A 72,089-nucleotide genomic window follows, 5' to 3' on the forward strand; every position below is an offset into this window, starting at 1 on the left:
TGCTGCTGCTGTTACTTGTCTTGCTCTGCTGCTGCTACTGTTTCTACTACTGCCGCTTTCTACTGTTGCTACTTGCTACTGTTGTCACTACCGCTATTCCTTGCCACTGCCGTTACTCGCTACTTTGCTGTTACTACTTTGCTTGCAGATACTAATCTTTCAGGTGTGGTTGAATCTGATAAATGCAGCTGCTAATACTTGAGAGTATTCTCTCACCTCCCATCGTGCTAATCAACAAATTTGGGTCGAATACTCTACCCTCAAAAACTGCTACGATCCCACGCACTGGTGGGCGTCAACAACATTCTTCTAGTTTCGATTGCCGGAGAGTGCTAACAGCATTCTTCTGGTGCCGTTGCAAAGGGGAAGAACGGTTGACATCAAGCATTTTTCTGGCGCCGTTGCCGGGGAGGTATTGCTATATTCTCTGAGTCGCTTGGGATTTATATCTGCTGATCACTATGAAGAATCTGAAGGATCCGAAGACCAAAGTCTTGCCCTCAACTACGAGGGGAGGTAAGGAATTGCCATCTAGCTCTGCACTTGATTCACCTTCAGTTATGAGTAAGTTTGCGACATCACCTCCTGCTAGAAATCTTGATATGTCGCATGTGCTTGATGATGCTTGTGATACTACTACTAGAGATGTTATGCTTGATACTATGCCTGATACTGCTAGAGATGCTGTGCTTGATACTATGCCTGATGATACTATGCATGATACTATGCCTCATGCTATGCCCGATACTGCTAGAGATGCTATGCTTGATACTGCTTTGCCTGATGATGCTAGAGATGCTATTTTGCCTGATGATGCTATGCTTGATACTGCTAGAGATACTACTTTGCATGATCTTCCACTAGGAGTGTTCCTTGATGCTCATATTGCTAGAGTTACTGCCAATGCTCGTGATGCTTGTGATACTGCCGATACTATTGAGATAGAACCTGCTTTTGCTCCTGCTAGATCTAGCTCTCCTAGATATGAATTGCCTGATATACCTGAGGGTTACATTATGGAGCGAGAGATAGCTGAGGATTTTCTTGCATGTAAGGATGCCTATGATGCTGAGAAATTACTTGTCAAGTGGAAGGAAAAATCTCGGGAAGCTAAGATGAAATACGACCCGCAGTTTTCCACTTCACCTATCTTTATCATCGATAAGGATTATGAATTCTCTATCGATTCTGAGATGATATCTCTAGTCGAATCTGATCCTTTTCACGGTTATGAGTCTGAGACGGTCGTAGCCCATCTTGCCAAACTACACGATATAGCCACCCTTTTCACTAATGAGGAGAAGATCCGCCACTGCTACATCCTTAAGTTGTTTCCTTTCTCTCTAAAGGATGATGCTAAAGCCTGGTTCACCTCTCTTGCTCCTGGATGGGTGAGTAGTCCCCAGGAGATGGTCTATTACTTATGTGAGAAATATTTCCCTGCCCATAAGAAGCAAGCTGCCTTGCAGGAAATATACAACTTTGCTCAACTCCAAGAACAGAGACTTCCACAAGCTTGGGGGAGGCTCGTCCAGCTACAGAATGCTTTGCCTGATCACCCTCTTAAGAAGAACGAGATACTTGATATCCTCTATACCGGACTTACCGATGCCTCTAGAGACCACCTAGATAGTTGTGTCGGTTGTGTTTTTAGGGAACGAACTGTAGAACAACCTGAGACCCTACTGAATAACATCTTGATCAACGATAATGCTTGGACTATTCTTGAACCACCTCCTAAGCCAACTCCTAAGAAAAGAGGTATTCTATTCCTCAGTCCCGAAGATATGCAAGAAGCCAAGAAATCTATGCAAGAGAAAGGCATTAGATCTGAAGATGTCAAAAATCTACCACCTATCGAAGAGATCCATGGTCTCGATAACCCGATACAGGTAGTAGAAGTGAATTCTCTGCGTAGGTTTGATGAGAGTGATATTCCTTTTGATAAACCTGCTAGCCTATGCTTTGATGAATTTGACAACTTTGTTGCCAAACAACAGAGTTTCAATGATTATGTTAGCAGACATTTGGAACAAAGTACTCGTATGCTTAGCCATTTAAGTGCTTGTGTAGACAGAAATGTCAATGATCTGAAGCTTCTGAGTAAACATGCCTCTATGATTACTACTCAGGTAGAACAAGTACTTAAAGCTCAGAATGACCTGCTCAGTGAATTAAATGACAACTCTGTCAGAGTCATTACTAGAGGAGGCAAAATGACTCAGGAACCTTTGTATCCTGAAGGTCATCCTAAGAGAATTGATCAAAATTCTCAAGGAATCAATGTTGATACACCTAGTCATCCTAAGGAGAAGAAGAAGGATGATAGAAACCTACATGCCAGTTCGCCAAATACTGTCACACCGGAAGAACCTAATGATATTTCTGCGTGTGATGCACAAACACAATCTGGTGATGAACATGAACCTGGTGACAATATGGATAGTGATGTTCATAATAATGCTCCACCTAGCAATGATGAGGATGTGGAGATTGAACCTACGGTTAATCCTGATAACCCACAACCTAAGAAATACGATAAGAATGACTTCACTGCTAGGAAGCATGGTAAAGAAAGAGAGCCATGGGTTCAGAGACCTATGCCCTTTCCTCCTAAGCCATCCAAGAAAAAGGATGATGAGGATTTGGAGCGCTTCGTTGAGATGATAAGACCCATCTTTCTACAGATGCGGTTAACTGATATGCTCAAGATGTCTTTGTATGCCAAGTACATGAAAGATATCGTGACTAATAAACAGAAGATACCAGATCTTGAGATCTCCACCATGCTTGCCAACTACACTTTTAAGGGTGGAACTCCTAAGAAACTTGGTGATCCCGGAGTGCCCACTATACCTTGCTCCATTAAAGGAAACTACGTAAGAACTGCCTTATGTGACCTTGGAGCCGGTGTTAGTGTTATACCGCTCTCTCTTTATCGTAGACTTGAATTGGATAAATTGACACCCACTGAAATTTCTCTGCAAATGGCCGACAAATCAACTGCTTTCCCTATCGGCATTTGCGAGGATGTGCCTGTTGTGGTTGCTAACACCACTATCTTAACAGACTTTGTTATCTTGGATATTCCCGAGGATGATGCCATGACTGTCATCCTCGGAAGACCCTTTTTAAACACTGCAGGGGCTGTTATAGATTGCAACAAAGGCAATGTCACTTTCCATGTCAATGATAATGAGCACACAGTGCACTTTCTGAAGAAACGATATCAAGTACATTGCATCAATGCTATCGAAAAGACTTCATCGATTCTCATTGGGAGCTTTGAATGCCCTATTCCTCATGTCAAGATGAAGTATGATTTGCTTGTTGGGGAGATGCATATCCCCATTGAGGTGACTTAGTGGCTATTAGAAAATTCTCCGTTCTCTCTTGAGCTTCGAGAAGGTTTTGTCATAAGGATTTGATCAACCCCATTGACGGATTTCTTTCGATGACCATGAAACGAATGAATCAAAGAGTCACATACCTCTGTTTTGAGCTTTCATTTTCTGTTGCTTAGAAGAAAAATGGTAGAATTAGTTTAGCTTTTCCTGTTTTCTGTCTTAGCATCCCGGAGAAAAATACCTCGAAAATAAAAGTTCTCCGATGGTCCTGAAAATATAGTATGTTTTTTCTGGAATTTTTTAAAATTTCTGGGCCTGAGAGCTGGCCTGGGGTCCAGACCAGTGGGCCACAAGCCCTGCCACCGCCACCTACCCCCTGGTGGCGGAGTGCAAGCTTCTGGGGCCCACAGTCACCCCCTCCACTCATTCCAGCTCCCAGCCTCTTGTTCCACCTCCAGAAAAAATTGTTTCGTAGCTCAAACCCGTGTTCTTGCTCATTTGGCTGTAAATTTCGATCTCCTTGCTCAAAGCACCATTCTCCGAACCGTTTTGGGGAAATTACTCCTTGGTAAGTGACTCCTCCATTGGTCCAATTAGTTTTTGCTCTAGTGCTTTATCTTTCGCGTATTCTTGCTACCTTGGTGACCCTATTCTTGAGCTAGAAATGTTGATTTTAGCTGGTTCCAAGTAGTCTTAGCGCGTGATACGGTCTCTAGGCACTAGTAGGAGTAGTTGCTACAAGGTATGGATGGTTTTCATTCACTTTCCTCTTGAACTTCAAAAATTTCAGCAAAAGGAAATTATGTTCAGGAGGAAGTTTCATGGTGGTTCCTCAAGTAAGAAGGGTCCTCGTCTTTCTTTTCGGGAGCCCGAACCTTTTCAACTAAGGGACACACCGGTACAACCATGTGAATGGCCTTCCGATGAGTTCATGATCGAAGCAGGTTTCAAGGATGAGTTTGATACACTTGTTCGCAACGCCGGGTTAGAAGAATTCCTCTGAGATAAATGTGAACAGTATGCTATGCTCACTGCCTCTTTCGTGCGTAGATTTAAATTTTCAGTTGGCCGTGACTCATCCGTACTGTTTGATTTGTACGATAAATCCTATACCGTGGATTTGGAGGGTTTCAATAGGATTTGCAAGATACCTGATGAGGGTAGTATTAATGATCCTTCTAAGTCTTCGGTCAGAGACTTTGTCTCTAGTATAATTGTTGGAGAAACCAGAGATATCACGCAAGCCACCATAGGAAGCATCCATTTCCCTGCCTTGCACTACCTTGCCCTCTTCATAGGTAGGTGCATTAACGGCAAGGGTGCACATTGTCACCTATGCGCTTCCGACCTTAGTATCCTTAAGAGCACAGTAACAGGTGACAGGAGCTTCAATATGGGGGCTATAATAGCAAGGAGGCTGAATAAAAATGCCAGTGAGGGGGACTTCTTTGGTGGAGTTTATGCTACACGCTTAGCAAATTTTCTTGGAGTATCCATCCGTCCAGAAGACCCTCCTCTCCGTACAGCCTGCCTTGATCGTGTCGCCCTAACACGCTACCAGTTCCTTGAGAGAGATCATGGATCCCTCCTATACCGCTTGATATTTAACCGGCAGCGTGTTTTCCATATTACCCTTCCTGCTCCTCCTTTCTTTGACTTTCAGGTAAAATGAAGATACTACATAACCATAGGAGAGGCAGAGGAGTATGAGAGGGAGGCGACTGCTGCTCGACTTCGTGAGGCAGATATTCAGGCAGTGGCTGTAGCGATCCCGTATAACACCCATTATGATTTTGGGTTTCGCCAGGACCATCCATGGGAGTAGACCAAGCTAGGCCAAAAGCCTAAGCTTGGGGGAGTACGTGTTCTCACCGACTTTACATCCATGCTTATGTTTTCACTTTCTTAGCCGGTGTTTACACTTTGCCACTGTATTATCCATGCTAGTTTATTTCCGTTTTCTTGTTTTCTTGTTTTGTGTCCTTTTGAGAAAACCCAAAAATATTTTTCTTTCTTATTTTGCTTGTTGGGAGCTTTCCCGTGTAAATAGTTTTCTTTTTCTTCGGGTCAAGGTAGAAGATATTGGTTACAATGTTTATTGGTTCTTGCATGCTTACCTATTTAGCTTTCAAAGAGCCATATGACTTTGTCTTCTCCTTTGTGTTTGCCTGCAGATTCAGCTTAGTCCAATGCGCTTATTATCGTTCACATCGTTCAATCGTGCAAATGAAAGGCAACAATGATGATATATGATGAAGTGACTAAGACTGAAAAGCTGGTATGAACTCTATCTATGTTGTTTTTTTAAATATGACTAGCTTGTCGACCCAGATTCAGCTTTGTTGTGAGAGAACCATGTTTGCAATGACAACTTAGAGATCATAGTTTCTGATGCCATGCTTATTTAGCTGAGAGCTTATAATGGTTTGTCTTGAATGCCAACATAGATTTTGAGATGACTATGATGTAGTATGATAGAACGGTATTCTCCTTTGAATGTTTCAAGTGGCTTGACTTGGCGCATGTTCATGCATGTATTTGAAACAAAATCAACATAGCCTCTATGATGTTCGTGTTCATGGTGATTTATATCATGTTCGTGCTTGCATTCAATGTTAGTCAAACTCATTGCATCTTGATGACTGTTGTCGCTCTCTAGTTGGTCGCTTCCCAGTCTTTTGCTAGCCTTCACTTGTACTAAGCGGAATACTGCTTGTGCATCCACTTCCATAAACCCAAAAGTTTTTCCATGAGAGTCCACCATACCTACCTATTTGCGGTATCTACCTGCCGTTCCAAGTAAATTTGCATGTGCCACTCTCTAAACCTTCAAGAAATAATCTGTTTTGCATGCCCGAACCGCTCATGTGGTGGCAGGGGGCTATTGGTATCTTCCATGCTAGGAGTGTTATCCTCGACATCTGTTTATTCACTGTCATTCACGAGAAAGGGGCCGGTAATTGGAATGCCCAGTTCCACGCTTAAATCAAAAACATTACTGTAAAACAAGACTCCCCCCGGATTGATGTTAGTATGGACGGTACCCGAGGATTCGGCTAGCCGTGGAGTGTGATTGATTGGTGGTGGGGGAGTTAAAACTTTACTTTTCTGTTTGGGAACCGCCTATAGCATGAGTAGCATGCAAGATATTGAGAACTCTTGGTCATTGCGTTGACAATGAAAGCATGCCACCCAAAATTATTATCTCTTTTTTCAAAGCTTGAGTTGTGGCACCTCTGCAAATCAATACTTCCCTCTGCGAAGGGCCTGTCTATTTATTTTCCTGTCGAGTCATCCTCCTCTTTTATAAGCACCAATTAGAGAGCACCTCTGTCATTTTTATGCTTTGCTTTTGATTGATATTGAGTATGACTATGACTGGATCTTCATTGCTATGAATTACAATGTTTAGTCAGCCCTTGATCTTTGAAAGTGCTCTGCATTTATGTTTTGCGGTCTCACAAAGAGCTAGCGAGATACCACCTATTCATATTGCTTCATGCTTGTTTTGACTGAAGTGTTGGTATTTGAAACTCATTATTATTTGCTCGTTAGCTGATTATGCCATTGATATTAGTTTACCGTGAGACCTTTGTGTCATTTCCTTATGTGGTTAATTTGTGTCCACCTGAGGGGGTGGGCCAGTGAGCCACAAGCCCTGGCTCCGCCACCACCACCCCTGGTGGCGGTGGGCAGGCTTGTGGGGCCCACACGGCTCTGCCGCCCCAATCTCAGGTCTATAAGTTCCCTTTCGTCCCAGAAAAAATAAAAAGAGAAGTTTTTCATCGCGTTTGCGATACGGAGGTGCCGCCACCACCTGTACTTCATCTGGAGGGCAGATTTGGAGTCCGTCTTGGGCTCCAGAGAGGGGAAATCGGCACCATCGTCATCATCAACCTTCTTCCCTCACCAATTCCATGAAGCTCTTCGTCGTTCGTGAGTAATCTATTCGTAGGCTCGCTGGGCGGTGATGAGTAGGATGAGATCTATCATGTAATCGAGTTAGTTTTGATGGGGATTGACCCCTAGTATCCACTATGTTCTGAGATTGATGTTGCTACTACTTTGCCATCCTTAATGCTTGTCACTAGGGCCCGAGTGCCATGATTTCAGATCTGAAATTATTATGTTGTCACCAATATATGTGTGTTTTAGATCCGATCTTGCAAGTTGTAGTTACCTACTATGTGTTATGATCTGGCAACCCTGGAGTGACAATAACCGGAACCACTCCCGGTGATGACCATAGTTTGAGGAGTTCATGTGTTCACCAAGTGCTAATGCGTTGGTCCGGTTCTTTATTAAAAAGAGAACCTTAATATCCCGTAGTTTCCTTTTGGACCCCGCTGCCACGGGAGGGATGGACAATAGATGTCATGTAAGTTCTTTTCCCTAAGCACGTATGACGACACACGGAATGCATGCCTACATCACATTGACGAACGGGAGCTAGCCGCATATCTCTCCGTGTTATAACTATTGCATGATGAATATCATCCAAACAAATCACCGACCCATTGCCTACGAGTTTGTCCTACTGCTGTTGTTACTTGTCTTGCTCTGTTGTTGTTGTTACTACTGTTCCTGCTGTTGTTACTTGTCTTGCTCTGCTGCTGCTGCTACTATTTCTACTATTGTCGCTTGCTACTGTTGCTACTTGCTACTGCTGTCACTACCGTTGTTCCTTGCCACTGCCGTTACTCGCTACTTTGCTGTTACTACTTTGCTTGCAGATACTAATATTTCAGGTGTGGTTGAATCTGATAAATTCAGCTGCTAATACTTGATAGTATTCTCTCACCTCCCGTCGTGCGAATCAACAAATTTGGGTCGAATACTCTACCCTCGAAAACTGCTACGATCCCACGCGCTGGTGGGCGTCAACAACATTCTTCTAGTTTCGATTGCCGGAGAGTGCTAATAGCATTCTTCTGGTGCCGTTGCAAAGGGGAAGAACGGTTGACATCAGGGTCCCTGCACGCCCCCTGCCCTGATTCTCCGGCTTCCTGATCTTTTTCTGTTTCAGAAAAAATCTTTTTGGCAGTTTCATTCCATTTGGACTCCGTTCAGAATCCTCCTCTGAAAGGGATCAAAAACATGGAAAAAACAGGAACGGGCACTTGGCACTGAGTTAATAAGTTAGTCCCAAAACATATATAAAAGGCATGCAAAACATCCAAAGTTTGACAAGATAATAGCATGAAACCATAAAAAAATATAGATACATTGGAGACGTATCATCGGTATGATTAGTCATGATTTAAAATGAAAACTTGGGTACTCTCTAAGCATGTATATGTAAACAAGAACAAAAGAGTGCGTAAAAGTTTTTCTTTTTCACTTTCAGTTTGTCAACTCAATTGCTTGAGGACAAGCAATGAGTTAAGCTTGGGGGAGTTGATACGTCTCCATCGTATCTAGTTTTCCTAACGCTTTTGATCTTGTTTTCGACTCTAATTTGCATGATTTGAATGAAACTAACCCGTACTGACGTTGTTTTCACCACAACTACAATGGTGTTGTTTTTGTGCAGAAATAAAAGTTCTCAAAATGGAAAGAAACTTTTTGGAGATTTTTTGTGGCATAAAAGAAAAATACTAGAACCAAGACCCGTGTGAGGGGAGGCCCGAGGCACCCACTAGGCACTAGGGCGCGCCAACCCCCCTGGCTTGGCCCTGTGTCTAGTGGGACCCACGGGCTCCACTGACCCTAATTCCAGCGCTATAAAATCCTATTTTCGGAGAAAAAATCAGGGAGGAAGTTTCATAGCGTTTCACAATAAGGAGCCACCGCCACCTCCTGTTCTTCATCGGGAGGCCTAATCTACAGTCCATTTGGGGCTCCGGAGAGGGGGGTTCTTCGGTCTTCATCATCACCAACCCTCTTCATCGCCAATTCCATGATGCTCTCCATCGGGAGTGAGTAATCCCTTCATAGGCTTGTTGGTCAGTGAAGAGCTGGATGAGATTCATCATGTAATCGAGTTAGTTTTGTTAGAGCTTGATCCCTAGTATCCACTATGTTTGGAGATTGATGTTTCTACAACTTTGTCATGCTTAATGCTTGTCACTAGGGCCCGAGTGCCATGATTTCAGATCTGAACTGTTTATATTTTCACCATTATATCTATGTTCTTGATCCGATCTTGTAAGTTATATGCACCTACTACGTGTTAGGATCCGCATACCCCAATGTGACAATAATTGGGATTCTTTCCGGTGATTACTGTAGTATGAGGAGTTCATGTATTCACTATGTCTTAATGCTCTGATTCGGTTTTCTATTAAAAGGAGGACTTAATATCCCTTAGTTTCCTTATGGACCTCGCTGCCACGGGAGGGCAGGACAAAAGTGTCATGCAAGTTCTTTTCCATAAGCATGTATGACTATTTACGGAATACATAACGACGTTATATCGATGAATGGGAGCTAGTTCTGTGTCGTCCTATGTTATGACTGATATATGATGAATATAATCGAGCAATATCACCGATCCAGTGCTTGCGACTTTTCCACATATTGTTATTGCTAAGTTACTACTATTGCTACTGCTATTACAACTGCTACAAAATTGCTATCACTGCTACCGCTACTATTGCTACTGTTACCACTCCTATCAAAACTATCATATTACTATGCTAGTGATCACTGTGCTACAGATACTAAATCTCTAAGTGTGGTTGAATTGACAACTCAGCTGCTAATATTTGCAAATATTATTTGGCTCCCATTGTGTCGAATCTATAAATTTGGGTTGAATACTCTACCCTCAAAAAGTATTGCGATCCCATATACTTGTGGGTTATCACTCACCGGTAACAAACCCCAAGTTGGATACTTTCGAGTATTCGGCTATAAGTGTTATATTCTTGATAAGCATCGTTGTTCTAATTTTGCTCCTAAATCTCATGAAGGTTTCCTACTTGGTTACCGATCAAACTCTTACACTTACCGTGTCTACAAGAGCTTCACTCAAAAAGTTGAAGATACGATAGATGTGAAGTTTGATGAATCTAATGGGTCGCAAGTCGCACAATTGCCAAATCATGTAGGAGATAAGGAACCCTTGGCAGTCATCCAAGTTGTGCTTATCGGGAAGATTTGTCCCATGGAGGTGAAGGAAAGCACTTCATCAACCCAAGTGGAAGCCCCCACTTCGTGTCAAGGGGAACCACAAAACAACATGGAAGCATCCACAAGTGGTACACGACATGATGAAGAGGAGGAAGAAGTATATCACCATGACCCACCTCAACCTTCTTCACCATCACCTCATGGAGATGACACCTTCAACGACAACAAAAAAATAAGATTATGATGAGGAAGCTCCACCATCCAACAAGAAAAAGTTGTCACGAGTTCGAGCAAGAGTGGACAAGGACCATCCGCTGAATCAAATCTTTAGTGACATACAAACCGAGAGAATCACTCGTTGTAAAACTCGTTTAGCTAACTTTTGTGAGAATTACTCATTCATCTCTAGCATTGATCCTATGAAGGTAGAAGAAACACTTCAAGACCCGGATTGGGTGAATGCCATGCACGAAGAGTGTCGGTGCACTAGTAATGGGGTACCCAGTGCCCCTAACTTATGCACATGCGCTAAGAGCATAACACCTCGAAGGCAACGACCAACCCGAGCAAGTATCCGGAACAAGACGTCGGCAAGACCTACACAAGCAGCCAAGAGGGGCCCTGAACGCGCCAATTGCGTGGGCCAAGGCGCACTCCTCTTCCAAAAGACCCAGCAAGCTATCCCCCGACAGGAATGAGCCGATTGGCCACCGCTCCACCGCATCACAATGCTAGCCGCTTGTCGATGCGGTGTCGAGCCCTCAAGTGGTAAGTGGCTCTCGCTAGATACGTGGCAATGTATCGGAAGACAGATTACGACCAGTTGACACCTGTTCAGAGGCGTGTCAATACACCAAGCAACAGCGAGCTAAGCGGTGGCAGGAGCTTACCGGGGACACACCCCCGCGCCCCAACTAAGGCAACATTTATGGCATTTTGTCTTGAGTACCAGAGTTAGGTATGATATCATTATTAGCTATCTAATCATATCTGTTTGCCACTCTGGACACCCCTTGAGCTATAAAAGGAGGCCCAAGGAAACCTAACATAGGATTCGGACCCTAGAACATTTGTATGCACATAGTGGCTCTCCATGGCAACCCTTGCCGGGGTAGAACATTGTGTGAGCTTCGTCTTGTCCAAATCAATCCACCAAAGTAGGAGTAGGGTTATACGCTTCTGAGCGGCCCGAACCTAGGTAAATGCCTCGAGTCTCATCATCGTGTTGCCTCGTAGTTTAAGTTATTTGTGCAACGCGTCTCCCTGCCGAACCACGAAGGGGCCAATGGCCCCATAGGTGATCGAGTGCAACTTGCCCCGACATCTTTGGCGTGCCATGCAGGGGGAATCATTCGCAAAAAACCTGAAATTATGAGCAACGTGATGATCTTTGTCGTTGTTCCTTTTCCTCATGGCCCCCAAGAAGAAAACCATCACAACCGCCCATCCTTCTACTTCGAAGGCCACGCCACTTGCGGCTGCGGACACTACTGGCACCACATTGGCGTCAGGCGATGCGGGCACCAGGGCGACGCGATCGGCGTAGGAGGCGCCACCGTCTTGTCCCACGCGACCGAAGCCAGAGCAAAGAGTGTCAGAGGTGAGCAGCAACGATGTCCTAGCGAGCTTGGACCTGGTGCTGCGGGCGGAAGAGGCATCTAGAATCCATGCTTCCGTTGCATCACTGTCTGCAGTCACAACAACGGCACCCAATCCGAAGCAAGCAGTGATCCACCTGCTTCACGTGTCACGGGCGCGGCTGTTGGGCACGTGCCTCGTCCACAGCAAGACGGAGTGCTGAGCGGAGCCGCGGACCCACGAGCTCAGCCTCCCCCACGTCAGACCACCATGACGACTGGTGCATGATGACAAGGGCATGCCGACGCTCCTCTTTGTTCACCAGGAGTCGAGCAACATCGTGGTCGGCCTCTCTACCCATGCCGGACACAGCCGTGGAAGCAATGTCACGGGCTCAGCTGCTATTAAGTTTTCCACAAGCGGCTCACAAAACGGACTAGGGGAGGGCCACCATCCAGAGTTTGATTGGCTTCACCGAAGCTAGCAAATCACAACATGCAGGACCACGGACAACGACAGCGGCTCGGACACCAACGATGTAGTCCCCTCCTCGACAGCAAACCAAAGGTCAGCCGCAACAAGCTCCACGCACTGACGGGCCCGACGAGGCATCCATGGCCTCGTCTGGCCCACGCGACCAGAGAGACCAGCGACGTGTCCTGGAAGACCGGCGGAAGGAGGACACGCGTATTACCATTGAACGACACCAGGAAGCACAATGTCAATCTAACATGAGCAACGGCATAGACGCTGGTAAGCCCGCGTCGGGTGCTGGAAGATACCTACCTTACGAGGTCAGGTGTCCTGCCTTCACTCGCGAGCTGCGATAGGCCCATTGTCCATCGAGCTGAGATTTCAAGCCTGAACTAACGGAGAAGTATGAGGGAAAGCCTAACCAGGCAGAATTCCTAGGCATCTACACGATCACCGTCCAAGCTGCCAGAGGAAGGGATGAGAAGGTGCTCGCCAACTATTTCCCTTTGGCACTCAACAAAAATGCGAGGTCGTGGCTGATGCACCTGCCGGAGAATTCCATTTCATCATGGGCTGACTTGTGCAACGAGTTTGTTGGCGCCTTCACGGGTGGCCACCAGGGGCCAGGACAGCCGAGCGACTTGCAGGTCCTCCCACATAAGGAGGGGGAAACCCTACGTAAGTACATCTAGAGATTGAGTAGAGTGCACCGCCACATTCCAGAGATACACCCCACAGTCGTGATTGTTACGTTCCATTCGAATGTGCGCAATAGGAGGATGCGGGCCAAGATGAATGTCAAACTCCCCAAGATTGTCAACGAGCTATACACGTTAGCAGACAAGTGTGCTCGAGCTGAAGAAGGAAGGCGAATCCCCCGAGAGGAGGCAGGTGTCGAAGTCGACTCTGATGACAATGACGATCTCCCTGGACCAACGGGGAGGAACCGAAAGCACAACAAGTAGCGCAAGGGAAATGCAATATTGGCCGTTGAAACCTCCGATGATCTTAGTGCCGGCAAGAAGGCAAAAGCTGAGACCCCTCGCATGGGAGTTGCCTCGTGCGCTGATTTTCGGGAGGCCATAGCGGCAAAGAAAACTGGAAAGTCCGATGGGCCATATTGCAAGATCAATCGCACCAAGGACCGTGATATCCAAGAATGCCGCCAAGTTATACAGCTTGCTGAAAAGCAAGAAAGCAGAGTACGAGAAGCGCGACAAGGATAAAGGCCAAGATGGTGTTGCCGGGAAGGACCACGGTGGAATAGGAGGCCGCCGCGGCAAGGCCCCGTAGCAAAAGGAAAAGCCTGCCAGAGGCGGTGAGAAGAAAGGAGAAGATGACATGAGTGATGATGAAGATGATGGAGAGGATTCGAGTGTAAATAATTCCATAGGGCAACGTATGCCATGTGTGTTGATGGGGGTGCATCCTTGCACTCCTCTCGCCGCCAGCTCAAGTAGTGCACACACGAAGTTAATGCCATGAAGCCAACGGCAAAGTCTGGAAGGCCGCTCGAGTGGTCCCGCACGCCTATCATATTTGACGGAGAGGATCACCCTGATCACATTACTGTGGTCGGGTGTCTGCCCCTGTTTGTTTCTCCGACAGTGTGCAACCTCAAAGTTTGTAAGATGTTAGTTGACGGTGCGGCAGGGTTGAACCTGATTTCCCCCGAGGTGGTTAAGAGCTTGCAAATCCCTGACGACAAGCTCAAGCCTACAGGTTAACTCCAAGGAATTAACCCCGACAGAGGCCAACCCAAGGGAAAGATAACTTTGCCAGTTATGTTTGGCAGAGAGTTTAACCGAGAAGGTCGTATTTGACATGGTCGAACTCTCCCTGCCGTACAATGGAATTCTTGGTCGCCCAGCCTTGGCAAAATTCATGGCAACAACCCTCTATGCTTACAACGTTCTAAAGATGCCAGGCCCCATGGGAGTAATCTCCATCCTGTCTGACAAGAAAGATGTAGTTATTTGTGTAGACCAGATGTATCGATATGCAGTAGCAGTCGAGGCCACAGAAGGCCCCTCTCCTGCCAGAAACCTCAAGAAGGAAAATAAATCTAGCAGGAACACCGGCAAGGACTTCAGGAAGTGTGCCTCTGTCATGCCCAAGATGCGACCCTATCCTCAATTTGGCACGAAGGCCTCGTCAGGGATAGAAGCGCATCTCGTCGTGTCGCAAGAATGGATATCGTTACAAGTACATGTACTGAAAAGAAGAGATATATAAAAGAATTGGCTTACACTCGCCACAAGCTACATCAGAGTCACATCAGTACCTTTCATAAACATCAGGAGTAAGAGCAGGGTCCGGCTACGGACGAAAATAAACGAGAAAAGAAGAACGACGTCCATCCTTGCTATCCCAGGCTGCCGGCCTGGAACCCATCCTAGATCGATGAAGAAGAAGAAGAAGAAGCAACTCCAAATGAACAATCAATGTGCTCGCGTCAAGTAACCTTTACCTGTACCTGCAACTGGTGTTGTAGTAATCTGTGAGCCACAGGGGACTCAGCAATCTCATTTCCAAAGGTATCAAGATTAGCAAAACTTAATGGGTGAGGTATGGTTAAGTGGTGAGGTTGCAGCAGCGGCTAAGCATATATTTGGTGGCTAAACTTACGAGTACAAGGAATAAGAGGGGATGATCTACGCATAACGGACGTGAACTACTGATGATCAAATGAATGATCCTGAACACCTACCTACGTCAGACATAACCCCACCGTGTCCTTGATCGGAGAAGGAACTCACGAAAGAGACAATCACGGTTACGCACACAGTTGGCATATTTTAATTAAGTTAACTTCAAGTTATCTAGAACCAGTGTTAAACTAAGTTTCCACGTTGCCACATAACCGCGGGCACGGCTTTCCGAAAGATTTAATCCTGCAGGGGTGCTCCAACTAGTCCATCACAAATTACCACAAGCCGCATAGAAATCCTCAATCACGAAGCTCGCGATCTCGTCGGATTCCCTAGTGGAAAACCTCAACTCTGAGATTACCCAAAGCATCACCGGAATCCCGATGCACAAGATATCTCGTCAAAGGTAAAACTAATCCAGCAAGGCCGCCCGGCGTGTCGACGATCCTGATAGGAGCCGCGTATCTCGTTCTCAGGACACGACGGATAAGCACAGCGCACGGTGGCCTGATAGAAATCTCCCGAGTTGCCCCGGGTTGGCCCTGCAAACGGCTCTAGTTTTGGACCAGCACCGACAGCACTGCCCCCCGTGTATTATGTGAAATTACTCCTCGGGTTCATGACGCCCTATGCTTTCAGTATTAACAAGTTATTATGTTGGGAAAATGTAGTACCAATGTTGGGCCTTGCCAGACCAGCTTTAATCTAAAACGAATTATCAAGGGGGTCCCCATGACAACCCCGATCGTGTTAGGAGTGCTTGTTTATGGAACATAACACCCGTAGCCGAAACTAAGGGGGCAAAGGTGGAACAAAACACCAGGCTAGAAAGGCCGAGCCTTCCACCTTTTACCAAGTATATAGGTGCATTAAATTAAATAGCATTTAAATATGGTGATATGACAAGGAACCCATGTTATCACATGGAAGCAACTACACCTGCAACTAGCAATGCTAACAACATGGATAAGCAAGCAGTAACATAGCCAATCAGTGGTTTGCTAGGTCGAGCAGGTTGAAGGTTATCATGGCGTTGTAGAGAGGCTGATATTTAACATGTGGTAGGCAACAAGACATAAACGATAGAAGCGATAAACTAGCATGGCAATGATAGTAATGGTATCTGGGGAAATGGTCATCTTGCCTCTGATCCCGCTTGGAAGAAGAATGGCTCCGTGAAGCAGACGAACCGACGTAGTCGAACGGGTCCTCACATCCGACACGCTTGCGGAGCTCTATCGAGACGGGGGAAACCGGTAACAAGCATCAACACAGATATTCACCACACGATGCACAACATGATGCACAACCTACTATGATGCATGAACAGTTCAACATGCAAGGGATGACATGGCAATCACAACAATAGAACACTACACATTAACTGAAGCTCAATATGCAACGAGTTGCATATTGACGAAACTCCACATTTAATTATTTAGTTCCATCCCGATTAGGTACACGGCAATATTAAATGTTATTAAACATGGCTCGAGGGTGAAGCAAAATTAATCTACCTAGCTAGACATTTTAATTGAGACCGGAAACGACATATAGCATCTCCGAAATGACCCAACGTGTTAAATCTTAATTCTTTCCAGATTTGTTCTAATCACATTTTAGGTTTGTGAAACTACAAAACAAAGTGGTTCACGTGATTCTACTCGTAGTTCTGGTCCATTTACATATATGGCACATCTCCAACGGAGCTACGAACAAATAGTTACGATCTAAACCGTTTCAACACGTCGACACACAAACCGATGCAAACAGCACACTAAGCAGATCTAATTATGCATGAGAGTTGGTTTTTTGTGAAACTACAGAAAATTCTAAGAATCTTACATGTTGAAAACATTTTAATCCGGTACACGGTCTAAAAGCTACGGGTGTTTGAAAATTGATGCTTTTTCTGAAATTCGCAAAATCTTAGTGTAAAAAAAAATATGACAGGGAAAACAAATATGGGCCAAAGCCGGGATTTGATCCCAGGAGCCCTGGGTCTCACTGCAATGCACATGCCAGTGTGCTAGTGAAGTGTTTGTCTCCAAACTAAAAGCGTTGCGCTAGATGAAACTAAACGGAGAGCGAACATCAACCTACCCATAACAAAATAGAAAACATAAAACAGAGACAAGTGGAATTCGAACTCTGCACCTCTTGATGACTACACACGGGAATTACCAGCCCGACTAGCAAAGAAATTATGACAAAGCATGGGATTAAAGAGAGATGAACCATACCATGGCGCGAATCTGACCAAACTGAAAACACAAACAGAGATGATGTGTGTGCTAGATCGGGGATGCAGGTCTGGGTGGTCTCGGGTTGGTTGCTGGCTTCAGCGGGGCGCCGACAGGATGGGCAGATCCGGGAGCACCTTCTCCATTCCCGGTGGCAGTGGGGCTCGTCGGGGTTGGAGCAGGCCATGGCGCTGCTTCTTCCTGTCCATGGCTCACACACAGCAGGGGGAACAGATGCAAGAGGGAAGGAGAAAGAGAATAGCAGGAGGAAGGAGCACGGACCTGCTGATGTTGACCGGCGAGCTGGGGATGCCGCAGCAGGGCAAGGAGCGCTGGAGACAAGGGGAAATCTCCAGCTCCAGCTAGAGGAGCAGAAGTTGTTCGAGCGGCTGCCTCTGCAGGTGCTGGACACGCCCAGGCATAGCAGGCGCACCGCAGTGGCCACGTGCACCTGGTCCGGCGCAGGGGAGCTCCAGGTTCCAACAGAGCTGGTCGGGGCCTTGCGCGTGGCGGCGTGCTCGAGCAGTACGCCACGCTGGTGTGGGGTTGCGGGCGAGGGGCGGCGCCGGTCGGGCTCGATCTGACGAGGACGGATGGACGCATCCACAGATGATGGTGTTGCTAGTTGGATGTTTGCGGGGCTGCGAGGCTAGATGGATGGATGGTTTCCTCTGTGAGTATTGATCGACGTTGAAAGCAAGGAGAGATCAGGTAGTGCGCGGCGGCGGCTGGATCAGGGTGGAGCTCGGCTCTGGTTGGTCCTGTGGGGAAAGTGAGGTGGCTGGCGGCGGCAACGATGGGACAAGATGCCTAGGAATTAGGGTTGGACTAAATTTGGTTAGGGTGGCCTTTAAATAGGGAAAATGGGTTTGGTCCGGTCCCTCTGATTTTGATCGGACGGTCGAGAAATAGGTTAGGAGAGTTCAATGGACAAACAGATGACGATTTGCGGTAAAACGGGGTTGATCCGGATCCAACGGTCACGACCGTCGGGTTTGGGTTTCGGGAGGTTTTGAACTGGGCTGCGCGTAGGGACGAAGCACTGTGCAGAGGGGCTAGGCGGAGATGAGAGGGAAAATGGCACCCGGCAACGTATTTTGAAAACACCGGAACACGTCCGACGATAGACCGAATACGGTGCCGCTACGGTCGACCGTTCGGTTACGAGACGGACTCCGATCGCGACGAAATTTGACACACGGCATACCTATATTAAAATAAGACCGCACGTCAAATCTCAACCCAATCAGAGAAAGTTTTACGCACACTTTTAAAAACAAGGATTTGACGAAGCCGTGGGCGCGTGCGTGTGTGAATGGGCTCAGATCAAACAACGACGAGAACCGGCAACTAACAACGGATGCAAGTTTTGAAAACTGGCGACAACGGGTTGCCGATGCAATGCTGATGATGCGCATGATGCGATGATGATGCAACAAATAAAATAAGACACACGACGAAAACGGAATAGATGGGGAATCTTCTGGAACGTCGGCATCGGGCTGTCACAACTCTCCTACACTACAAGAGGATCTCGCCCCGAGATCCAAGAATGAAAGGGGAGAGGATGAGAAAGCAAGAGGTAAAAACTTAGTCGTTTCTTTGGAAATGAGTGAAACCAACGATCCTTGAAGGTTGCAAAGAGATGAGGAATGATATGGGAAAGAAGCAATAATTCACGAAAAATTTCGGCAGCACTTCGGTAGGAAAATGGAAGAAAAAATTCGATAAGAAGAGAGAATTAGACAAGATTCACAACAAACAAGTAAATAGAACAAGGGCACACCAAGATCTTGATAGAACAAGATGATAGACCCAAAAGAGCAACATCACAAAGCCTCCGGAACAATAGAGTAGGAACTAGCTCAAGCGGAAGAAGAGAATGAAGAAAAGAATGACAACTACTAACTCCAATGAACTTAGCAAGCATCCTTGCAAGAAGAATTGGACGGAGTTGTTGGAAAAACAATCAACAAAAAGAACAAGAAAGTAGTGGGCTTATGGAAACCTTTTCAAACTAATGAAGTGACAACCAGCCACTAACAAAAACAAGGATTGATTGGGAGAAACAAGATATGAACAATTTCTTACACCAAGAGGATACATTGAGAACTTGGATCAATGATAACCACCATAACAGCCCCCATCCCAAGGAAAAGCTTTAGGTGAAACCTAAACCAAGATAACTCAAGGAAGAAACCATGAGTTGCAAATATCTCATGATCATAGAATTGGTGGATTTAATTATCTCATTCTTGAAAGGAAATCTCTTCGAGGCTCCTACACTAACAAGAATGCTATAATACCACCTCAAAGGATAAAGGAAGAACAAATGCACTTGGAGATGCAAGAGAAGAAAATTTGAGGTACTCCAACAGGAATGTTGAAGAACACTTGAGAATGAATCACATCCTTGAAGAACCACCATGACGAGCCTCCGTATCAAAATGAATGATGCAAAGATAAGAAGGATGACAGAATAAGATTAAGACCTAGCGAAGACTTAGATGAAGCTTCACAAGAGATACTTGATAGAACTTGGAACTCCGGAAAAGAAAGATAAGAACACTTGAGAAAAGAATTAATATCATGAGCCACTCCGGAAGAAGAATTCAGATTACCATGAACAAGAATAAGAATTATGTTATGCTAGTCCTTCATCAAGTTTAATTGATGACAAGTAACGGATTTAGCATACAACTTATTATCCTTGAAATAATCTTGAAGAGACAGAGAGATAATCACCACTTGAAGCATAATTGAAGGGTGCACCTGTAAGAATTCACAATTGAATGGGAAAACCAAGAATTAATGGAGATACATGAGAATGAAGAGATCATGATCCACCTGAGAGAAAACTAGAACAAGCCACCAGATAAACGAGAGACGAACGAAGAGACAACAATTGAGAAGAATTGAGGATGAAAGCTGAAAGCTGAGAATGAAGAATCTTCTAAAATGATGGCCTTCGGAGGAACGAGAAATAAAAACAACTCAGAGAAGCACCGGATAGCACGAAAGGGATTACTCATGATTGGGAATAATTCAAGATGATGCCAGAAGGCTGAAACTATGAATCATGAAGAGAATGGACCAAGATTGAGAGAAACACTCCTTCGAATTGCAAGCTGAGAATGAAGACGAGAAACAACAGCAAGAATACTGAGACACTCCAGAATAATGAAGAATGAAAGGTTGAGCCAAATATGAGAATAATTCAAATAGATCTTGAAGAAGGAATATGACTGATGAAAATCATGCTTACATCATAGTTGAAAAGAATTAATGATCTCTGGGAAAAGATTAAAAGAGCCAGGAAAGATCCTGGGAAGGAACCTGTGGGTTATGGGTCCACTCAAAGAAACCACCGTTAGAAAAGATTGCTTAGAAGAGAGATATTGCACCGGTATGAAGAGAACTAGATGAGGTTAGCACCTCAAAATAATTAAAAGAATTGAAAACGAGAAACTACTGAAATATCTTTAACACTCCGGATAGAAAAGAGAGGAATGAATAACAAGAAGACTGATAAGAATCTTCAACATGGGAAAGAATTTACGAGGATGAAAAGGATATGATGAACACGGACAACTGAATTAAATTCACCGAAAAGGAACAAAATGAATAAATGATGAACTCGACTCCTGAGAATATTCACAATGAATCACCCGATAAGACACGGAAGAAAATATAGCGGAAGCATCGCTGAATATAAAGGCACTTGGATGATGACTGAACACTAAAGAAAAGGGTGGGAGGGTGGGGAAAAACAAAGACAACTGGGACACATGAGATGAACCCCGGAAAAAAAATTGAGAGAATGATCTGCAACAATTGGAGAGGAATGAATTCACCAGAAGACAAGCACACCGGTTGGAAAAGAATTAACATGACGACTCCGGTTGACAAGAATTGATAAGACGATCTCATTGAGCAAAAGAATTAGCACTCTCATAAAAATATAAGAACACCACTTAGAAAAGATCTGAAATCACCACTTGACATCGAAGAAACTTGAATTACCATATTCAGCAAAAACGAAAGGTGTGGCTTATGAAAAGCCAGAACAAACTCATGGGAGAGATTTCGTCCGATATTTTCGTGGACAGGACTCCACTAGATGTCGAACCCCAACCTAACATCATGCATTTGTTGGAAGATTGTCCTATAAGCAACTACTAGAATTCCCACCTATGAATTCCCGAAATATCTGGTCATGCAATCTGGTACACGGATACAAGGAGTAATATCACACAACTCCTATACTAACCCGTCACCTGTATCACATCCGTCAACACACGACCAGAATCTCGGACCTTCATCTACAACAGACCCTCGTGATCACAACGATACAAAGTATGGCAGTACTCCCGAACAATCTACACCAGTACTCGGGACATCGGGGTTATCTCGCCACTACTAGTATTGAAGCAATTATGAACATCCTTCGTTCTGAGATACTAAGAAATTTGAATGATAACGATGTGCTCAAGAATCCCCTGGAGCTCAACTCCCCTGAAACTCAAAGCAGATAGGAGGCACCAAGACAAAACTCCATCACATCGGCATCATATAGATCCCAAAAATATCCGCGTGATCCTAAAAAAAATTTGAGTGAGAAGAGGAGTAGAATTAAATTATTACATCAAGATTCCTCACCAGAGCATAGAAGAGGAGAAAAAAGAATCCTACTCTCCGATATATAACTAGACTCAAAGCAGTTTTCACTAGACTCGACTCGGCCAAGTTCGATCAATCAAGGGGGCTCCTAGGTCGGTACTGCTCTGATACCAACTTGTCACGCCCGAGATGCGACCCTATCCTCAATTTGGCACGAAGGCCTCGTCAGGGATAGAAGCGCATCTCGTCATGTCGCAATAATGGATATCGTTACAAGTACATGTACTGAAAAGAAGAGATATAATAGAATTGGCTTACACTCGCCACAAGCTACATCAGAGTCACATCAGTACCTTTCATAAACATCGGGAGTAAGAGCAGGGTCCGACTACGGACGAAAACAAACGAGAAAAGAAGAACGACGTCCATCCTTGCTATCCCAGGCTGCCGGCCTGGAACCCATCCTAGATTGATGAAGAAGAAGAAGAAGAAGCAACTCCAAATGAACAATCAACGCGCTCGCGTCAAGTAACCTTTACCTGTACCTACAACTGGTGTTGTAGTAATATGTGAGCCACAGGAGACTCAGCAATCTCATTTCCAAAGGTATAAAGACTAGCAAAACTTAATGGGTGAGGTATGGTTAAGTGGTGAGGTTGCAGTAGCGGCTAAGCATATATTTGGTGGCTAAACTTACGAGTACAAGGAATAAGAGGGGTTGATCTACGCATAACGGACGTGAAATACTGATGATCAAATGAATGATCCTGAACACCTACCTACGTCAGACATAACCCGACCGTGTCCTTGATCGGAAAAGGAACTCACGAAAGAGAGACAATCACGGTTACGCACACAGTTGGCATTTTTTAGTTAAGTTAACTTCAAGTTATCTAGAACCAGTGTTAAACTAAGTTTCCACGTTGCCACATAACCGAGGGCACGGCTTTCCGAAAGATTTAATCCTGCAGGGGTGCTCCAACTAGTCCATCACAAATTACCACAAGCCGCATAGAAATCCTCAATCACGAAGCTCGCGATCTCGTCGGATTCCCTAGTGGAAAACCTCAACTCTGAGATTACCCAAAGCATCACCGGAATCCCGATGCACAAGATATCTCGTCAAAGGTAAAACTAATCCAGCAAGGCCACCCGGCGTGTCGACGATCCCGATAGGAGCCGCATATCTCGTTCTCAGGACACGACGGATAAGCACAGCGTACGGTGGCCTGATAGAAATCTCCCGAGTTGCCCCGGGTTGGCCCCGCAAACGGCTCTAGTTTTGGACCAGCACCAACAGCACTGCCCCCCTGTATTATGTGAAATTACTCCTCGGGTTCATGACGCCCTATGCTTTCAGTATTAACAAGTTATTATGTTGGGCAAATGTAGTACCAATGTTGGGCCTTGCCGGACCAGCTTTAATCTAAAACGAATTATCAAGGGGGTCCCCATAACAACCCCGATCGTGTTAGGAGCGCTCGTTTATGGAACATAACACTGGTAGCCGAAACTAAGGGGGCAAAGGTGGAACAAAACACCAGGCTAGAAAGGCCGAGCCTTCCACCTTTTACCAAGTATATAGGTGCATTAAATTAAATAGCATTTAAATATGGTGATATGACAAGGAACCCATGTTATCACATGGAAGAAACTACACCTACAACTAGCAACGCTAACAACATGGATAAGCAAGCAGTAACATAGCCAATTAGTGGTTTGCTAGGTCGAGCAGGCTGAAGGTTATCATGGCGTTGTAGAGAGGCTGATATTTAACATGTGGTAGGCAACAAGACATAAACGATAGAAGTGATAAACTAGTATGGCAATGATAGTAATGGTATCTGGGGAAATGGTCATCTTGCCTGAGATCCCGCTTGGAAAAAGAATGGCTCCGTGAAGCAGACGAACCGTCGTAGTCGAACGGGTCCTCACATCCGACACGCTTGCGGAGCTCTATCGAGATGGGGGAACCGGTAACAAGCATCAACACAGATATTCACCACACGATGCACAACATGATGCACAACCTACTATGATGCATGACCAGTTCAACATGCAAGGGATGACATGGCAATCACAACAATAGAACACTACACATTAAGTGAAGCTCAATGTGCAACGAGTTGCATATTGACGAAACTCCACGTTTAATTATTTAGTTCCATCCCGATTAGGTACACGGCAATATTAAATGTTATTAAACATGGCTCGAGGGTGAAGCACAATTAATCTACCTAGCTAGGCATTTTAATTGAGACAGGAAACGACATATAGCATCTCCGAAATGACCCCACGTGTTAAATCTTAATTCCTTCCAGATTTGTTCTAATCACATTTTAGGTTTGTGAAACGGCAAAACAAAGTGGTTCACGTGATTCTACTCGTCGTTCTGGTCCATTTACATATATGGCACATCTCCAACGGAGCTACGAACAAATAGTTACGATCTAAACCGTTTCAACACGTCGACACACAAATCGATGCAAACAGCACACTAAGCAGATCTAATTATGCATGAGAGTTGGTTTTTTGTGAAACTACAGAAAATTCTAAGCATCTTACATGTTGAAAACATTTTAATCCGGTACACGGTCTAAAAGCTACGGGTGTTTGAAAATTGATGCTTTTTCTGAAATTCACAAAATCTTAGTGTACAAAAAATATATGACAGGGAAAACAAATATGGGCCAAAGCTGGGATTCGATCCCAGGAGCCCTGGGTCTCACTGCAATGCACATGCCAGTGTGCTAGCGAAGTGGTTGTGTCCAAACTAAAAGCGTTGCGCTAGATGAAACTAAACGGAGAGCGAACATCAACCTACACATAACAAAATAGAAAACATAAAACAGGGGCAAGTGGGATTCGAACTCTGCACCTCTTGATGACTGCACACGGGAATCACCAGCCCGACTAGCAAAGAACTTATTACAAAGCTTGGGATTAAAGAGAGATGAACCATACCATGGCGCGAATCTGACCAAACTGAAAACACAAACAGAGATGTTGTGTGTGCCAGATCGGGGATGCAGGTCTGGGTGGTCTCGGATTGGTTGCTGGCTTTAGCGGGGCGCCGACAGGATGGGCAGATCTGGGAGCACCTTCTCCATTCCCGGTGGCAGTGGGGCTCGTCGGAGTTGGAGCAGGCCATGGCGCTGTTTCTTTCTGTCCATGGCTCACACACAGTAGGGGGAACAGATGCAAGAGGGAAGGAGAAAGAGAATAGCACGAGGAAGGAGCACAGACCTGCTGATGTTGACCGGCGAGCTAGGGATGCCGCAGCAGGGCAAGGAGTGCTGGAGACAAGGGGAAATCTCCAGCTCGAGCTAGAGGAGCAGAAGCTATTCGAGCGGCTGCCTCTGCAGGTGCTGGACACGCCCAGGCGTAGCAGGCGCACCACAGTGGCTACGTGCACCTGGTCCGGTGCAAGGGAGCTCCAGGTTCCAACAGAGCTGGTCGGGGCCTTGCGCGTGGCGGCGTGCTCGAGCAGTACGCCACGCTGGTGTGGGGTCGCAGGCGAGGGGCGGCGCCGGTCGGGCTCGATCTGACGAGGGCGGATGGACGCATCCACAGATGATGGTGTTGCTAGTTGGATGTTTGCGGGGCTGCGAGGCTAGATGGATGGATGGTTTCCTCTATGAGGATCGATCGACGTTGAAAGCAAGGAGAGATCAGGTAGTGCGCGGCGGCGGCTGGATCGGGATGGAGCTCGGCTCTGGTTGGTCCTGTGGGGAAAGTGAGGTGGGTGGCGGCGGCAACGATGGGACAAGATGCCTAGGAATTAGGGTTGGACTAAATTTGGTTAGGGGTGGCCTTTAAATAGGAAAAACAGGTTTGGTCCGGTCCCTCTGATTTTGATCGGACGGTCGAGAAATAGGTTAGGAGAGTTCAATGGACAAACGGATGGCGATTTGCGGTAAAACGGGGTTGATCTGGATCCAACGGTCACGACCGTCGGGTTCGGGTTCCGGGAGGTTTTGAACTGGGCTGCGCGTTGGGACGAAGCACTGTGCAGAGGGGCTAGGCGGAGATGAGAGGGAAAACGGCACCTGGCAACGTATTTTGAAAACACCGGAACACGTCCGACGATAGACCGAATACGGTGCCGCTACGTTCGACCATTCGGTTACCAGACGGACTCCGATCGCGACGAAATTTGACAGACGGCCTATCTATATTAAAATAAGACCGCACGTCAAATCTCAACCCAATCATAGAAAGTTTTATGCACACTTTTTAAAACAAGGATTTGACGAAGCCGTGGGCGCGTGCGTGTGTGAACGGGCTCAGATCGAACAATGACAAGAACCGGCAACTAACAACGGATGCAAGTTTTGAAAACTGGCGGCAACGGGTTGCCGATGCAATGCTGATGATGCAACAAATAAAATAAGACACACGACGAAAACGGAATAGAAGGGGAATCTTCTGGAACGTCGGCATCGGGCTGTCACAGCCTCCGCGGAGTGCGTTGCACTTGTCGATGACCTTCTGGAGAGTTTCACTAACAAGAAATCCAAGGTCTCCTACCCTGCGACAAAGAATGTCCCGACAAGGGAGGATGGCTCTCACCGTATGTTTACCATCAGTGCCACCCTTAACGACAAATACGAAAGCACCCTCATTGCCTTTCTGCACGCGAAAGTCGATGTGTTTGCATGGCAACCTTGTGACATACCCGGTGTTCCCACAGAGGTAAGTACCACCTTGTTATCTTCCCTCACGCCAGAGCCATCAAGCAGAAAGTTAGGAAACAGGCCTTGGAGAGACAAAAGTTCATTGCCGAAGAAATCAAGTAGCTAGAAGGAGCTGGTTTAGTTCGAGGAGTATTGCATCCAACATGGTTGGCTAATCCGGTAGTGGTGCGCAAGGCAAATGGGAAATGGAGGCTTTGCATTGATTTCACTGACTTAAACAAAGCATGCCCGAATGACCCATTTCCCTTTCCATGCATTGATCAGATAGTTGATGCCACTTTCGGATGTGATCGGCTTTCTTTCCTGGATGCATATTCTGGATACCATCAGATATTCATGGCCAAAGAAGACGAGGAGAAGACTGCATTCATAACTCCATGTGTCACGTACTGCTTTGTACGTATGCTCTTCGGGTTAAAGAGCGTTGGTTCTATCTTTGGAAGGGTCGTACAAATTGGATTTGGACCTCAGTTGCATGGAAATGTGGAACCTTACATGGATGACATAGTGGTCAAAACCAGAGACGAAGCTACCCTTGTACAAGACCTCGAAGAGGCCTTTGCAAACCTGCGCAAGATCAACATGAAGCTCAACCCCGAGAAATGTGTGTTTGGTGTTCCGTATGGCAAGCTACTTGGATTCTTTGTGTCTCAGCGAGGAATAGAAGCCAATCCCGACAAGATCAAAGTTATCGAGCAGATACAAACACCCAAGACAGTCTAGGACATGAGACGTCTGACCGGATCCATTGCCGCGTTGAGTAGATTCATCTCCAAATACTAAAGAAGGTTGGCCCGATGAAGTGGACCCAGGAAGCAGACGCAACGCTGCAGGATTTAAAAACGTATCTTTCTACCACTCGCACCTTGGTCGCTCCTAAGCCACAAGAGCCATTGCTGCTATACTTGGCGGCAACGAATCAAGTGGTTAGTGCAACCTTGGTGTCACAAGCTTCTGGCAAAGCATGTAGGTGTCTATCCCGTTTCATCTCTTGGTTCAAACAAACGGAATTATCAATAATGGACCATTTCATTCCTTGGTCTAACTTGTGGCTAATGCAACAATCGTTTCGTATTAAACTTGTAGGCTAGTTCAGAGTCTATGGACGCCGAATTAAGACAAGCTGCTAATGGTCTTGACTATAAGGTCCATTCATTTGAGAAATACAACATCAACGGGTATCACTTTCGTACCTTTAGCAAATAGCTATCTATGCTGGACCGGAAATCTACAAAATTTTGTGTCTCTGCTATCGGCGAAGGTGGTATCGAGTATTATGGAAGAGTTGAAGCAATTTATGAACTTCAATTCTATGGTGAAAACTCACCGAACATCATAGTCTTCAAATGTTATTGGTTGAACATATAGGACTAGAAGGACTCATGAACATATAGGGCTAGTCGAAATCAATCCAAGCACCCATTTAGATGTTCCCGATGACTATATTATGGCTCAACAGGCGAGCCAAGTTTTCTATCTACCGTGGGCATGCCAAACTGATAAGAATCTGAATGGTTGGTATGTTGTTTATGAAGTTCCACCACGTGTTAGACCACCTCCCCCAGATGAAGAGGATTATGAACCTCACATTAACCCATACACATATGACAGAGAATTCTTCCAAGAAACACGTCTTTCCAATAAAGGTTTCAAGAACCGCCGTGCTTCACCCCAGAACATGGAAGTAGCCAATGACAGTGAATCCGACTTCACCCCTGAGCCAGAACAAGCAGAGCCGGAACTGAAGAGGTTACTACTACGGATGACCTGTTGTTGGAGCATATATTGAGCATATATCTCCATATGTGGTTTTGGTACTTGATGACAATTCCTATGGACTAATGGTTGCCTTAGGTTACATTTATAGGATTTGTCCATAGGCACTTCTTGAAGTCCATCTGTTGGGTTCAAGGAGTTTATATGATGACCAAGATGGTATTCAAGGTATTATCCAAAAAATGGTCATAGAGACGCATGGTTGATCAAGATCTCAGACAAAGAGTAAATCAAGATGATCAACACACAAAGCATACAAGATGTACCGAGAGGGATCAAGTGATCCCATGGTATGGTAAGCATTGTCCATTACGTGTTTGTGTACTAACCCATGATCTTCGTGAGAGTTCTGTGTGGGGGTTAGGTGTGTTTACATGGGCTTGCGTCAAAAGGAAGATCTCATACAACCCATGGAGTATGACGTCAAGTTGTGATCATCATCAATGGTTGATCAAGATCTCAGACAAAGAGTAAACCAAGATGATCAACACACAAAGCGTACAAGATGTACCGAGAGGGATCAAGTGATCCCATGGTATGGTAAGCATTGTCCATTACGTGTTTGTGTACTAACCCATGGTCTTCGTGAGAGTTCTATGTGAGGGTTAGGTGTGTTTCCATGAGCTTGCGTCAAAGGGAAGATCTCATACAACCCATGGAGTATGACGTCAAGTTGTGATCGTCATCAAGATTGCGACGTGCAAGTTCAAGTGGATCAGCACGAAGATAGCATGCTTGAAGCTTGCCGTCCATTATGGTGGCAATGGACTTGTGAAGATATGCTGAAGAGTGGCTCACCCATAGTAAGTATGGGGGAGCAATCAACTAGTATTCATCAAGCCAACACAATCAAGAAAGGTGGTTCATCTTGAGGAAGCCAAGATCATCATCATCTAGCTCAAGAGGATGAGGTGCAAGGTATAGGTTTGCCCTTGATAGGTTTTCTGGTTAGGATAGATTGTTGTTCTATCAAGGGGGGCTCTCAAGTGAGTAGCATGATCGTATCGTTCGTTGAGAGCTCAAACCATTTGCATTCTTGCATCATACTTCTTGGTTCTTAGTTGGTGTTTCTCTTTGTGAGTTTTAGAGCTTATGGTCATCTTCATGACAAGCTCGAGTTCATCGAAAACGGAGTCCATATGCATCTACTATGATGTTTTCGATGTTGGAGTTTTTGCCGGTTCTTCATTCATAGAGATCTCACATCTCTATATCTTTGGCATATTCATAACCGCATGGTCTTAAGATTTCCAGTCGCTGTTTGGATAGCCCTTGTCGTCCTGAATCCAACAAGCTTGGGTTTGCTCGATTCGGAGCTCGTATGCGAAAGTTATGGCTGTTTCAGTGGCGAGCGGTAGTACCGCTGGACCTAGCGGTAGTACCGCTCGACCTAGCGGTAGTACCGCTAGAGTTGGCGGTAGTACCGCTGGCCCTAGCGGTAGTACCGCTGGCTCGCGGTAGTACCGCCCCTGGTCAGCGGTAGTACCGCCCCAGGAGCTTAGTACCGCCTGCCTAGCGGTTGTTCGTGGACGGACCTTTTTGCGAAGACTTTCTTGGCGGTGGTAGTGCCTTTGCACTACCAGGGGCCCAGCGGTAGTACCGCTGGGGCCAGCGGTAGTACCGCTGGAGTGCCAGCGGTAGTACCGCTGCAGCGAGCGGTAGTACCGCTAGCTGGCGGTAGTACCGCTGGAGTGCCAGCGGTAGTACCGCTGCAGCCAGCGGTAGTACCGCTGGAGCTCGGGCAGAGAGTGGGGGTAACGGTCTGATTCTTCCCCCCACTATATAAAGGGGGTCTTCTTCCCCCTTGCCTTATCCATCTGTTGAGCTCTTGTTCTACCTCCATTGTTGACATTCTTAGAGCTTGATTACTCTCAATCCCTCCAATGATTCTTGCTTGTTCTTGAGGGAAAAGAGAGAGGAGATCTAGATCCACATCTCCACCAATCACTTTCTCCTCTATGTGAGGGGAACCCCTTGGATCTTGATCTTGGAGTTCTTTGTGAGCTCCTTGTTCTTCCTCTCATATTTCTCCATAGCTTTTGTTGTTGTGGAGGGATTTGAGTGTGAGGGACTTGACCACTTCGTGTGTTCTTGCCATTGCATTAGTTGCATCGGTTTGAGTTCTCCACGGTGATACGTGGAAGTGAGAAGTTGAGAAGCTTACTACCTTCGGTACTTAGTACCCTTGATATTGTTCTTCGTGGATGCTTTGGCGTCCTAGAAGCTTGGTGGTGTCTCGGAGCTCAATCATTGTGGTGTGAAGCTCCGGGAAGCGTCGGGGTCTCCAATAAGGTTGTGGAGATTGCCCCGAGCAATTTGTACGGGTACCGGTAACCGCCCCCAAGGGTTGCCACGTGTACGGGTTCGGTGATCGCCCCCAAGGGTTGCCATTTGTACGGGTTCGGTGACCACCCCCAAGGGTTGCCATTTGTACGGGTTCGGTGACCGCCCTCAAGGGTCCCTTAGTGGAATCACGGCATCTTGCATTGTGCGAGGGCGTGAGGAGATTACGGTGGCCTTAGTGGCATCTTGGGGAGCATTGTGCCTCCACACCGCTCTAACGGAGATTAGCATCCGCAAGGGTGTGAACTTCGGGATACATCATCGTCTCCCCGTGCCTCGGTTATCTCTTACCCGAACCCTTTACTTATGCACTTTACTTTGTGATAGACATATTCTTTATTGTAATATATCTTGCTATCACTTAGTTGTTTATCTTGCTTAGCATAAGTTGTTGGTGCACATAGGTGAGCCTAGTTGTTGTAGGTTTTGTGCTTGACATATTAAACGATTAGTTTTATTCCGCATTTGTTCAAGCCTAAACCTTAACTATTTTAAAGCGCCTATTCACCCCCCCCCTCTAGGCGACATCCACGTCCTTTTCACCTGTCAATGCTTGACCGATTACAGAAAGGCCTTCCACAAGTTCATGTCGTTGAACCCGATGAGCACGTCATTCATGACGACACGCATGATAGTGATGATGATGATGATGCATTTACTGATCCAGACTATTATTAATTTATATGCATCCCAACTTAATTTATATATGTACATATTATTATTCATGTCAGGTATTCAATTTTTTTATGTTGTACTAATTTCTTTTACTCTTTATCATGGCAGGTGTTGAGGGATGGTGGGCGCGGGTCCAGATCGCTCGGCGGGTTCTTCTTCATCGGCGGCCCGCACGAGGGGTGTGATACGTCTCCAACGTATCTATAATTTTTTATGGTTCCATGCTATTATCTTGTCAACTTTGGATGTTTTGTATGCATGAATATGCTATTTTATATTTTTTTGGGACTAACCTATTAACTCGGTGCCAAGTGCCAGTTCCTGTTTTTTCCGTGTTTTTGACCCTTTGCAGAGAAGAATATTAAACGGAGTCCAAACGGAATAAAATCTTCGGAATGATATTTTCTGTAATAGAAGATACGCACGGAACTTGAGAACCAAGGCAAAGGACCCCGGGGGAGGCCACAAGCCCCCTAGCCACGACCTGGGGGCGCACCTACCAGGCTTGTGGGACCCCCGTGGCTCCTTTGCCCTACTTCTTCCGCCTATAAATTCCCTAAAAATCTGAAACTACCAGAGAGAGCCACGAAAATACTTTTCCGCTGCCGCAAGCTTCTGTCTCCGCAAGATCCCATCTGGGGACCATTCTGGTGCCCTGCCGGAGGGGGGATTCGGACATGGAGGGCTTCTTCATCAACACCATTGCCTCTCCGATGATGCGTGAGTAGTTCACCACAGACCTTCGGGTCCATAACTAGTAGCTGGATGGCTTCTTCTCTCTCTTGGATCTTCAATACAAAGTTCTCCATGATCTTCATGGAGATCTATCCGATGTAATCTTCTTTTGTGGTGTGTTTGTCGAGATCTGATGAATTCTGGATTTATGATCAGATTATCTATGAATATTATTTGAGTTTCCTCTGATCTCTTATATGCATGATTTCATATCCTTGTAATTCTCTTCGAGTTGTGGGTTTCGTTTGGCCAACTTGATCTATAATTCTTGCAGTGGGAGAAGTGCTTGGTTTGGGGTTCATACCGTGCGGTGTCCTCACCTAGTGATAGAAGGGGTAGCGAGGCACGCATCGTGTTGTTGCCGTCAAGGGTAAAAAGATGGGGTTTATATCTATTGCATGAATTTATCCCTCTATATCATGTCATCTTGCTTAAGGCATTACTTGATGACCCACAAGTATAGGGTATCAATCATAGTCCTTTCGATAAGTAAGAGTGTCGAACCCAACGAGGACAAGAAGGCTCTGATAAACGGTTTTCAGCAAGGTAATAACTGCAAGCACTGAAAGTAGCGGTAACAAGTGATGGTGTAGTGAGGTGAAACGTAGCAAGCGAAAAGTAACAAGTAACAAGTAGTAGAAACGGTGCAGCAAAGTGGCCCAATCCCTTTTATAGCAAGGGACAAGCCTGAACAAAGTCTTATAGGAGGAAAAACGCTCCCAAGGACACACGGGAATTTCTGTCATGCTAGTTTCATCATGTTCATATGATTCGCGTTCGTTACTTTGATAGTTTGATATGTGGGTGGACCGGCGCTTGGGTACTGCCCTTACTTGACAAGCATCCCACTTATGATTAACCCCTCTCACAAGCATCTGCAACTACGAAAGAAGAATTAAGACAACGTCTAACCATAGCATTAAACTAGTGGATCCAAATCACCCCCTTACGAAGCAACGCATAGAGTGGGGTTTAAGCTTCTGTCACTCTAGCAACCCATCATCTACTTACTACTCCCCAATGCCTTCCTCTAGGCCCAAAGATGGTGAAGTGTTATGTAGTCGACGTTCACATAACACCACTAGCGGAAAAGACAACATACAACATATAAAAATACCAAACGAATACCAAATTCACATGACTATTATCAGCATGACTTATCCCATGTCCTCAGGAACAAAAGTAACTACTCACAAAGCATAATCATAATCATGATCAAAGGTGTAATGAGTAGCATCAAGGATCTAAACATAAACTCTTCCACCAAGTAATCCAACTAGCATCAACTACAAAGAGTAATCAACACTACTAGCAACCTTACAAGTATCAATCGGAGTCGCAAGACGGAGATTGGTTACAAGAGATGAACTAGGGTTTGGAGAGGAGATGGTGCTGATGAAGATGTTGATGGAGATGACTCCCCTCCAATGAGAGGAGTGTTGGTGATGACGATGGCGACGATTTCCCCCTCCGGGAGGGAAGTTTCCCCGGTAGGATCGTCCTACCGGAGCTCTAGATTGGTTCTGCTCAAGTTCCGCCTCGTGGCGGCGGAGAATCCATGAAAAAGCTCCACCTTGATTTTTTTCTCGGACGAAACCCTTCATATAGAAAAAGAGGGGGGCCAGTGGGCCACCAGGGTGCCCACAAGCCCTTTTGCCGCGGCTAGGGGGTAGGTCGCGGCAACCAGGCTTGTGGGCCCATGGCAGCTCCCCTGTGACACTTCTTTCACCCAGTATTTTTTATATATTCCCAAAATATTCCACGTTGATTTTCAGGGCATTTGGAGTTGCGCGGAATAGAGGACTCAAACTTGCTCCTTTTCCAGTCCAGAATTCCAGCTGCCGGTATTCTCCCTCTTCAAATAAACCTTGCAAAATAAGAGAGAAAATGCATAAGTATGGTACCACAAAGTATAATAAGAGTCCATAAAGCGATAAATATCAACATGAAAGCATGATGCAAAATGGACGTATCAACTCCCCCAAGCTTAGACCTCGCTTGTCCTCAAGCGAAAACCAAGACCCATAACATGTCCACATGTTTAGGGATGAAGGTGTCGATAAAACATAATACGGACATGAGGGCATCATGATCACACATAGAACACCAATACATCATAAAGATTCTTATGGGAAAGTAACAATTCCTTCACAAAGCAAAGCATGAAACAAAAACCTTACTGAGAAGTAGCCAACAACAGTCCATAGTCATTGAAGCAATTGCAATTTATCATATCATCAGAAAGAGTCAAATAAGAGCTTGTAAAGCAAATCCACATACTCAATCATCTCTTTTGTTTTCCACAATTGTTACAACTCACGTGGTACTCATGGTATCAAAGTTTCAGTTGGACACAGAGAAAGATAGGGGCTTATAGTTTTGCCTCCCAACCATTTACCTCAAGGGTAAAGTCAACAATAATAAAGCATAAGTACTCATCTCCAAGTTGATATAAGAATATAGATCTTTCTCTAGCATGTGACGGTAGCCAAGACAAAGGCAAAATAAGGAATTGGTGAAGATCACCATGACTCTTTCAAGGGCAAAAAGTAAAGGTACAAGATAGGCCCTTCGCAGAGGGAAGCAGAGGTTGTCATGCACTTTTGAGGTTTGGATGCGTGTCCTTTTAGTGCGGAGGAACGTCACATTATATTGCCTCCTGTGATAAAGAACTTTATTATGCAGTCTGTCGCTTTTATGTTTTCCTCATCACAGGTTCGTACAAAGCTTATTTTCCACACACTAATAGATCATACATATTAGAGCAATTTTTATTGCTTGCACCGATGACAACTTACTTGAGGGATCTTATTCAATCCATAGGTAGGTATGGTGGACTATCATGGCAAAACTGGGTTGAAGGTTTATGGATGCACAAGTAGTATCTCTACTTGGTGCGAGAGTTTTGGCTAATATGAGGTGGAAGCAATCGTCACATGCTAAGGGATCTCTAATCATATAACATTGTTTGGAACCAAGCAAACACAATTCATTACGTTATCTTCCTTGTCCAACATCTACTTCTAAGCATGTAATAGTTTGGTGAGTGCTCACAATTATAGAAAGTGTCTAAGATGATATATTTATATGTGAACCTCTCTTTCCTTATTACTTCTTATTAATTGCAACAATGACTGACGTCTATGTTGGTCTATTCTCAACAAGTTTCAATCATCATACTTGTTATATGTGAAGCTATCACTTTCCATAAGATCATCTCATGATCTTTCATGCTATCGTTCTTTTCATACTTCTGATCACGACACAAAACAAAGCCCTTGACTAAGATACTCTTTATTATATAGCTCGCAAGATCGAATACATCGGGGGAGAAACAAGGCAAAAGACTCAAACTAAACACTAAAGACTTATTCCACTAAGATAAGAAATAAAACTGAAAAGGAAAGAACTAAAACAAAGGTAAAAGCAAAAGATATAAAGGTGATACGATACCAGGGCAACTCCCCCAAGCTTGGCAAAAGCCAAGGGGATTGTCCATACCAATGCTTAGTTGTCTTCCTTTGGTGGTCAAGGTGGTGAAGTCTTTGCCTTTGATTCCAAGAGAGCTATCAATCTTTGATTTATACCTTGAAGATCTGCTACATGGTTTTCCAGCAAAACAACTTCACGAGAAAGGGAAATATTGCGAGCACGAGTTGTTTCGCAAAACCTCAAGAGTTCAATCAAGGATGGAGACAACACGTGGAGGAAGGGTTGGAGAAAATCCACTCCTTCAACATCTTCAATGTTGAACATAGGTTGTACTTCCTACCTAGCTTGGGTTTTCTCCTTAGCTTTGTCCCTGGCTTCCATGACTTCTACTCTTTTCATATCAGCATCTACTTCTTCATGAACTTGAGGGAGATTATTCTCCCCAACAGATTCCTGAGACATCTTTGCTCTAAATCTACGGCACACAACAGGCTCGAAACAAAAACAGAGGAAAACTACGTGATACGGAGATCAAAACCCTCGGGCGTAAATATAATGATTTTTTCTGGACCAAAAGGAGTGCTCCGCAAGAAAACGGAGTTCGGGAGGCACACGAGGTGCCCACAAGCCCTGTTGTCGCGACCAGGGGGAGGCCGCGGCAACCAAGCTTGTGGCCGCCTCGTGCGCTCTTCGGACTGCTTTTTATTTTTCTAATTTTCCATAAATTCAAAAACGGAGAAAATTTCCTATTGGAAAAGTTTCGGAGTCCAATTACTTACCGAAACACATACCTCTTTGTTTTCAGGGTCTGAAACAGGCTGATAAACATCCCTTATGTACTCCTCTGGAGTTATGATATTGATGATATTGGTCTCAACATTTATGGGAGTACCAGAGATATAATGCTTGATTCATTGCCCATTTACCACTCTAGGAAAATTACCTTCCGTGTTATTGATTTTGATGGCACCGGAACGATATACTTCCTCGACAACGTAGGGACCTTCCCATTTAGAGAGAAGCTTGCCTGCGAAGAATCTTAAGCGAGAATAGTATAGCAGGACATAATCACCTACATTGAACTCTCGTTTTTGTATTCTTTTATCGTGCCATCTCTTAACCCTTTTCCTTGAACAACTTGGCATTCTCATATGCCTGGGCCCTCCATTCATCTAATGAGCTGATATCAAACAACCCCTTCTCACCGACAAGTTTGAAATCGAAGTTGAGCTCTTTGATTGCCCAATAAGCTTTGTGTTCCAGCTCAAGAGGTAAATGACAGGCCTTACCGTAAACCATTTTATACGGCGACATGCCCATGGGATTCTTATAAGCAGTCCTATAAGCCCATAGTGCATCGTCAAGTTTGCTAGACCAATTCTTTCGAGATCTATTGACGGTCTTTTGTAAGATCAATTTGATCTCCCTATTACTCAACTCCACTTGACCACTAGACTGAGGATGATAAGGAGATGCAACTCTATGGTTGACATCATACTTAGCGAGCATCTTGCAGAAAACACCATGAATGAAGTGTGAACCGCCATCAGTCATCAGATATCTAGGGACTCCAAATCTTGGGAAAATGACTTCTTTAAGCATCTTATAGAGGTGTGGTGATCAACATTTCTAGTGGGAATAGCTTCTACCCACTTAGTGACGTAATCCGCAGCAACTAAGATGTGAGTATACCCATTGGAACTCGGGAAAGGTCCCATATAATAAAAGCCCCAGACATCAAATGGTTCAATGACAAGTGAATAGTTCATCGGCATTTCCTGACGCTTACTGATGTTCCCTATTCTTTGGCTTTCGTCACAAGACAAGACAAACTTACGGGCATACTTGAAGAGAGTGGGCCAATAGAAACCTGATTGCAATACCTTATGAGCAGTTCTGTCTCCAACATGGTGTCCTCCGTAGGCTTCGGAATGACACTTCTGCAGGATCTGTCCCTGTTCATGTTCAGGCACACAACGTCTAATAACACCATCTACTCCTTCCTTATAAAGGGGAGGATCATCCCAAAAGTAGTGTCTCAAATCAAAGAAGAATGTCTTCTTTTGTTGGTAGGTGAAACTCGGTGGTATGTATTTGGCTACGATATAGTTTGCATAATCAGCATACCACGGTGCACTATGTGAAGTGCGGATGACATTCAATTCCTCATCAGGAAAGCTGTCATCAATAGGTCGTGGGTCATCAAGGACATTCTCTAGCCTAGACAAGTTATCCGCTACAGGGTTATCAGCACCCTTTCGGTCAACAACGTGCAAATCAAATTCCTATAGCAGGAGAACCCATCTGATTAGCCTAGGCTTAGCGTCCTTCTTCTCCATAAGGTACTTAATAGTAGCATGATTAGAGTGAATAGTGACTTTGGAGTCAACTATATAAGATCTGAACTTTTCACATGCAAACACGACTGCTAAAAACTCCTTCTCCGTAGTGGGATAGTTTCTTTGGGCACTGTCTAGAGTTTTACTAGTGTAGTGAATGACATTCAACTTCTTGTCAACTCTTTGTCCTAGCACAACACCAACAACATAATCACTAGCATCGCACATGATTTCAAAGGGCAAGTTCCAATCAGGTGGTTGAACAATAGGTGCGATTATCAAGGCCTTCTTAAGTATTTCGAAAGCTTCCTCACAATCCTCATAAAAAACAAAAGGAACATCCTTTTGCAAGAGGTTGGTAAGAGGCCTAGAAATCTTAGAGAAGTCTTTAATGAACCTTCTATAGAAACCAGCATGACCTAGGAAACTTTGTATACCTCTGATATCTGTGGGGCAAGGCATTTTCTCAATTGCGTCAACCTTAGCCTTATCAACTTCAATGCCTTTCTCAGAGATTTTGTGTCCTAAGACGATGCCTTCAATAACCATGAAGTGGCACTTCTCCTAGTTCAAGACGAGGTTGGTATCTTTGCATCTCTATAAGACTCGATCAAGGTTGATGAGGCAATCGTCAAAGGAAGAACCGTAAATGGAGAAATCATCCATGAAAACCTCAACAACCTTTTCACAAAAGTCAGAGAATATAGCCATCATACATCTTTGAAAGGTGGCAGGTGCATTGCACAAGCCAAAAGGCATACGTCCATAAGCAAAGGTACCGAAGGGACATGTGAAAGTGGTTTTCTCCTGATCAGATTGTGCAACAGTTATTTGCGAGAAACCTGAATAACCATCTAGAAAGCAGAAGTGTGTGTGTTTAGATAGCCTTTCTAGCATTTGGTCGATAAACGGCAAAGGATAATGGTCTTTCCTGGTTTCCTTGTTCAGTTTCCGGAAGTCTATCACCATCCTATAGCCAGTAATAATCCTCTATGGGATTAGTTCATTCTTATCATTAGGAACGACGGTGATACCTCCCTTCTTAGGTACACAATGTACTGGACTTACCCAGTCACTATGAGCAACAGTATAAATGATTCATGCTTCCAGAAGCTTTAATATTTCTTTTCTCACGACCTATCTCATCCTCGGATTTAATCTCCATTGATGATAAGCAACTGGCTTAGAATCAGGATCGGTTTTAATCTTGTGTTGACATAGAGTGGGACTAATACCCTTAAGATCATCAAGAGTATATCCAATAGCAACACGGTGCTTCCTCAAAGTTTTTAATAACTTCTTCTCTTCGTGATTCGAGAGGTGAGCACTAATAATAACAGGATATATCTCCTTCTCATCAAGATAAGCATACTTAAGAGTATCTGGTAACTATTTTAGCTTGAACACAGGATCACCCTTTCGTGGGGGAGGATCCCCAAGCAGTTCAACAGGCAGATTATTCTTGAGAATAGGATATTGTTCTAAAACAATTTTATCTATCTCATCTCTTTCATCCATATGCATATCATTTTCATGCTCAAGCAGATATTGCTCTAAAGGATCCGTAGGAGGTAGGGCAATAGAGGCAAGAGCAATGATTTCATCCGTACCAGACGACTCTTTTTCATGGGGTTGTCTTCCAAACTTGGAGAAGTTAAATCCATGAGACACACCCTCGAAACTAACAGTGACAGTCTGTTTAACGCAATCAATATGAGCATTGACAGTGTTGAGAAAGGGTATACCAAATATGATGAGACAAAAACTATCTTGTGCAGTAGCAAGGACGAGGAAATCAGTAGGATACTTCATCTTACCACACAGGACTTCTACGTCTCTCACAATTCCCACAGGGCAGATAGTGTCTCTATTAGCTAGCGTAATAGTGACATCAATGGGTTCTAACTAAGCAGGTGCAATCTCATCTTTGATTTCATCATACAGGGACCGGGGTATTGCACTAACACTAGCACCCATATCACATAAACCATGACAACAGTGATCTCCTATCTTGACAGAAACAATGGGCAGGCCAACTACAGGTCCGTATTTGTCTTTCGCGTGAGGTTTAGCAATTCTAGCGGAGTTCTCACATAATTTGATAACATGCCCGTCTATGTCTTCGGCTAAGAGATCTTTGATAATATAAACACTAGGTTCAACTCTAATTTCCTCAAAGGGTGCAAGTGGTCTAATGTAACCCCTACGTATCACAGTTGGAGCTTTAGAATAATCCTTTTTCCTAGCAGGGTAAGGTGGTTCCTCAACGTAGGCACAAGGAACAATAGGATCACTAAAGGCAATGACTTTCTCTTCAACTAGATTGGGTTTAATTATGTTGACTTCTACAGGCGGATGATACTTAAACCACTTCTCTTTGGGAAGATCAACATGAGCAGCAAAAGATTCACATAGAGAAGCTACTATCTCAGAGTCAAGTCCATACTTAGCGCTAAAATCTCTAGAAGTGTTTGTTTTAACAAAAGATTTAACGCAATCAAACTGGAAATTCATACCTGACTCCTTACCTCCTTCAAGCTCCCAATCTTCAGAGTTACGTTTGATTCTTTCCAATAAATTCCACTTGTGGTCAATATCCTTCTTCATAAAAGAACCGGTACAAGAAGTGTCAAGCATGGTACGATCTTCATGAGAAAGCCGAGCATAAAAGTTGTGAGTGATAATTTCTCTCGAGAGCTCATGGTTGGGGCATGAATATATCATTGATTTAAGCCTCCCCCAAACTTGAGCTATGATTTCCCGCCAAAAGTTATAAATATAATTCCGATCACGATGTACTAAATGCATAGGATAAAACTTTTGATGAAATTCCAATTTCAACCGATTGTAGTCCCATGATCCAGTATCATCACACACTACAAGAAATATGCTAATACACGACGCTATATTTTCGTCGCTACATCGTCATGGTTTTTAATTTACGACGATCTTACGACGAAAACCGAAGCGTCAAAAACTGACAGCAACGACGTTTTGATTGAAATCGTCGTAACTTTTACAATGATTCCTGGATCGTCGTAACCTTTACGACGATCCTAAATCGTCGTTGGCAATCTAACCCAGTCCTACGTGGCAAAATTACGATGAAATCAAAACGTCATGGTTGAAATCAGCCCAACCCATTTCAATTAATCACATGGGTTGGTTTTAATTTTTTTGGGGTTTTTCTTACTGGGCTTCTTTTTGGGCCTTATCCTATTTACAGCCACTTCTAATATATTTTTTTGAATTTTTTTTGTATCATTATAATTTGGGCCCTGGCCTTTTAGTACCGAAATACATTTGGTCCGGTTTCAGTTTTGGCCTTTTTTCATTTTTGAATTCAGCAACTTTTTGTTCCAAAACTTGGTTTCATTTCTATTTGTTGGGCCTTTTCAACCCAATTATTTGTCCAATATTAAATCCAACACTATTTCATATTCAAATCAAGAAAACTCCAAGTCGAATTAAAATCATCCATCATATAACATCACATAATACATCTCCTAGGTTTACATAACACAATAACTCATCTCATGAATACATTTCCTTACACATGAATATAGCAAGAACAGACAGAAATGCATAATAGAACAATGACACATCTGCTAACAATGGAGTTCATTTCACTCTCCTATGAGACATAAGTTCAAAAAAAATTATGTTGTGTTGATTTAAATGTTCCAAGTACACATCATCGACATCTTCTCACCACTTTCCTAGCAACAGAAAAAGAGACAAAACAAAAAGCATTAGACCGTAATATTACACCAGAGATGTCAGAGTTATATAAAAGCTGCTAGTTATAAGAACCAATTATATGTATGAGTATGAACTTGAATTTAATTTTATAGATCCACCTACAATATATAGAAAAATATCAGCCAGTTGAGCAAATATGCTAACTTGTATGAATAAGCATCACAGATAAACGAGAGTTGATTCCTTTATAGCTATTCAATATCAGACATGAAGAGGACATTCAAATATCAGTCAGTTAAGCAAATATGCTAACTTTATCATTGCTACTATCACCAAGTCGGCGGAGCAGCTTGTGAATGAATGAATAAAAGGAATACTAGGAGCAAACCCACACGCTCTGTCCTTATTTGGAAACAGAGGTACTGTACTATACTAGTATGCCTGAATAATTTAGCCAGCTTCTACTTCTTCTCCCACCTTTAGGTCCTCTTTGGTTTCCTGGGTTTTCAGAACACGGGAATAGGGAAAATGTAGGATTTAATAATAGATTTTCAGTGCAAGAACTTATTATGATAACAAAAAATGTTGGTTACCGGTATCTTAAACTTGTATGCATATGGCCGGTTTCAGTGGAAACAAAGTCAGAATGTGATCCAGTATAGTAGTTTTAGTGAGATGTGCCTACTTTCCAACATAGCTAGCTTTGTGCCGCAATACTGTAGGTAGATGTTGTAATCGCATAACCCAGCATAAGTTGAACAATCAGTCACTTCAACTATCTAACAGATTCCTGAAGGAAATTGAATTTATGCTCAAGGACAATTTCAAGTCGGCGACAGTGCGGCAAGAATTCAAGTGCTCACTGACTGGTTGTATCATGATGAACAGAGGAACCCAAGAATATATGTGTGTGTGCTAACCTCATGGTGGTATCTGATTCCACCCTTCATAGGGCCCCTGGCATTGTCATGTTGCACCCTAAACCCAACATAGGATGCTAATGTCCCGTCATCTTTCGGGATTGTGCATTCAACCTGCAACCACACAATTAAGGAGCAATTTTATTAAATAATGGAACAAATAGTTCACCTCACATGGACAGAACACATGCTCATAAATTAGAAGGATCCTGCACACGGTTTAACCTCATAGAGAAAGTGGCTAAGAGGCCAGTTCAACAAAATTGTTTATGAAACAACAATTGATGAACAAAATTGAGTGGTACATGACGGTGTTTTTGTTTATGAAACGGAGACAGTCAGTGATGGTACGCTTATCCTAGAAACAATATGATACCCTTCTCGGCGCACACAGTATTGTTTTCTTCGATATCCCTATCCACAAACCCCAATTTCTTCCTGTACCAACTAACCCCAATTTCTCTCAACCCATTCAATATTGATGGGTTCCTCACCCTTTGTTAATAACCCTTTGTTGCCTATCAGTAGATTGAAATCAGTGCGTACTCTATCAGTAGATTGTCCTACTCATCTACTATAATCAACATGTTAATCGATCTCTCCTGACATGCGATGTGAGTAGTAACAAAGCGAGATGACATTGCAAAGAGCCGAAAACAACCGTTTTGTTTTGAGAATCTGGTGTCGGTCAGGGTCCATTCCCTTAATTCTCGGTTAATCACGGACCTTGCTGGTAGCGCTGCCGCCTAGACGCCGCGGCCACTTGCACCTGCGCCTGCGAATCCGCTGATGCCATGGCTTCACCCAAAGGTCATCCGCTGATGACATGGCTTCCTTTCCTATGATGATAGCAATTACATAATTAGCATCAGGAAAATAGTGAAAGCAAAAGAAAACATGCAATGCACACATCGGCTGTCCGGGTACAGGCAAGGCAATTAATCCGTACTCGTACCAAATACAGAGGCGACCATCTTATCTTATCTGGGGCATGTAAATGGCATGTGATAGTACAATCATATATGTACAATCAAGCATGAATGCCAAATAACCAAGAGCAACTATAAAAAAATCCACCCGGGCACACATGTACATTATAATCGGGCATATCAAGTCCAAGTTTGTTGTTTAGAAAATATCTGTACTAGTAATAATACTTCCTTCGGCAACAAAAAGAGAAACAACTGCTATAATTTATAAATGCCCTGGGAAATTGTTGACGCACTCAAGTGATCAAACCAAAAACGTTCCCCAATGCAATGCATAACCTTGTAAATTCAGGCTGAATGGCTGATCTCAAGTTACAAAATTATTTCTAGCTACAAAATTATCTATTTAATCAGAGAAACACCAAAATATTTTCAAGATTCAACCACTAGGTAGGATCGGTCATACCCGTTGTTTTGACCGCATTTTAAAATGGGCATGAAAAATTCAAAAACAAATAAAAAAATTGGAAAATCATTGCATTGTTTCATTATATGTGACAAAGTTATCAGGAAAAATAATAAACTTGTAATACGACGATTATTTTTAAGAAGTGTTCTTACAAATGGACTATTATGTGTGAAGATTCATGGCTTTTAAGCCAAATGATCAATCTTATGATCACATTCATGACATAGTTTGTTCAAATGATCTAATATTATGCACAAGGGTGCATATTGGAATGTCAAAAATGTTGATTAAGGAAGTTTTGATTTTCCTTGTATGTAAAAATCATTTTCTATTTTTCAAGTGCCCCAAATGAATTATTTTGTGATGGACATACCATATGTTTGTTTCAAAATTGTACCAAATCATTTTTATAAAATACTAGACCATATTTAATGTACAATTGACAAAATGGTTGGGTGTTAAAAGCTTTTATCCACCTTTCGTGAAAAAGACAAATTTATGTCGATTTAGCCGGGAGCGGGTTAAATTTAAACTGCATCTACATTATAGTTTGCTCTTTATTTTTCTCAAAAATCATTTATAGGTACATAGGTATCTATTTAATCTGAAATACATGGTGTGGTGTCTCGACGTCGAGGTTTGGATGGTGGCCGAGGGCAACTCCAGAGCGCGTGAAGTGGCATGCCAGCCGCATGGTCACCGCCTGACCGTTGCGTTGCCACGCGTTCTGGATGGAATAGGCATGAATGGTTTTGCTGTTCATAGCACAAGCATTTGAGCTCAAGATTAGAAGGATACTTTGCCACTTCTTTTTTTAGAAACTGCTACTTCTAATACCAAGACTGTAGTCTAGGAAATGTTTAGTTTAGCAAAATCACACTTCATTTTCTCATCCCATTGGTGTTGTACGGTGTGAAATGCAACAAGATCTGTTTGGGACTGTTTCAATCCATCAAAATCAGCTTCACTTCATCAAATTCATTTTAAAGCAGTTTCATACACAAGCTATAGCATTATCAAAAGAATGTTTGGCTTCCATCCAGCTTCAGCTTCAAGAATAGAAAATTTGATGGAAATAATCTATTTGATTGGTTGAGAGGAAAGAAATGAAGAGGTATCCACTTACTGGTGGCAGTGGTGGGTAATTTCCCTTCAACTCCAGCTTCTAGAGTTTTTTGAAGCACCCTTTTAGGAGCTTCATAAAAACTTTAAAGTTGTATCCCAGATTCTAGTTTTTTTACGGAGCAGCATATCGTGGAGCTACCTTGTTTGGCTTGTCTTTTCTGGAGTAAGTTGAATTTTAAGGAGAATTTTAAGGAGCAGATTAGTCCCAAACAGGATCAGGTTACGATAATATGTTTATAGAAATAAAGTAAAATGGATCCCACTCCTTTGCTCTCGCCGACAGCTGTTTCTTCTGAAATGACCTGCCCTGTGACGTGCCGCCTTGGCAGCCACAAACCCTCCCCAAATCCCCAATTAACCGAGTAAACAAATCTGTCGTTCCGTACCCACGACTGCCCTTTCCCTCCCCTTTCGCCTTCGCCTTCGCTTCGCTCCGACTTTTCTTTCCCTCGCCGAAAAACCAGCTCCAGGCTCCAGCAGTAGCCAGTAGGCAACTTCCAATTTCATTATACTATTGCTCCCGCTAGGGTTCCAGCCTCCTCCATGGAGTCCTCGTCCGCTCGTAGATCCTTCACCAGCCGCCTTTTAGTTTTAGGTCCGCCTCTCCTCCCGCAGCCGGGAGTGCTTGGTCTTGGGCGCGCCTGGCCGCCTGCATGCGCCGAGGGTTTGAGGTGAGTGGAAGATCCTGGAATTTACCGCTTATTTTCATGGGGAATCTCCCCTATCCACCAGATCTTGCTCGTGTTTGCTTCTTTCCACAATCGCGAGCGACGGTTTGGTCTGATGCGTTCGCTCATCAAGTTATAGCTAGGCGTATGTGGATGGATGCCTTTCAGTGTAGTTGTTGGATGGGCTTGTAGGATCTTCTAGATGCAATGCGAATGTCGCTGTGTGACATCCGCTAGTTGTTCCACAAGGATCCGTGTTTTCGCGGTACCGTCCGGGATACAAAGTGGCAAACATTTCATGGGTATGTTGATATGAGTTTGTCAAAACTGCACACTGTGGATTATTACTCCCTACTCTTTTATTATTTTGAAAAGGAAGGTGGAAGGATTCTATTGTGCATCTAGATGATGCACACAGCCATAATTTAGTACATTTGTTTCCTAAAAAAGAGAGTTACATTTGGAATACTGGCTGTGGCTACCATCAGTAAGCAACCATGTGTGAGAAAAATGTGACAACAAACGCTTACGAACCATAGTCCGTCAAACGAAACCAGTGACGGTCAGACCGAAAACACCTCGGAAGCAAGTCAACATCTTCATCTTCCAAAGTGATGCCTGCATGAATGAGGAAGCGGTGCCACATGCAGCGGACACAACTAAAATGGAAGGTATGGCCTGCCGAAACACGCCATCCTGAGTGCACATCCCATTCTTCTCGAGTCCAACCAATTAATAAGATGAGACTATCAACCTTGAAGAAGACACCCTAAGCAAAGGAGATGACATGTGTTTGTCGTTGTTGAATCCGACTAGTGAAGGTCTGATCATGGGTTTCAACCCGGAAAATCATGGATCGGTATTTGAAGCACCAAAAAGGCAAAAACACAATGTGTGTCGAGAAAAGATATTTCTTGGCCAGCAAAAAAGGGTGTTAAGTTATCTAGATGCTTTATATCTACACTTGCTTTGCATCTTTGATCATTGTGAAATATTTTGATCGTTGTAATATTTTTACGCAGTTATTGCATGTGGTGGCACCAAGCATGAGGCAACAACTGCATTACTTTCAAGGAAGTTACAAGTAAGAAATAATACTGTTATATTGTACATGATGAGAATGTTATTTATTCTAGTTCACATTTGTGGTTACTAAAATTTTCTGGACAATTGATTATTAGCTACTGTATTCCCAAATGTTATATAAGGTGAGAATCTTGCTGGAGGCTATGTAGGTTGGACATCATAGCTCTGTGTCAAATATTGCGAAACTGAATCAAGAACGAAGTGGTGAAACGTGACCATAAATTCCTTAAGTACAACCAGAATACACTAAGGGATCATTAAGAACTCTGGAACCTGTAAGAACTCTTAGATCCACGCCCTATACAGGAATCTAATAGGTCTGAACAGTACTCTAGTGTCTAATACTGTCTGAATACTCCAATTGCTCACACCTTTTACTTTGGGTGAGATCCTGACGCCTTGTGGTTTCCTTGTTATAAGCGAACAATTATAATTGCTGTATGGTCCTCTTGACCTCCTCTAAAGAGAGATTGGCAATCAAGATTCTACAGAAGTCCTTGTAAACATGGAACCTAATATGATAAGATATGTGTCGCTTTCCTTAGCATGGTGGAATAAATTAATTTCATGCATCTTTGTATTCTTGCATATTTAGTTCCTGTGAACAGCTGAAGCACTAGGAGTTTGAGAGAAATGGTGTTTAAATCTCTTGTTGAGTTGGATCTCGCTTTACATATATATCGTCTTCCCATTTGCATTTTCCTTTCTCCGTGCATCATTTTAAGGTTCAAATTGTCTTTAGAGAGCGAATCATTTGGCTGTGTTTATATTTGGAGCAGTTAGTTTTTCTAGTTCTTTATTGCACAGTAGGCACGGAAAAGAAGGCGTGCCCCAGTTCTGGACCTCTTGTGCTGCTCTGCATTCCATCCTTTTGATGTGGTGGGCTAAGTTAAATATTAGTGCGGATATTTGGCACAAAACTGTAGGGCCCTATTCCATTAGGCACCTCTTGATTCATAGATCTGTAGCTTTAAAAAAATGTCGATTAACTATTTTTCTGATATCATGCGAATTCTTCTGGAAGTTTGGAAGTCAGTCACAACATAATACCTTGTTGCGTAGTCATATGTTTTCTTCAGCATGATGTTTATTTTTCCTCCCACTTCCATGTTTTCCTTGTGAATAAAGTTTCTTGGTAAGGAATTGGCATATAAAGATAGCAGCATTTTTATGTATGATACCATGTATCGAAGTGCATCAACAGCAGGGTTGACCCTTCTACTTAGGCTCTGCTATGATTCTGTAAAAAACTCTGGCCTCCTGGCCCTTCTGAATACAAATACAGGCGGGGAATCTCTTCCCCCGGTATTTTTTTTTAAACTTCTACTTAGGTATTCAATTTCTTGTGTCGAAAGTTAGTCCTCCATGGCATATTGAACTGATCCTGGGATAGCGACCCCTCTAATCCCACTGTTGGATTGATTGCTTGGGGATTTGTGCCAGCATTGTTTAGCATCTGCCATCATGTAGCTGTATAGCAAACTATAGATTTAATAAAGTTTCTTAAGTATAGTCAAACATCAAAAGCTCACATAATATCCAGCAAACAAGATACCTATGTTGGGTGTGCATCTGTATCTAAGAAACTATGGATTGTTCGTTTTGTCTTTTTAGTTTGTAATAGAAGGCAGGACATGCATGTAAGCATCCATAGCTAAGATATCATAGACTTCTGTTTTGGTTTGTACTGGAAGATACAGTATGCCTGCAAACATCTGTAACCAATATACCATGGACTATCTGCAGCACAATGTATCTTGAGAAAGGTCCCTATCTACATACGATGCTAATGGTGAATCAATTATACTAACTAGCATGCATAATTGTACCTTGTAGTGGCAGTTCACGCAGATTCGTATGTACAAATAGGCGTTGGATCATCGGGGGAAGCTACCCCCTAGGATCGAAAACCCACTCTTGAAAATAAAGTTGCAGGAACCTATGAGCTACAGACTTCATTCTGACACCATGGAGGCCCATTTCAAGTTGGTTCACCAAAGTTTGGAGATCATTTACACTTAGACCAGATTTTTTTCTACCATCAGTTGCCTGTAAGAGTAGAACAGAGTTATTCCTTGGGATAAATTGATTTGATGAAGCATTCAAGCTAGTTAAAAAACCCATTGTACCATGCTATCTGGAAACCACTGATTGATTCTGTAAGGAGAACTGCTTTGCTTTCTGATGCTGAATGCACTTGTCATTTGAAATGAAAAGGTTTTGTCCGTGGCCTGGTTGCAATTTCAGTTTTGTTTGAGATAGTGCTTATGTGATTTTGAAAACCATTTGAAAACCATTTGCTTTGTAATATCTAAATAAATAGGCAACTTTGAAAATCATTTGCTTTACACTAATATGCCATTTGACTCTTTGCAGAATCTATGGGTCTTCATAATCGTGACTTTCTTGCAAGTTGTGCAGTTGCTGTCTCAAGCTTGCTGACTCCGTCTGCCAGACCGCAATGTGAAATAGGAAATTTAGTCAGGTTCTTTCTCTTGACCAGCAAATCGTTTTTCAGATGCATTAAGAACTAGGTAACTACATGAACATAATGTTTGATGGCAGAGGTCCCTTTTTAACTCTTCTTATTATGTTTTTGGTTAAATCTACTCCAGTTTTAGCGAATGAATGATCATATGAATAAGTTTGAGGAGACATTCGACTCTAAACTATTCACTCTTGTAAGTAGAACATCATGTTTAACTCTTTGCTTCTGGTCTTCTACAGCCACAGTTTGTTAACCACTCTTAGCTATATATAACTTCCTAAAGCAAGCAACGTGTTTTGGTTCTGACCTTCTACTCCCACAGTTTGCTAACCACTCTTTGGTTTGATACAATTTATTTTTACCAAAATTTAGCATTTTCCATAGAATTTTGTCCCTAGTTACGGCTTGTTTGATTTAACGCCAAGGTTAACTCATCAAGATAGCATAACGCAAATAATGTGGCAAAACAAGTTGGATTTGATTTGTTATTGACTACCAAATCCAAATTTTGGTACAACAACTTAGCGTAGCACTTGGTTATCCAAAAAATGTCAGCCATTTTTTTGCCACTAACCATTGTCTTTCATTTGGCTTACCATCCAATATAAAGATGAGATAATTCCTTATTTAGCACTCTTAAATTTTGTTTCCTATTTGACACCGGAAAACTTATTTTTTTCCCATCCAACACCAAGTCTAAATTTTGTGCTCTTTATGACACTTCCGTCCATTTTCCCATATAACGCCGTTAAATTGCATGAAAGACGCCTCTCATGTAATATGTGACCAAAATTTTAATTGATCTTAGATATTGAAAAAAAAACATGCCTAGCTCGGACGACCCCGGAGTCGTGCCGGCGGCTGCGGCTACATAGCTGACTAGCTGTATGTGTGTATCCGGCCTTCTCGGTTTGCTAGATGTGTGAGCCAACTTCCAAGGAAAATCGATCAAGTTCTTCTGGTAGGTCTACTAGATCTTTGGTACGCTATTAAGAAAAAACTCTTGTGTACGTGTTGTGTACAAGTGCTCTGGCCGGGAGAAATCGATCTAGGAGGCCTCCTGTGCCGAGCCTCCCTTTGGCACCCAGTCAGCCCGGCCATGACGGGCGCCGCCTTGCCGTCTCACAAGGACGTGCGCGACGCACGCTCGGGCCGCTGTGCTGGAGACGCAGGACGTGCGACCGAGGAGCGTGGTCGTGGGGACAAGGTGTACTGCAGTTGGCATGATGCCTGTCATGCCCTGCCACCGCGCGTGCCATGGCCTTGTTGGTCACAGTGTAGAGCAACCAGTCGCTGCCGACAATTTCTTAGACCACGGAACGCAATGCATGTGACCCTGTTGGCCACCGTGTGCCCTCCCGGCTGCCAACATGCTGCTCCTAGCTGACGTGTGCCGCCATACCGCTGGCCTCACGCTCCTTGCCGTGCCACAACTTTGTCGCACCCTATCCCCTCTGTGCGCCATGTCGCGAGCTGCATTAGTTTTGTGGGTTGCTGCCGTGCCGGATGCGCGAGCCGCAGCCAGACGATTTTCATGTGTAGCCTTAGCCGCAGCTGCCCTCATCGTAGCCCGGGTCATCGAGGTCATGGCACTTGATCCTCGAACCCCTGCATGCAACCCAAGCAACTATCGAGGGAGACACCACACCAAGGATGGGGAGAGGAGACCTGTGGGTATGGATCGAGGAACGGGCGACTTGGGCCAGATAACCGATTCATATTACATGAAGGGCGAACGTGTCTTTTCATATGCTATTTGACAACGTTAGATGTGAAAATGGACGGAAGTGTCATAAAAGGCATAAAATTTAGACTTGGTGTTAGATAGGAAAGAAAAAGTTTCAGTGTCAAATAGGGAAACAATATTTAAGACGGCTTTAAATAAGGAATCCTCTCTTTAAAGACTTGGGTGTCGCTGCTTTATTTGTAGCATTGTAACATAGTGTACTACATTTGCATTTATGCTTAATCATTCAGAAGACATCTGCCAAAAGGAAGTATTGAAGCTGTCAAAAAGCACAAGTACTACACCACTAAACTACCAATTCCTACCAGCATCAAAATTTTCGCCATTCTAGCTAGACCTTCCTGTTTCGTAAACAAGGCGAACACAAAATGGCCATGGTCCATTAATAGTTTTCTTCCATATGTGTTGTATGTATAGGTGATATGGTACACATTAGTACATACTCCCTCTGTTCAATTAGATTAGGAATCTTCTAAAATATTTTCTTCCACTAATGTTATTACGGTGCACTTCTGAAGGGTCAAGGATGTCGCCTAGATGGGGAAATTATTTAGGTGAATTAACCTATGATGAAGTACAATTAGCAACAAGATAACACAAGGTATAAAAGCTAGTAAGGCCCTAAGCAAAGTAATAAAGCTAAAAACAATATGCAACCACAAGACACATGGATGAGGTGATGTATCCTGAAGTTGAGGTGCTTGGGGACTCTAATCTTCGTTGGAGAGACTTAGGGGTATAAATCTACCCAGCGACAATGAATGTCTAGTCTTATTATCCTTGAGCTTCAAACGAAGCCTGAGCTCAACCACTAGGGGTAGATCTTGAGGTCCCCGAACTTTCAGGAGCTAATCATAAGCTACGAAGGCTTTCAGGTGATTCCACCCGTCTAGGTTTTTCTACAAACAAACAAGTATCACGAAGAACTAAAGGAGGTTCAAGATTAGCTGAGCGGAATCACAAATATAGGCACTTTTTTCCTTGCTCAAATCAAAGTTAGGTTGGCTGTAGAGGGAGGAATGGAAGCTGAAAGTGGTTTACAATGGTGGGAGGAGTAGATTTGGTTAGTGCTCTCTTTGGGGAAGACGAAGGGGGTCCATCTATATCCAATGGTCTCTATCAACTTGAGTTGATTTGAATTTATCAGGATTATAGTTGATTTGAATTTATCAGGATTGTAGTTGATTTCCTTTGTTTTCTTGAAGGCTTTTGTGATGTTATATTCCTTTTGACAAGATTTCTACCATTATTGTTTGCACTTGGAAGATTAGTGATTTTATTTGGTGCCTCCACTTGTTCTAGTGAGGGATGTGAGGTTTAGTGGCACCTTTATGGCCACTAAACACCTCTGGTAGTTTATTCACAATGTGACACAAATCTATGATTTTCTAAACCCAGATTTTTATTAAGTGGATCTAGGTACTACTAGATACATGTAACATGCGAATCTATTTCTTTACATTCTTTGTTGTTTGATTCTCTCACTGATGCTGCTGGGAAACTATCCTCATCAAAATAGAATCAACATATCAGGCTATGGACAAGTCCCCCTTAAGGGTCTCAAGATATTTTATAACCGATAATAAGTTATAGCCTGCATAGAAATCTAACTTTAAGTGGGAGGGCATGCATGTTGCTGTGATGATATCATACATATAATGCACTGCCATATTTTCGTGGATGGGAAATACTTCGCTGACTGTCTTGTACTAGTTGGAACTGGAAGTAGTAGGTCTGATTTGTATCAAATTTATATGTGTAAAGAAGTTGACCCCTTAAAGAAGTCGACTGTTATCATACATTGTGTGAAGAAGTTGACTGCTTAAAATATTGCTGACGCAATGCAATTTTTATTTGGTGTGTCCGAAGAACAATGACTGTAGTGGAGATGATTGAAGACGAAGTGAAGACATAGCATTTGTCTCGTTGTTCTTATTTTTCTTATTTTAGTCATAGGACCATCGTACTATTAAGAGGGGTATAGGAATTCGAGGCTTAGGTTTGTTGTGATGCTTAGCCGAATACTATGAAAGATTAAGAGATATATCTTTATGCTCCGAAAGTTACTCGCTAGTCAGAGATGTTCTTCTGGATTGGAAAATATCTTTCGGATGAAAGAGTCAACTGTACTCGCACCTCAAGTAAAGTTGCGATGTGCTCAAAATCCGACCATTGGAAACGTGTTGGTTGGCCATTGGCTGGACCGCGTGTCCTAAATGGTCATTTCCTTTTAGGAAAGGCTGCAGCTATACATAGCCACCTGTCTCCAATGTTTTTTGTTGGCTGCTCTGCTTAAGATTCTGAGAAGATTGATTGAGCACCCCTCCTGAGTGAGTTTAAGATTCACTTAAGATTCACCGAGATAAAATCAAGAGCTGAAACTTAGATTTGGATCATGGTACCGATTGATTGAGCCCCATGGGCCTTAGTGAGGTTTGGAATGTTGGGGCCTACGTGGTGGGAGATGACTTTGACAGTTGCTAGTGATGAAGAGTAGGACATGGACTCGAACCGGCCCACTCGGGACTCGAGGTCCTGTCGCCTCCCACGTACTACTTGTTGGATTCCGCAACATGTCCGTTGAAGATGGATGTAGGTTGGCGATGGACATGGATGGAGTGGCACACTCATCGTGCCACCTGCGCCAATGAAGGTTATGGGTGGCAAAAAGGACGCGCAATTATGGGCGTTCTCATCCACGATCACATGCCCGCGTCCGGCTACGCCACAACCATGTTGCAAGCAGCATGAGCACGCGCAGCTTCATAGAGCGGCCACTCCTCGGCAACGAAGTTGGAGTTCTTCGCTACCATGGCCGCAATGGCCTCATCGCCCGCGTGCTCGTTGTAGGTGTGGCCCTGCGCAAGTCGGTGCTGCTAGGGGAGAGGTTGTACCATTGCTCCTCTTTGCTTGCTAGAACACCGAAACGGCGGCGGCGCTGACCACTCCTCTACCATGGTGTCGTTCAAGAGCGAATGCGCATGCTGCATGGTCAAGCCGGAATGGACCAGTGCAGGCTCCAATGCCGAGTCGTCATTGGAGCCTGTCTCCATCATCGGGTTTCGGAGACCTCCGACAACATGTCGGCCTCTATTCGCCTTGCATGCTGGGCTTTCTCCACCTAGACCGTGCCAACTTGGGTTCATGGTGCTTCGTCGCCGCATCCTGCCATCACGACGTGTCCTCATCAGACACCATGTTGGAGGTTTTTTTGTTGTTATTTTCTTCCCACTTCCATGAATACTTGTTCCTTCCGCGGTCAAAACGACCCTTCGTGACCAGATCTCCCCAATCCGAAGCCCTCGTGACAGTCGCCGCAATATCCACATCCGTCTTCACCTGCCATAACTGGATCTTGCACAGGCGAAGGAGAGGCGACTACATTTGCGAATGATCTGGTGTCTCCTATCACTTTCCTTTCCCACCACTCAAAAGAAGGAGCTGGCTTGCTTCAACGCCGCCCAGAAAAGGGAGAAAGTCGTCCCTAGGTCAAGATGGGTGAGTAGATGAAGTTATAGCATCAGAAACCGTTCAGGGGGCGCATGTCGGGTAAGATCTCCGTCCACATGGTAAACATCAACAATGGCGGAGTTGTTGACCGAACCAGGACCTGCGCCCAAAATTCCTGGCACAGCCGCATTAGCCACCACGTCATAAGCTTTCCAATGGTATCGATTTTGGTCAATCTGAATTAAATTCTTTTAAAAGTAGAACAAGAACAGGATGTTGTCTGTCAGTTTTAACCATGCGCAGAATGCCGTTTAGCATTGATATATCTATTTGGAGATAGAAACAATTTGGGTCTCATCATGTTTCCAGTATGAGATGCTCAACAATAATTGCATCACCAATGTCAAGCCCACCGAGTTCACTAAAAGCAACAAGCAGGGTATCACCATGATGAATATCGCCATCACATTCAGGCCCAAAGATCTGGGAGCTCCGGTCTGGGCATGATAACAGGGCAGGGCCAAAGGCAAGCTTCGGGATGGTGGTGACGGCAATGGAGGCCTACAGGCTACGGGGCTAGCAGCGTGACAAGCAGTAGCATGCAACGTTTCACGGTAGGGCGCGTGGCCAGTGCTCCCGTCGGCTGTGGATGGTGAAGTACTGCACCTGAAGTGGACGACCATCCACAAGATCTACAACATCATCTTTGGGTCAGTTCGCCATGAAGGTCATTCAATGATACGAGGTTGTTTGAATATTATGTTTTCTGATTATTTGCACATGGGACTACTAGTGCTGATGATACAACCAAAGCCTGGAAGTTTCTACTCACCATGCACGGCCAAATATGGTGCCAAGGGTTGCCATCTAGCTTGCACACATTACCAGTAATTTTTACACATGTTTGAAACTGTCTTATAGGGATAAATAAACGTGTTTTCTTTTAAACCGAGTGATTCATAGTTTCCAGAGTGATGGTTTGAGGTATGTTAACTGTTGTTACTATCTTTAACACTGGGGGTCTCCTGATCTTCAATTTAGTTGCTCTCCTAAAAGACATGCATGGTCACATATATTTTTTTTTATAAAGAAAGACATGTCACATCTATTAAGGTTATCGAAGTTTGGCACGGTCTTCTTTCCATAAATGGGTGATCTACTCTACTCCGCTGCACCTTATGTTCTCTTGTAATATCAGGAGATTTTGTAGGATGTTCCTCCAATCGCTGAATCTGGAGCTAATGTGTACCCAGGTAAATACTGGAAACATGGACCCATGGAGCATTTCTTCACCGCGTCACCCCTCCACACCTTAAAAAGAACTCATTTGAAGGCTAGTCCAGCCTCCCTGAAACTTACATTCACAGACATTCTCAACTGAGATGAAGCCACAGATCTTTGTATGTTGTATGTGGACGAAGAACAAACAGATTAACTCTTGTTCACGTCCCTCCTCATGTACACTTGTAGTTCTATTCTAGGATTTCAACTCTGCACTCCATCTGCATCCTGAATATTCAGAGTCTCAAATTTGCACAACTCTCGATTTGATTCAGTGAACAAGTCAATAAGATAGATTTTTGGTCGAGGATAGGTTGAATAGGTCTGTACTTGCTTAATGATGCTATTCTTTTGACTTTTGAGTATGGATGACACGCTGTGTCAGTCTTTGATCAAAATGAGAAGATGCGTGATTGAACTCATTGCTCAATGCACTGACACCAATCACATGTTTAGGCTGTTTGTGCTCATTTGGGCATGATCAATGTACAGTGAAAGTTTTGTGTCCCAACAACCCCCCTTCGAAAACATCTAGGCAGAAGCTAAAGCATACTGTGAGATGTAATGGAGAAATCTTGAAAGCAGCATGCCATCTTTTTGTGATTGCATAATTTACAGGGCTGTTCCAGGCAAATCAATCTGTCTAATATCTGTTTTCCTTCCGTTAATTTTTACATACGAGGAGATCACATAGTCACCCTTAAAGCGACAAATCTTACATTTTAAGAGCCCACTGACGCTAACGCTCAGCCGCAGCAAGTGTGCATAACTACTTGGAGTCATTAGGTAAACCCATCTATACATGATATCATTGTCTCATGTGTTACATATGTGGTTTCTGTTAAGATTTATTACATTAATGTAATTAGGGAATCTACTTTTTCCAAACCGTCGGGCGGATCTGTCCTCGACCGACGCCTCTTCCGCTCGTCCTGGAACCGGCATCTCTTCACAGAGCGTTGCGTCTGTCCGAACGATATATAATCGCTGTAAACAGTAACGAATGATTAAGGAATCAGTTTTTCCTAAACACGTTATCAGCACTTGCGCTACTAGAGAGAGCGAAAGCAAACAGAGAAGGAGAGGGAAGAGGAACTTGTCGTCGGTGAGATGCCAGGCCTCGTCTCCTTTTTCCTTCGCTTCATCCGTGAGTATGGTCGCCGCTACCACCTCATAGCCCGTCGCCGCCATGGAGTAGGTGGACTCTGGCGCTTCCGTCGCAGGATGCAAGCCATCCGCCGTTTCGGCTGCGATGCCGCTGGAAGCGGTTACCATGGCACTCGAAGGGGTGCGCGTGGAGGTTACTACGCCTCTGGAAGCGGCCTCCACGCCGTCGGATGCGCCCAACCGCGGTGCTCCTCGCGTCCGTGGCCCTACGCCGATGGGGTTTGACTCCTCGCTAGTGGCCGACCCGAGCGCCCCTGCGGTGCACGGGGCTGCAGCCGCGCCTGCCCCGCCCCCTGGATCTCCGCCTCCACCACCTCCTCCACTGACGGCTTGGATGGCGCCGCCGACGCCCATGCCGGCCGCCGAGACCGTCGGCCCGAGCCGTGGCCCTCCTGGCTACGTGCCCGTCCAGATGCGTGCCTTTGCAGACGAGGAGCCCGCGCTCGGCTTCGTCTCTGCGCCCACCGGCGCATCCGGCATCATCCACCTCGGAATAGGGATGGAAGGCGCTGACGCCTCTGCCCCGCCACTGCAGGACATGGTCGGGGGGCTCGAACGGCATCGCGGAGCGATGCTTCGGCCGCCTCTTCGGGCGTGCCGTGGCCAGCCTCGACCGCCGTCCTGGTCGCCGCCCCGGCTCGTGGGCTCCGGCGAGCCTTCGATTCGCCGCCGCCCCGCCTCAGGCTGGTCGCCGTGTCCCCGCTAACATGGTCGTCGTCTCTTCGGAGGAGGGGGTCGCTTCTTCCGCGTCAGGCCGGTGATGGCGTGCAGGCGCTGGGGGCGTGCAGCGGCTTGGTCTCTGTCAGCCGCGCCGTGCAGGAGGTGGAGATCGAGAGGTGGTCTGAAGGCTGGCGTCGTGCGGGTCGTGACCTTATCCACAACCGCTCCAGCCTCTTGTGCGGTGCAGGCTGGCTGGGCTCTGCCGGCTGTGCAAGCCCAGGCCAAGGCGCTGTGTAGCCTCGGGCTAGCCCTCGTGGCTGTGTTTTTTTTTCTCTTTTCTTATTTAAGTACTAGTTAGTACTAGTTACGTATTTCTATATGAGTAGACTAGTATTGTTTAGTCTCTAATGTGATTACTTACATTTAGTCCAGTTCTAGACTTATTTTAGTTAGAACTTGTGTGATTATTAGTATATTTATATTATGTAATGACTCGATAATATAAATAAATTATCGGATTTCATCCGGAAAGTATGACATGTTTCATGTGTTTACCACATATTTCATTGAACATGTTTTCGCGGCTGAGATCCGCTTCTCTCGCGTGTCAAACTTGCAAATTTTTTGTATATTTTTTTCCTTATTATATTTAGAATCACAAGGTGATGAGTTGGGATCTACTGCTCATTTGCAGACTATCCCCTCTTACTATAAGGTCTACGTTTTGTCAATCTTGACATGCGATTACCTTCAACGTGTATTCCTTATATCTAAATTGTAGCATACACAAGGTAATGGCCATGCAGTCCATTATTGTGAGATCTAAGTGATCTTCGATGTGTTATGTTCATACAATTGAGGTTGAGAATTTTTCAAGTTTACACTTGAGTATCGAATTTTTGCATTCTCATTACACAACCATGATGGTTTTTAATTTACCACCCGTAAATTAATTATCTCTGGTTCCCCATGTAGGCAAAGATGACTGTCAAAGAATTTGAGGAGCTTGTCCTCAATGGCCACAATTACCCTACATGGCCTATGGACATCAAGATCAGTCTTGCGTCCCGTGGGATAGCGCGTGCAATCCAGCCCCTGGAGACTCCTCTTTCGGCTGGAGCCACGCCGCTGACAGAACAACAGAATTATGCTGCCTTATTCATCATAAGGCACCATATTCATCCAGATCTCAAGTCTGAGTATTTACACGAGGAATCTCCTAGTACTCTGTTTCTGGCCCTCAAAACGAGGTATGAACAGCAGAAGGCAGTATTCCTGCCAGAAGCACTTCATGATTGGACTCATCTCCGCCTTCAGGATTCAAGTCCATTGGTGAGTACAATCATGCTGTTCATAAGATATCTTCCCAACTGCGCTTCTATGAGAAGGAACCTACTGAGGGGAGAAGATAGAAAAAACTCTATCTACGATGCTCCCTTCAGACAGGATACTCCAACAACAATACCGTGCTCGCAACTACACTGCTATTTCGAGCTTATTCACATGTTACTTCAGGCTGAAAAGCATGATGAGCTACTCGCTAAGAATGACTCTCAGCGCCTAGTTGGGGCACAACCTTTACCTGAAGTTCATTTGAATGTCGTGAATAGACAGAAGTTTAATGATACCTTTCGAGGTAAACATTCCAATCCTGAGCACAAGCACAAGCGCCATGGGAACAGAAAATTCAGAAACATGGGCAAGGGAAAAGGCACTGCAAAGCCAAAGTTTGATAAATCTAAACTTTGCAACAAGTGTGGATGCTACTCGCATTCTACTGAAAAGTGCTCAATACCCAAGCATCTGGTCATGCTGTACCAGCAATCTCTGGGACGCAAAGCACCTCAAGGGAAAAGGTTTGAAGCCAACTTCAACCTTCATCCACATGGCAAAAATGAAGCTGGTGCTTCACACGATGTTCCTCCTGGATCAAGCAACGCCATGATTCCTTATCCACTTGAGGACCCTGCTGAAACGGAGGCCATGTTACTTGAGTACACCTCAAAAGATGTGTTTGGCGACTTTGATTAGTCCCTCGACCTCCTTAGTGATCTACTTAATTATGTCCATTTGTGATGATTGTAATAAGAACATAAGTTTGTTGTTGTCTTTGTATTATATTGTATCAGCACATTTGATATAATAAGATTGTATTCTACGTATTAATATAAGGTTTTCTTATTGAAAATTCTTTCGTTTTATATAGTTTTTCTACGGGGACAATCTGATGGAAGAGGAATTATGCCTTGTGGACAGTGGTACCACAAACTCCATACTGAGGGAGATAAAATATTTCCAAACTCTGAAAAAGATGAATGGAGATATTCTAACTATCGTTGGACGCGATACAGTGATTATTGGTACTGGACGTGCCATATTCACCCTTCCAAGTGGTACAAAAGTGACGATAGAGGATGCTTTATTGTATCCCGACTCATCACGTATCCTGATTAGTTATCGAGATATCCGTAAGAATGGTTTTCATATTGAAACCCATGAAGACAACAAAGAGGAGAATCTATTCTTTACTAAAGATCACGTATATGGCAAAAAGGTACATGAGAAAATTCCTTCTCTATCGTCTGGTTTGTACTATACGTACATCAAACCTGTGGAACATGTTGCATACAAAGTAATTTTTTAGAATGTTGACGCATTCCAAACCTGGCATGATCGCCTCGGCCATCCCGGAATCGGGATGATGAGAAAAATTACTAGCAATTCCATTGGTCATAATTTGCTTGAGTCAAAATTTCCTCAATCTTCTGATTTTGTGTGCACATCTTGTGCCACGGGAAAGCTAATTTTGAGGCCCTCGCATCTCAAAATAGAAGCTGAATCACTTCAGTTCCTTGAACGTATTCAAGGAGACATTTGTGGTCCCATTCAGCCATTATCTGGACCTTTCATGTATTTCATGGTTCTGATTGACGCATCTACACGATGGTCACATGTGTGTCTTCTATCCACACGAAACCATGCATTTGCCAAGATAATGAGGCAAGTCATTAAGTTGCAAGCCCATTATCCTGAAAGTCGAATTAAGACAATTCGAATGGACAATGCTGCAGAATTCTCCTCACGTGCTTTCAATGATTATTGCATGGCCTTGGGGATTGAAGTTCAACACTCTGTTCCATATGTCCATACACAAAATGGTTTGGCTAAAGCATTGATTAAGAGGATTAAACTCATTGCAAAACCTTTGTTGACGAATTGCAACTTGCCAACCTCTTGTTGGGGTCATGCAGTTTTACACGCTGCTGACTTGATACAATTGAGGCCAACTGCATATCACAGTTCTTCCCCTCTGGAATTGGTAAGTGGAAATCCTTCAAACATTTCCCATCTGCGTAAGTTCGGATGTGCTGCATACATCCCAATCTCACCACCACAGCAGACATCTATGGGCCCACATAGAAAGTTGGGGATCTATGTGGGGTACAAATCACCGTCGATTATCAAGTACCTGGAACCCCTAACTGGGGATCTGTTCACAGCCCGTCACGCTGATTGCATATTTAGTGAGGAACATTTTCCGGCATTAGGAGGAGATTTCAAGTACCAGAAAGAATGCCCGGAAATCGATTGGAATGCTCATGCCATTTCATCCTCTGATCCACGTACCCATGAGACCGAACTTCAAGTTCGGAAGATCATTAATTTGTAACATCTTGCAAATAATCTGCCAGGTTCATTTACTGATATGAAAGGTGTTACAAAATCCTTAAATCCGGCCAGAAACGCGCCAGAAAGAGTGGATGTACCAATAAAAACCACTCAACTCCCTGTTCCTAAAAAGAGGGGGAGTAGTATGGCATGTGACCTGGAGCTAGCTTCTAGCAAGCAGCAAAGGAAATCGAGGAGAAAATCCTCGGAGTCAGTAAATGCAGGTCAACTCAACGTTGACAAACACCTAATGGGTAGTTCACATCCAGTGGAAGGGCCGTTGGAAATATGCCCTAGAGGCAATAATAAATTAGTTATTATTATATTTCTTTGTTCATGATAATCGTTTATTATCCATGTTATAATTGTATTGATTGGAAACACAGTGCATGTGTGGATACATAGACAAAACACTGTCCCTAGTAAGCCTCTAGTTGACTAGCTCGTTGATCAAAGATGGTCAAGGTTTCCTGGCCATAGGCAAGTGTTGTCACTTGATAACGGGATCACATCATTAGGAGAATCATGTGATGGACTAGACCTAAAATAATAGACGTAGCATGCTGATCGTGTCATTTTGTTGCTACTGTTTTCTACGTGTCAAGTATTTGTTCCTATGACCATGAGATCATATAACTCACTGACACCGGAGGAATGCTTTGTGTGTATCAAACGTCACAACGTAACTGGGTGACTATAAAGATGCTCTACAGGTATCTACGAAGGTGTTCGTTGAGTTAGTATGGATCAAGACTGGGATTTGTCACTCCGTATGACGGATAGATATCTCGGGGCCCACTCGGTAATACAACATCACACACAAGCCTTGCAAGCAATGTGACTTAGTGTAAGTTGCGGGATCTTGTATTACGGAACGAGTAAAGAGACTTGCCGGTAAACGAGATTGAAATAGGTATGCGGATACTGACGATCGAATCTCAGGCAAGTAACATACCGAAGGACAAAGGGAATGACATACGGGATTATATGAATCCTTGGCACTGAGGTTCAAACGATAAGATCTTCGTAGAATATGTAGGATCCAATATGGGCATTCAGGTCCCTCTATTGGATATTGACCGAGGAGTCTCTCGGGTCATGTCTACATAGTTCTCGAACCCGCAGGGTCTGCACACTTAAGGTTCGACGTTGTTTTATGCGTATTTGAGTTATATGGTTGGTTACCGAATGTTGTTCGGAGTCCCGGATGAGATCACGGACGTCACGAGGGTTTCCGAAATGGTCCGGAAACGAAGATTGATATATAGGATGACCTCATTTGGTTACCGGAAGGTTTTCGTGCATTACCGGAAAAGTTTCGGGCTCATCGATAGTGTACTGGGAGTGCCGGGAGGGGTGCCGGGGACCATCAGGAGGGGTGTCACGCCCCAAGGGGTCTCATGGGCTATGGGAAGAGATAAAACAGCCCCTAGTGGGCTGGAATAAGTTCCCACTAAGGCCCATAAGGTTTGAGAAGGAAAAAACACAAGGTGGAAAGAGTTTCCAAGTGGGAAGGTGGAATCCTACTCCAAGTAGGATTGGAGTAGGACTCCTCCACCTCCAATTTTGGTCAAACCTTTTGGTTTTGAGGCTGCCTCCTCCCCTCCCTCCCTCCTATATATAGTGGGGTTTTAGGGCTGATTTGAGACAACTTTTGCCACGGCAGCCCGACCACATACCTCCACGGTTTTACCTCTAGATCGCGTTTCTGCGGAGCTCGGGCGGAGCCCTGCTGAGATTAGATCACCACCAACCTTCGGAGCGCCGTCACGATGCCGGAGAACTCATCTACCTCTCCGTCTCTCTTGCTGGATCAAGAAGGCCGAGATCATCGCGGAGGTGCCATCCGTTCGGCACTAGATCGGAGCGGATCGTGGGACGGTTCGTGGGACGGTTCACGGGGCGGATCGAGGGACGTGAGGACGTTCCACTACATCAACCGCGTTTCTTAACGCTTCTGTTGTGCGATCTACAAGGGTACGTAGATCGGAAATCCCCTCTCGTAGATGGACATCACCATGATAGGTCTTTGTGCGCGTAGGAATTTTTTTGTTTCCCATGCGACGTTCCCCAACAGTGGCATCATGAGCTAGGTTCATGCGTAGATGTAATATCGAGTAGAACGCAAAAGTTTTTGTGGGCGGTGATGTGCATTTTGCTGCCCTCCTTAGTCTTTTCTTGATTTCGCGGTATTGTTGGATCGAAGCGGCTCGGACCGACATTACTCGTACGCTTACGAGAGACTGGTTTCATCGCTACGAGTAACTCCGTTGCTCAAAGATGACCGGCGAGTGTCGGTTTCTCCAACTTTAGTTGAATCGGATTTGACCGAGGAGGTCCTTGGATGAGGTTAAATAGCAATTCATATATCTCCGTTGTGGTGTTTGCGTAAGTAAGATGCGATCCTACTAGATACCCATGGTCATCACGTAAAACATGCAACAACAATTAAATGACGTCTAACTTGTTTTTGCAGGGTATGCTTGTGATGTGATATGGCCAACAATGTGATGTGATATATTGGATGTATGAGATGATCATGTTGTAATAGTTAATATCAACTTGCACGTCGATGGTACGGCAACCGGCAGGAGCCATAGGGTTGTCTTTAAACTAACGTTTGTGCTTGCAGATGCGTTTACTATATTGCTAGGATGTAGCTTTAGTAGTAATAGCATGAGTAGCACGACAACCCCGATGGCGACACGTTGATGGAGATCATGATGATGGAGATCATGGTGTGACGCCGGTAACAAGAAGATCGTGCCGGTGCTTTGGTGATGGAGATCAAGAAGCACATGATGATGGCCATATCATGTAACTTATGAATTGCATGTGATGTTATTCCTTTATGCACCTTATCTTGCTTTGAACGACGGTAGCATTATGAGGTGATCTCTCACTAAAATTTCAAGATGAAATTGTGTTCTTCCCGACTTTGCACCGTTGCGACAGTTCTTCGTTTCGAGATACCACGTGATGATCGGGTGTGATAGACTCAACGTTCACATACAACGGGTGCAAAACAGTTGCACACGCGAAACACTCGGGTTAAGCTTGACGAGCCTAGCATGTGTAGACATGGCCTCGAAACACATGAGACCGAAAGGTCGAGCATGTATCGTATAGTTGATATGATTAGCATAGAGATGCTTACCACTGAAACTATTCTCGACTCACGTGATGATCGGACTTGAGATAGTGGATTTGGATCATGTACCACTCAAATGACTAGAGAGATGTACTTTTTGAGTGGGAGTTCTTGAGTAATATGATTAATTGAACTAATTGTCATGAACATAGTCTAATGGTCTTTGCGAATTACGATGTAGCTTGCGCTATAGCTTTACTGTTTTTATATGTTCCTAGAGAAAATTTAGTTGAAAGTTGATAGTAGCAAACTTTGCAGACTGAGTCTGTAAAACCGAGTATTGTCCTCGTTGTTGCGCAGAAGGCTTATGTCCTTAATGCACCACTCGGTGTGCTGCACCTCGAGCGTCGTCTGTAGATGTTGTGAACATCCGACATACACGTTTCTGATGACTACACGATAGTTCAGTACAAAATACTTAATGGCTTAGAAGCAAGGCACCAAAGACGTTTTGAAACATCACGGAACATAAGAGATGTTCTAAAGAGATGAAATTGTGATTTCATGCTTGTGCCCTTGTTAAGAGGTATGAGACCTCCGACAAGATTCTTTGTCCACGAAGTAAAGGAGAAAAGCTCAATCGTTGAGCGTGTGCTCAGATTATCTGAGTACGACAATCGCTTGAATCAAGTGGGAGTTGATCTTCCAGATAAGATAGTGATGGTTCTCCAAATTCACTGCCACGAAGCTGTGAGAGCTTCGTGATGAACTATAACATATCAAGGATAGATACAATGATCCTTGAGCGATTCGCGATGTTTGACACTGCGAAAGTAGAAATCAAGAAGGAGCATCAATAGTTGATGGTTAGTAAAACCACTAAGTTTCGAAAAAGGCAAGGGCTAGAAGGGATACTTCGTGGAACGGCAAAGCAGTTGCTGCACTATGAAGAGACCCCAGATTAAACCCAAGCCTGGGACTAAGTGCTTCTGTTATGAGGGGAACGGTCACTGAGGCGGAGCAACTCTGGATACTTGGTAGATAAGAAGGCCGGCAAAATTCAAAAGAAGTATATTTGATATACATGATGTTGATGTGTACTTTACTAGTACTCCTAGTAGCACGAGGGTATTGGGTACCGTTTCGGTTGCTAAGTGATTAGTAACACGAAATGAAAGCTACGGCATAAACGGAGACTAGCTAAAGGCGAGGTGACGATACGTGTTGGAAGTGTTTCCAAGGTTGATATGATCAAACGTCGCACACTCCCTCTACCATCGGGATTGGTGTTAAACCTAAATAATTGTTATTTGGTGCTTGCGTAAAGCATGAACATGATTGGATCGTGTTTATTGCAATACGATTATTCATTTAAAGAGAATAATGGTTACTCTATTTGCTTGAATAATCACCTTCAATGGTTTATTGAATCTCGATTGTAGTGTTATACATGTTCATGATATTGGTGCCAAAAGATACGAGGTAATGATGATAGTACCACTTACTTGTGGCACTGCCGCTTGAGTCATGTTGGTATAAATTGCATGAAGAGGCTCCATGCTGATGGATCTTTATACTCACTTGATTTTGAATCACTAGTGACATGCAAATCATACCACATGAGCAATTCCTTGTTTTCATTGAGATGAAACAAGATAGTAACGTGTTGGAAGTGATATATTTTGATGTATGCAGTCCAATGGGTGCTGAGGCACGCAGTGGATATCGTTATGTTCTTACTTCAATGACAATTTGAGCAGATACAAGAGTATTTACTTAATGAACCACAAGTCTAAAATATTGAAAGGTTCAATTCTGTTTCAGGAGTGAAGTTCGTCGTAACAAGAGGATAAACTGTCTACGGTATGATCATAGAAATGAATATCTGAGTTACGAGTTTTGGTACGCAGTTAAGACAATGTGGAAATTGTTTCGCAGTTCATGCCACCTGGAACATCATAGTGTGATGATGTGTCTGAACATCATAGCCACGCACTATTTGGTATGGTGCATGCTATGATGTCTCTTATCGAATTACCATTATCGTTTATGGGTTATGCATTAGAGACAACCGCATTCACTTTAAATAGGGCACCGCGTATTTCCGTTGAGATGACACAGTATAGACCGAGGTTTAGAGAAATCTAAACTGTCGTTTCTTGAAAGTTTGGGGCTTCGACACTTATGTGAAAAAGTTTCAGTCTGATAAGCTCGAACCCAAAGCGGATAAATGCATCTTCATAGGATATCCAAAATAGTTGGGTACATCTCCTATCTCAGATCCGAAAGCAAAGTGTTTGTTTCTAGAAACGGATCCTTTCTCGAGGAAAGGTTTCTGTCGAAAGAATTGAGTGGGAGGGTGGTAGAACTTGATGAGGTTATTGAACCATCACTTCAACCAGTGTGTAGCAGGGCGCATGAAGTTGTTCCTGTGGCGCCTACACCAATTGAAGTGAAAGCTGATGATGGTGATCATCGAGCATCGGATCAAGTTACTACAAGCCTCATAGGTTGACAAGGTCGCGTACTACTGCAGAGTGGTACGGTAACCCTATCTTGGAGGTCATGTTGTTGAGCAACAGTGAACCTACGAGTTATGGAGAAAGCAATGGTGGGCCCGGATTCCGACAAATGGCTGGAATCCATGAAATCCGAGAGAGGATCCATGTATGAAAACAAAGTGTAGACTTTGGAAGAACTACTTGATGGTCATAGGACTATTGAGTAAAGATGGATCTTTAAAAGGAAGACAGACGATGATGGTGATAAGTCACTATTAAGAAAAGCTCGAGTTGTCGCAAAGATGTTTCTGACAAGATCAAACAGTTGACTATGATGAGACTTTCTCACTCGTAGCGATGCTAAAAGTCTGTTAGAATTATGTTAGTAGTTGATGCATTATTTATGAAATATTGCACATAGGATGTCAAAACATTGTTTCCTCGACGGTTTCCTTGAGCAAACATTGTATGTGATACAACCAGGAGGTTTTGTCGATCCTAAAGATACTAGCAAGTATGCAAGCTCCAGCGATCGTTCAATGGACTGGTGCAAGCATCTCGGAGTTGGAATATACACTTTGATGAGATGATCAAAGATTTTGGGTTTGTACAAGGTTTATGAGAAACTTGTATTTCCAAAGAAGTGAGTGGGAGAACTATACAAGGTTTGTCACTATAGAATTTACATAGACAAAACACTGTCCCTAGTAAGCCTCTAGTTGACTAGCTCGTTGATCAAAGATGGTCAAGGTTTCCTGACCAAAGGCAAGTGTTGTCACTTGATAACGGGATCACATCATTAGGAGAATCATGTGATGGACTAGACCCAAAATAATAGACGTAGCATGTTGATCGTGTCATTTTGTTGCTACTGTTTTCTACGTGTCAAGTATTTGTTCCTATGACCATGAGATCATATAACTCACTGACACCGGAGGAATGCTTTGTGTGTATCAAACGTCACAACGTAACTGGGTGACTATAAAGATGCTCTACAGGTATCTACGAAGGTGTTCGTTGAGTTAGTATGGATCAAGACTGGGATTTGTCACTCCGTATGACGGATAGATATCTCGGGGCCCACTCGGTAATACAACATCACACACAAGCCTTGCAAGCAATGTGACTTAGTGTAAGTTGCGGGATCTTGTATTACGGAACGAGTAAAGAGACTTGCCGGTAAACGAGATTGAAATAGGTATGCGGATACTGACGATCGAATCTCAGGCAAGTAACATACCGAAGGACAAAGGGAATGACATACGGGATTATATGAATCCTTGGCACTGAGGTTCAAACGATAAGATCTTCGTAGAATATGTAGGATCCAATATGGGCATCCAGGTCCCGCTATTGGATATTGACCGAGGAGTCTCTCGGGTCATGTCTACATAGTTCTCGAACCCGCAAGGTCTGCACACTTAAGGTTCGACGTTGTTTTATGCGTATTTGAGTTATATGGTTGGTTACTGAATGTTGTTCGGAGTCCCGGATGAGATCACAGACGTCACGAGGGTTTCCGAAATGGTCCGGAAACGAAGATTGATATATAGGATGACCTCATTTGGTTACCGGAAGGTTTTCGTGCATTACCGGAAAAGTTTCGGGCTCATCGGTAGTGTACTGGGAGTGCCGGGAGGGGTGGCGGGGACCATCAGGAGGGGTGTCACGCCCCAAGGTGTCTCATGGGCTATGGGAAGAGATAAAACAGCCCCTAGTGGGCTGGAATAAGTTCCCACTAAGGCCCATAAGGTTTGAGAAGGAAAAAAACACAAGGTGGAAAGAGTTTCCAAGTGGGAAGGTGGAATCCTACTCCAAGTAGGATTGGAGTAGGACTCCTCCACCTCCAATTTCGGCCAAACCTTTTGGTTTTGAGGCTGCCTCCTCCCCTCCCTCCCTCCTATATATAGTGGGGTTTTAGGGCTGATTTGAGACAACTTTTGCCATGGCAGCCCGACCACATACCTCCACGGTTTTACCTCTAGATCGCGTTTCTGCGGAGCTCGGGCGGAGCCCTGCTGAGATTAGATCACCACCAACCTCCGGAGCGCCGTCACGCTGCCGGAGAACTCATCTACCTCTCCGTCTCTCTTGCTGGATCAAGAAGGCCGAGATCATCGTCGAGTTGTACGTGTGCTGAACGCGGAGGTGCCATCCGTTCGGCACTAGATCGGAGCGGATCATGGGACGGATCGCGGGACGGTTCGTGGGACGGTTCACGGGGCGGATCGAGGGACGTGAGGACGTTCCACTACATCAACCGCGTTTCTTAACGCTTCTGCTGTGCGATCTACAAGGGTATGTAGATCAGAAATCCCCTCTCGTAGATGGACATCACCATGATAGGTCTTCGTGCGCGTAGGAAATTTTTTGTTTCCCATGCGACGTTGCCAACAAGGGCAACCTCCACAACCCAGCTCCAGTGTGCACAAACTGGCTGGAACATCGGAACACCCAGACTCAACCGTATTGGGAAATCCCGAAGAGTCTCTAGGTGTGCAGGAAATTTCCATCAACTATGTTGATTCTGGAGAATCATTTGACCGTAAGACTACGACTGTCGACATATATTTTGCTGAAAAGATTGCAGATACCCTTCTCACTCATCATGATCCAAGGTGTATCGTGAGTGCCAAAAAAGCTCCGACTGGCCTAAATGGAAGGATGCAATCCAAGCAGAAATTGCCTCGCTTAACAAAAGAAAGGTATTCACTGAAGCAATACCTACACCTCCCAATGTTTTTCCTGTGGGATTCAAATGGGTTTTTCTCCGGAAACGGAATGAGAACAATGAGGTGGTGAGATATAAAGCAAGGCTCGTAGCACAAGGTTTTATGTAGAAACCCGGCATTGATTTCAATGAGACATACTCTCCAGTAATGAGTGGAACCACTTTCCGATATCTTTTATCTATGGCAGTGCAAAATTGTCTATCCATGAAGTTCATGGACGTCGTGACCGCATATCTTTACGGGTCACTAGATTCAGACATATATATGAAGGTTCCTGACGGAATCTCCGTCCCAAATAATAGTGCAAAACGCAACATGTATTGTGTAAAGCTGAATAAGTCATTGTATGGCTTAAAACAGTCGGGACGGATGTGGTACAACCGACTAAGTGAGTTCCTTCTTCAGAAAGGTTACTCCAATAGTGATGATTGCCCATGTGTCTTCATCAAGAAGTCCTCTACATGATTTTGCATCATTTCTGTGTATGTTGATGATCTCAACATCATGGGCACTGCACCAGACATTGATGAAGCACGCAATCACCTAAAGATGGAATTTGAGATGAAGGATTTGGGTAAAACCGAATTTTGCTTAGGTATTCAACTTGAGCACCTTCCCTCGGGAATCATGGTACACCAAGCTGTCTATATCCAGAAAATATTGGAGAAATTCAATATGGACAAATCCTATCCATCTAAAACTCCTATGGTGGTTCGATCTCTAGACGTAGAGAAAGATCCGTTCAGACCGAGGGATGATGGAGAAGAGGTGTTGGGACCTGAAGTTCCATATCTCAGTGCTGTTGGAGCGCTTATGTATCTTGCAAATTGCACAAGACCTGATATTGCATTTGCGTGAATCTACTTGCTAGACACAACGCAACTCCCACCAAACGTCATTGGTCTGGAGTGAAGAATATCTTTCGATATCTCCAAGGCACAAAGGATCTAGGCCTATTTTTCCAGCTTCAGAGCAATCTGGACTCTAATATGATTGGGTATGCAGATGCCGGTTATTTGTCTGATCCCCATAATGCCAGATCTCAGACCGGTTTGTGTTCCTACATGGTGGTGCAACTATATCATGGAAGTCTTCAAAACAGACTCTAATGGCTACATCTACCAATCATTCTGAAATAATTTCATTATTTGAAGCATCATGTGAATGTGTATGGCTTCGCAGAATGATAAACCACATACAATAGTCATGTGGAATTGGTTCAGTTGAATCACCCACCATTATCTATGAGGATAATGCGGCTTGTGTTGCACAGATGCAAACATGATACATCAAGAGCAATATCACTAAGCATATTTCTCCTAAATGGTTTCCCCCCCACAATCTTGAGAAAAGCGGGGAAATAAGCATTCTGCAAGTCAAATCATGCGACAACCTTGCTGATTTATTTACTAAGTCTCTACCAAACTCAACATTTCAGAAATATGTTCATGGAATTGGTATGCGACGATTTAGAGACTTGCAGGCAACAGGGGGAGTCTCTCCTTGAGATATCCTTGTTCGATAACATCACATTATGCTATCTCTTTGTGAGTTTATGTTTCAGGTTCTTATCAAGTTTTCATGAAGAACTTTTCGGAGGAGAATCTTTTCAAGATGATAGCCCTACCTGGATGATCATGAGACGATTCTACATGGTCAAGCGTAGATTAGGGGGAGTGTTAAGATTTATTACATTAATGTAATTAGGGAATCTACTTTTCCCAAACCGTCGGGCGGATCTGTCCTCGACCGACGCCTCTCCTGCTCGTCCTGGAACCGGCGTCTCTTCAGAGAGCGTCGCGTCTGTCCGGACGATATATAATCGCTGTAAACAGTAACGAATGATTAAGGAATCAGTTTTTCCTAAACAGTTTCTCTACCTTATATGGATAAATACTAAGGCATAACCAACCTTATATGAATAAATAATAGGGCCAACACATTTGTCCTTATTGGTTCACTGTCAATTGTATGTCATTTCTGAATTTGCGGACTCAGGGAAAAAGAATCTACACTGTGAGTAGTGCTTTATTGGTTTGGTTGCACAAATCTGAATTTTCAGATATAGTGAGAGGTGAGTTTGTACCTTGGTGACATGTTCAAGAAATACTAGCGCATCTACAAGATAAAAAAAGGAGGAAGTATGTTCATGCACGGAAGCTTTAACGAGTCATTGCACGCAAAGACGATCGGGAAGTCAGTGGTCGGTTTTCCTTTTCTTTTTAGTGGATTTGTTGTATAATGGAAAACACGGCACTACCGTTGGAGTGAGACCTACCATATTTATATTGGTATACAATCAGAATTAGGGTGAGAAGAGATGCTTATACTAAAAAATTAAGGTTAGTTAGTACAAATTGAATCTTTTCTCTCATACCAACGCAGGCGCATGTTTCGTATTTTTTAGTAATAAAGGACGA

At 44.0% G+C, this 72,089-nt stretch overlaps 1 protein-coding gene and 1 long non-coding RNA gene across 3 annotated transcripts; one reads left to right on the forward strand and one right to left on the reverse strand.

Moving 5' to 3' along the window:
• The first annotated feature begins 45,810 nt into the window (after window positions 1–45,810).
• LOC123410992 lies at window positions 45,811–59,121 on the forward strand. Of its 2 annotated transcripts, none has more exons than XR_006613152.1 (4): window positions 45,811–46,468; window positions 46,820–46,881; window positions 49,260–49,417; window positions 58,652–59,121. It is a non-coding gene; the product is annotated as an uncharacterized LOC123410992 (long non-coding RNA). The 2 variants fall into 2 exon arrangements; XR_006613151.1 differs by having other exon boundaries at window positions 45,815–46,468; window positions 49,260–49,368.
• On the reverse strand, window positions 55,767–58,644 carry LOC123410991. The gene has a single exon (XM_045103911.1). It carries the CDS (start codon window positions 57,368–57,370, stop codon window positions 56,666–56,668), a length of 705 nt encoding a protein of 234 aa, XP_044959846.1. The 5' UTR covers window positions 57,371–58,644; the 3' UTR covers window positions 55,767–56,665.
• Window positions 59,122–72,089: the final 12,968 nt, after the last annotated feature.

Source organism: Hordeum vulgare, chromosome 7H, assembly GCF_904849725.1.
Source record: "Hordeum vulgare subsp. vulgare chromosome 7H, MorexV3_pseudomolecules_assembly, whole genome shotgun sequence".
NCBI lineage: Eukaryota > Viridiplantae > Streptophyta > Magnoliopsida > Poales > Poaceae > Hordeum > Hordeum vulgare.

What these genes read in the sequence shown, in the direction of transcription:
- LOC123410991 (XM_045103911.1), bottom strand. Translation starts at nt 57,370, where the DNA reads ATGGGCGTCGGCGGCGCCATCCAAGCCGTCAGTGGAGGAGGTGGTGGA.